The sequence below is a fragment of the Sinocyclocheilus grahami genome, unplaced genomic scaffold (genome assembly GCF_001515645.1).
Source record: "Sinocyclocheilus grahami isolate Dianchi unplaced genomic scaffold, SAMN03320097.WGS_v1.1 scaffold353.1, whole genome shotgun sequence".
Lineage (NCBI taxonomy): Eukaryota > Metazoa > Chordata > Actinopteri > Cypriniformes > Cyprinidae > Sinocyclocheilus > Sinocyclocheilus grahami.
In genome coordinates this window covers 1,154,049-1,208,661 of record NW_015505532.1, presented here as the reverse complement: position 1 = coordinate 1,208,661, position 54,613 = coordinate 1,154,049, and the positions used below count along the sequence as shown (strand labels likewise).

At 37.6% G+C, this 54,613-nt stretch overlaps 3 protein-coding genes across 3 annotated transcripts in view; 2 read left to right on the top strand and 1 right to left on the bottom strand.

Moving 5' to 3' along the window:
* Positions 1-935: 935 nt before the first annotated feature.
* LOC107548693 (ras-related protein Rab-37-like) lies at positions 936-11,619 on the top strand. Its single transcript, XM_016229481.1, has 7 exons — positions 936-1,055; positions 5,406-5,447; positions 6,533-6,599; positions 6,686-6,719; positions 9,867-9,945; positions 10,052-10,128; positions 10,390-11,619. The coding sequence occupies exons 1-7, from the start codon at positions 948-950 to the stop codon at positions 10,496-10,498; spliced, it is 516 nt and encodes a 171-aa protein (XP_016084967.1). The 5' UTR covers positions 936-947; the 3' UTR covers positions 10,499-11,619.
* Positions 11,620-16,528: 4,909 nt separating this feature from the next.
* On the top strand, positions 16,529-47,893 carry LOC107548720 (Na(+)/H(+) exchange regulatory cofactor NHE-RF1-like). Its single transcript, XM_016229519.1, has 6 exons — positions 16,529-17,231; positions 23,052-23,222; positions 32,488-32,641; positions 35,583-35,589; positions 44,969-45,116; positions 46,223-47,893. The coding sequence occupies exons 1-6, from the start codon at positions 16,764-16,766 to the stop codon at positions 46,367-46,369; spliced, it is 1,095 nt and encodes a 364-aa protein (XP_016085005.1). The 5' UTR covers positions 16,529-16,763; the 3' UTR covers positions 46,370-47,893.
* A 4,840-nt stretch (positions 47,894-52,733) lies between these two features.
* The window catches only part of LOC107548692 (GTPase IMAP family member 7-like), an 11,502-nt gene continuing 9,622 nt past the window's right edge, over positions 52,734-54,613 (bottom strand). Inside the window, exons 4-6 of the mRNA XM_016229480.1 lie at positions 53,964-54,020; positions 53,665-53,746; positions 52,734-52,894 (exon numbers count right to left, since the gene is read on the bottom strand). Coding sequence (XP_016084966.1) covers positions 52,734-52,894; positions 53,665-53,746; positions 53,964-54,020 — 300 coding nt within the window. The remainder of the gene's footprint in view (positions 52,895-53,664; positions 53,747-53,963; positions 54,021-54,613) is intronic.

Sequence of the window (54,613 nt, the reverse complement as noted above, 5' to 3'; positions counted from 1 at the left end):
GAGGGGAAGCCCCGGCTTAGCGTGCGCTGAGGCCGGGCTAGAGTGAGCAGAGGCGGCGGGGTTGAGAACGGCGCAGCCGGTGGATCCGACGAAGGAGCGGCAAGCACATGTGACGACCCCGGGCTTTGTACACAGTGAAAGCCGATCCACAGCACTAAGTTGATGTATTCCCTCAGCGACCAGCACGGATCAGCTCTAGGCATGATGAAGTGGATATCGTCCTCTTTTGGAAGACCAAACAAAGTAGTTTCGCTTTCACAACGACGCCCACAGCACCTTCACGACATGGCGGAAAGTGGCAACAATACTACAGTGAGAATAAAAGTTACACCTTCTTTCTTTGTGTGAACATTTGGGCGGCGTTATGCAAATCTTCCCACATAGTGATGTAGACATGTGGGGGCGTGTTAGAACGAGCCGTTTTTAGGTAGGTGTGGCTGACTCTGAACTTTTATAAAGAATATCTCTTTGGATTTGAGACTTTAGTCTTTGCAACTTTACAGATCTTCTTTATGCACCAAGAGCTTGTAACACTCCAAAGAGAAAGGAAAAATTTAAATCGCGTCATATGACCCCTTTAAAAACAACTGCGTTTTGGTGTTAAAGTCAACATGGAAGCAAAAATAACCCTAATTACATTTAAGTGCATGTTCCTGGTATATTGTGCATAATTTGCTGCTGTATAATACTCTCAATCATTCGATTCACTCTTGTTTTCAAACCCTTTCTCTTAACCACCTGTCACACTTTCCACGCTCAAGTCATTTTCGACTGACAGTTTTGTCTTGTTCCACTCAAAAATGTCGATTTATGGAAGTAAAGTGGGTTGTGAATGTCATTCCGTGTTGACTTAAACATAAAGTTGGTGAACAGTTAGAGCTCATTAAACAAAACCAGGATGTGGTTGTAGGCCTAACAGCTGTCTCTGACCCTGATGCCTTTAGGTGATGCTGCTGGGAGACTCGGCAGTGGGGAAGACCTGCGTCCTGGTGCGCTTTAAAGATGGTGCCTTTCTGGGAGGCAACTTCATTGCCACAGTGGGGATTGACTTTAGGGTGAGCCAGCAGTGGATGGAGCTGGTTTACTTCTCTTTATACATTGTTTATGTCTACTGATGGAGGTCATATCAAGATGAATCTATTTTTTGTTGAACCGAAATAAGCGTTTGATGTGTTGTAAGTTTCAGAGCTAAAAGTTTTGTTGCCTACTGCTTTAAATGCTCAAGCTCTTTAATGTCAGGTGAATTTGAATTGGCTCTCCATGTTTTTATTATGAAATTTGATCAATACGGTTTGATTTTGCTAAAATTATTGGAACGTTAGTTATGAATGTCCTCTAAATGTTCTGAAACAAGTAATAATGTCTAAAAACGCACAAGACATGGAGTGCATCCATATTAAATGTTTAAAAAAGTTCCATGAACAATGTATAAATAATGCATTTTAGAACTTTTAAACAACATTCAAATGAACATTCTGTTTACATGTTAACCAGTGTTCTGAGAACATTCGTTTGCTGGGTTCTCATAGAATTAGAATGTTTATACAGTGGTTATAAACATCATTACAGTTATCGTCTTTGGTGTGAACAAGCTAGCCTTTACATCGTTTTCTATTTAACTAACAATAGAAGTATGCTTATGATGTCGAGAAAGAGCAGCTTGTCTTTTTATTTATTTATTTTTTAAGTCCATGATTGTTTCGGCCTCATCTTAACAGTTTAAGTAGCACATTTTAGTGCAGATTGTTTTATGAATCACACAAATGTCACAATATAATGCCGCTTTGCCAAGAGGCTGTTGTTGAAGGATGAGACATCACAAACTATATTAGACCCGAAAGCAAACCCGCAGCTCACAGCAAAGTGCTATTGCTCATGTGAAGAGGGTGTTTATTCCACAGACTTAGAGATAATTTACCCAAAATTGAAAATTCTCTCATCGTTTACTTGCCCTGATGTCGTTCCAAGCATGTATTACTTTATTTCTTCTGTGGAACATTTTTGTTGTTGTTGCTTTTTTTTCTTCTTTCCATTCAGAGCACTAGGCACAAAAATGGGTTCGTCACCAGCATCCTTAAAATATTTTTTCTTTAATTCTGAGAGTCAGAAAGAGGGAGCAAATTATTCATCAAAATGTAATATTATAAGTGGACCTCAGAGGCAAAAAACATGATGCTTAGAAAAATATGTTATGACCCTTTAACACTTACATCCAGCATCTAATCAATAAGCCGTTCTGGCACTCCATCATAGAGAGGTTGTGTATGTGTGTGTGTGTATTCACTCTCCATTGGCATTTAACTGCAAATCTCTGTGGTCTTCTGAAGTGGTACTGGTGCAGTCCAGCAGCCTCTCGGACAAATCTGTGAAGCTACTGTGCCACTCAAGATATCTTGGGAGTGTTTGGATATAACAGGCCAATTTTATGCTTTTTCACGTTTCAGTCTGGCTAAATGATTAACCCGTCGCCACGTGACACTTTGGGTCTTGAGCTGCACCTGCCAAGCACTTGGTTGGGGAGAAAAAGAGAAAATATTTGGTTAAAACTCACCTGGGGTGTATTTAAAGTCGACGTGAGATGAAAACTCACCTGTACTATTTTCCAAATGCATGTTAATGTGGTCTTAATGTGAATGATTCATCCATGCATATTTATTTAAAAAAAAAAAATTGACCTTGCAATCTGACATAGTGGACCTTGAGTAATTTAGTCCACTTAAACTCCGTCCCTCCATAATTGACTGCAAGCTGGAATTCGTTTTTTTTTAGTGCAAAGGCCACATCTCAAAATCCAGTCAACAGAATAGAACCCTACCAAGTCTCACATTACGTTTCCTTTTACAATAATCTGTTACACTTTGTCGCAATACGGAAGAAAAGATCTGTTCAGTTTCATCAATACTTTAGAGACCCAGTGAAGTGATGCATATCCTATTAAAACAGAAAGTTTGAGTGCGACCTATCAAAGAGCTCACCGGCCTGTATTTCATCATTTGCTATAGTTACAATTACTACTGACATTGTCATTGTAGAGAGCATTTGATTGGACAAAAATTGGTATATGTCCCTAAATGCAAGATGAGTCATCATCGGGTTTATTTTCTCAAACTGAGAATTTAAAATTTGTCAGAGTCATGTTTTCATTTTTTGGAGCCATCACGGTTGATACGCCAACACACTAAGAGGCCGTTGTCAGTTGGCGTTAAGGGTGCGCATTTTAGTGGAGGAAAATGAAGTTTGTCATGCTCCACTAATAGATTTTTGCCCTCAAGCCAACACAGTCAATTTGGATTCGCAGTGTGTGTTTTTGCAAGAAAGTGAAGGTTAGCATAAAAGACCTTGAAACGGTCAAGATTTGAGTAGAAAGTGCCATGCTTTCAGACAGAAGGTGTCTTTAGGAAGTTCAAAAAACCTTTTAAACCCTCATTCTTTGATCGCCTGCCAACAACGTCTGAAATTAGTCTGAAATGAGTCTGAAATGAAGCATCTTATCTGCTGTGGCTCAGGGAAACAGTGAAGCGTTTCGGTGGTGTTTTTTTTTTTTTTGAATGGCACAGCGGCAGCACTATAGCCTGTGTCTATTTTGGGCTCTTCCTTGTAGCACTTGCTCAGCATGAGGATGTGTGGGAGCCAGAGCAGAGCAAGTCTGATGCCAGAGAAATGGAAAGCCATTACAACAAATTGATGGCTATGCTTGATTTATGCTGGATAGGCAGAGGCGCTGAAAGATGTATGTTTTTCATAAATGGATATCCTTTCCGGTGTCAGAAGGGCCTCGTAACTGAAACAAGGTCGGGTTTCCATTTCTCAAATAATAGGTTGAGACTTGGAGAGATCAAGCAGATTCCTAGTGCAAGTGATAGATGAATATCCTATAGTCATATATCATCGCCACTGCAGGAGTGGAAATTGTAAGGAATGTAACGATTTTGGCTTTGATCCCAGTCTTTTAACATTTCCATTATTGATTCTTTTAGTACTTTCGAGGAAATACCATCAATATTGGTTCATGACTGACACTAATTTAAAGACATAGTTCACCCCAAAAAAAAAGATTGTCATCTCACCTTCATGTCGTTCCAAACGTGGAAGTGAATAGTAACTATTGGAAAAAATAGGAATGCCAAAAATTATTTTTGTTGTTGTTTCCATTTAGCATTATAGAAATTAACTTAACTATGATGACTTCTGCTTATGAGAAACCCAGAAATGTGAAACGGGTCCATTAGCTATTCCATCCGGAGAAGAAAAAAAACCTTTTTGATTTATTTATTTATTTATTTTCGAAAGCAAATGCAAAAATATCAATACTTGAGTATTGTTAAAATTTGGTGTTATAAAACTGAAACGGTTCTGAAAAAGAACCAATTCCCAATCCTAATCAGCACTACAGTTTTTCTCGGTGGATTTAATTTGATCTTCTTGTGCAGCTTTTGTTGGCTTGCCCTTGGACAAACAATGAGACATCTGAGCTCTGCTGAACACACTTCTGTCAAGAAAAAGATTTGTGTTTTCATTCAAGTCAGATATGCAATGGTGTTTGAAGGAACAATGGAGACGTATACCTGCGTTCTTATTGAACCGGTTAATGTTCTCCTCGAATTGCTTTGAGCTCTGCTCTGATTTAATTTATGCAGAACTTCCTAGAAGGAGTAAGCAGCCAAAGTGTGTCTTTGTGATTACGATTACTCTGTAGTCCACCGCATAAGCAGTTTTGTCGTCATTTACTCTCCTGTTGCTGATAATGTGACATAATGAAAAGGTGAAGGGCGCCGTTTCTGTGTAACTGCTGGCAACTACAAATCAAACTACTTTGTGTTTTCTCTGCATGTTAAGCTGAGAAAGGAGAAAGTGGCGATAAAATGACACGCTTCAGCTTTAAACACCTACGTTTTTTTTATCCGTCAGCATTAACTACAGTCGGCCTAAATGGGTGCCTGTATGTAAATGTCTGCGGATGAGAATTAATCATCTCTGAAATTCTCACTTCCATTTGTGTGACTGATGTCTCTGATTGCATTGCCATTTGGTGCATGAAAACATCTGATAAGTCTGGTCTTCTCAGTGCAGAAGGTGCCATTTTTAAAACATTTAATTCACAAAGGAAGTAACGGCTGACGTCAACAGGAAATTAAGCAGGGAGCTGGTCTGTTATTTCATCTGCACTATATAATTAAGTCTATGTGGAGAGCCAGGCCACACAAAAGCAAAATTGCACAGTTAAGAGATCTCACTTTAGTAGTAGCTAAATTGTTTTCCGATTTGGTTGTGTGTGATTTCCTTGAATAACAAACCGTTTACTGTTCATTATTTTGTCTTCCATTTGTGAAAAAGAAAGTGTAATGTGGTTTCCCAAGTACTTTTTTGTGTTTTAATGGGTTTCTTTTTCTTCCTGTTGCTTGTAGAATAAGGTGGTGACTGTGGATAACATGAAAATCAAACTCCAGGTAAGCAAACAAGACAAGCATCACTATTAATTATATTGATTTGAGTACTGTATTGAACTCCTGTCCTGTACTATTTGTCATATGGTCATGAATAATGCCTCAAATCGTGCAACTTGAGCAGACGGCTGCTGTTATGATCAGATGATAAAACGGATTACACACATCCCATAGCTTTAGAGTGAAGGAGGGAGCCAGTATGCATTACAAATTACACGAGTTACGTAATCAGATTACTTTTTTCAAGTAACTAGTAAAGTAACACATTACTTTTAAATTTACAAGAAAATACATGAGTTACTTTTTCAGATAAGTAACACAAGTTACTTTGTTTACCCATTTATTCACTAATGTCTCTCTTGTCTTCATGTTGAGGGAAATTGGGCGCATTGGCACTTTCTTCAGCCTGACGCTTATTTATTTGTTTTGTTGTAAAAGGGCCTTTACAGTTGCCAAAAATATAACTTTTTCCTCATTTGTTATTAAAAATTAATGAGCAAGCCCAGCTCAGGTGACAAAAAGAAACACGCAAGTAACATAATGGATTACTTTCCATAAAAAGTAACTAATTAACACAATTAGTTACTTTTTTTTATGGAGTGACGCAATATTGTAATCCATTACTTTTAAAAGCAACTTTTCCCAACACTGGAGGGAGCCGAGCTGTATCTACAGACCAGAATGTCATAAAGACTATGGAGTGAACTCTTACTTGGAAATTACTGATAACTCCTTAGCAACCACCTAGGAATGCCCTAGCAACCAGCCAGACTGCATGTGGTGGTGTGTTTTGCACAGGCAAGCGTCGTTCACATTTTCTTCACAAAATTCAATTTGGTTGGCCTCCTGCCTGTTCAAAGGTCAGGTTTATTACATCAGGACGAAATCACAAAACAAATTATTCGTAATGGTTTCAGGTTTCTCTCTTTCTATAACGGATTTGGAAAAGTTACACATTTCAGATGTGGTTCATGTTGATACGTAGGGTCAATTCAGGTTAATTGGGAAATGTTTTCCCCCAGTCAAGTGTCCTAAGTGTACCCCTTCATGACATCTATGCTTCACCTGTTAACGCTCCTCTCCTGCAGATGTGGGACACGGCCGGTCAGGAGAGGTTCCGCAGTGTTACTCACGCGTACTACAGAGACGCTCAGGGTAAATATGCCATCTTCATTTTATTACAAGTCTTTTTAAAACGGTAAGTCATGTAGGGCCTTGCATTACCGTGATTTTTACCATAGGTCTCAGGTGTTCTTGGGCGTGCCACAAAGTGACGTAAGCAGGTGAAATCACAAATGTTCAGCCTTAAGTGACTTAATGCTTTTATAAAATAGCGGCAATAACAACATAATAAAAAACATTTGATAATGTTCAAAAATAATTTTACATTTTTTAGATTTTCTTTTATTTTGATTAAATATTGCTTTAAATGTGTAATTTTGCCATCATTAAACCTTATGTAAAAAATCTAATAAAATAAAAATTGGCATCAGCCACTGTGTTCTCTGCTTATTGGTCTTTGAAAAGTTGGTGTTCCTAGTTGCAAAAGTGGAGTACACTGGTAAAATCACTGTAATGTTCTCCCCTGGGTCGTTCCACTCTAATGTTCTCCCCCTAGTTCGTTCCAGGTGTAGAGTAGATCTCAGTTCATCAAGCCATAGTTTGGCAGCAGGAGGGTTAAATAAAATGTTTTAAACCAGTGCTGAATAAATGTACATATTCCACTTTACAGGTTGGTTCGACTCTCCCATTGTCAATACAAGATCTCGACAAAAAATTAACAACTCTTGATGGAAAAAAATGTTAATGTTGTATGACGTTGTCGAAACAATGCCACAATGAAAGTGCAATGTTATAAAAGCTAAAGGCGGTCAATGAAGTAGTAGACTGAAACAGGCAGTGTAAAGTTGGCTCAAGCACATCCCAAAGTCTTTCAATGGGGTTGGGTTCAGGACTCTGTTGTGGCCAGTCTTTCACAATTTGAGCCTGATTAATTTTGGTATTGTCATCCTGGAATATGTGCATGGGTCTTCCAACATGGCAGTTTGAGAAATAAAAATCTACGCACTGCATCAGTTAGGGTTAAAAAATTGCTGACAAACACACAACATGCCAGAAACATTAATCAATGCAATACTGATTCATTCATTTAAATCTTATGTATTTGCCTATTTAAATCCAAATGGCAACATATAAACACACACACATAATATGCACTAAACTGCTGGCCACAAAAGTGAGTACACCCCTAAGTGAAAATGTCCAAATTGGGCCCAATTAACCATTTTCTCTCCCTGGTGTCATGTGATTCATTAGTGTTACAAGGTCTCAGGTGTGAATGGGGAGCAGGTGTGTTAAATTTGGTGTTATCGCTCTCACTCTCTCTACTGGTCATTGGAAGTTCAACATGGCACCTCATGGCAAAGAACTGAGGATCTGAAAAAAAGAATTGTTGCTCTACATAAAGATGGCCTGGCTATTAGAAGATTGCCAAGACCCTGAAACTGTGCTGCAGCACGGTGGCCAAGACCATACAGCGGTTTAACAGGACAGGTTCCACTTAGAACAGGCCTCGCCATGGTCGACCAAAGAAGTTGCCCAATTTGGACATTTTCAGTTAGGGGTGTACTCCCTTTTGTGGCCAGCGGTTTAGACATTAATGGCTGTGTGTTGAGTTATTTTGAGGGGACAGCAAATTTACAGTTATACAAGCTGTACACTCACTACTTTACATTGCAGCAAAGGGTCATTTCTACAGTGTTGTCACATGAAAAGATATAATAAAATATGTACAAAAATGTGAGGGGTGTACTCACTTCTGTGAGATACTGTATATGTATATATGTATGTGTGTGTTTAAATATGTGTATTTAAATATATATATCTATATCTCAGAGGCCATTTACACTAACTCTGCCCACCAATGTGTGATTGGCTAGACATTACAAAAGACAATTATCAAACAACACCTCCAGTGGTGTAGATGGTAAAGTGCATGTCATAGTCTTTTTGACGCAATCGACCCAAGTTCGAATCCGCCTTTTGTCAAACTTTTTTCCTCCCTTTTCAAATCTCATATCGCATCAGAAAGGCATTTATTTTCAATAAAAATGAAGGAAATAATCGAAGAGAAAAGTATTGAGTAGGTTAGGGAGGGCTTTATTGTCCCAATGAGCCGGCGTCCATTTAATAATTTGAATTAAAATTATAGTTTACACTCAAAACGTTATTGCATACTGTTTTATAATGTACTACAATACTGAGGTGTAGCTAATTGCCACTATTTGTGATAAGTTGTATAAATAGCAGAAAATCCTGCTACTTTGAAATAGTGTAAATAGAATATATATATATATATATACACACAGTGGGTACGGAAAGTATTCAGACCCCTTTAAATTTTTCACTCTGGCTAATGAAGCCAGAAAGCCTCCTTGTTACACATTACATGTAATTAATAATATAATAACAATTAATTATACATAATTACATGTAAGTAACCCTAAGACAAACCCTAATCCTAACCATAACCGTATAGTAAGTACATGTAGTTGATCAATATAACTTAGTTCTTAAATGTATAATTACACTGTAACAAGGACATCCTAAAATAAAGTGTAACGAAAAATAAAATCATATTTGTTACATCAGGGTTTGACTGGTCATATGGTATGATACAGTGAAAATATGGTGCTCAAACTCAAAGAGAAAAAAAAACTCGGCCCCACTTTATATTAAGTGGCCTTAACTACTATGTACTTGCACTTAAATTAATCTTTAGTGCACTTATTGTGTAGATGTTTTTACATTGTACTTATACTTTAAAAATGGTTAATTTAGAGCACTTAGGTATTTGCATATCAAATATGATGCAGTAGGCTTTATTGGAATGAGCTTTTATCAGCATTTGTGTCATTATGCAGTTACCACAGAATATTTCAGCTCTTCCCCTAGTGTTTACAGTAATGCATTTACAGTGAAAGTAAACTAGGCCAGCATTCCACGTTATAAAGATCTCATTGATTTACATTACAAGCTGTCAGAATCGCATTTTTCTTGCTGCACCGAATGAGCACCATATTCTCCTATATCATACTATATGAGTTGTAAAATGTATCAAATATGATATAAAACATGAAACACATTTGCAAACTTTTTTTTGTCTAAATGTTTAATAAATTGTTTCATTTAAAAAAAAAAAATTTTTTTTTATTTTTTTAGACTGCCATATATCAGGCTTAACTCCGAATGTTTAATAAAATCACAACAGCTGATAAAAGACAGTGTCTCATCCACTGGACCTCTATTCTCACTCTTATTGGTTAATTAAATAGAGCAGGACATGTACTGTATTTGAGGGTAGTTTTGCTTTAGTTAAGACAATGTCTTCCAAAAACACAAATGCATTGCTGTTTTATATTAATGTGCAATTGTGTTCGTACAGTCAGACATGGCCGCTGAGAGGGTGATCACACACGAAGAAGGGGAGAAGCTGGCTAAGGTATGAGTGTAAATTAATTGAACATGTCCATGCACCTGCTATTACAAATGATCAGTAAACATCGCAGTTTATTTAACTGCAATACTCTGCTTTTTCTTTATTGAAGGAATATGGAGTCCCTTTCATGGAGACCAGTGCCAAGACCGGTGTCAATGTGGAACTCGCTTTCCAAGCCATAGCAAGGTTTGAGGATTTTTTAAAAATATATTATAAACATTTAGTGAATTTTACACGTCACTATTAAACAGTCATAAGTGTCTATCTTTTAATACACTCTATACAGTACAATGAAGCGTAGTTTGTTTTCACAAGTTTATTCAAACCTAAGAGCATCAAGGTTTTTTAAGGCTTTGTCAAACCATCATTCAAAGTTTGCCTTGAACTTCTCTTTCTGGTTATTACACTGAAACTGGTGAATATGTTTTCTCTTTTATTTCCACACAGAGAACTCAAGCACAGAAACATCCAGCAGCCCCACGATCCCAAGTTCAAGATCCATGATTACATTGAGTCACAGAAGCAGAAGTCCAACTGCTGCGGCGGCCTCATGTGACCATCTCCAGACGACAGCTATTCCTACACAAATACGCGTGTGAATGGAACGTGCTTTTTGATGTGTCTGATTCCCCAGACCCCTGTTCGCTTTATAGTCAGGAATATACAGCCAAATACTGCTGAGGTGCATCAGAGTAATACGTTTCTGCTTCATAAGCTGTATTAATCCAGGTGTGTACAGTACCCAGGTGTGTCTGATTATTCCAGGTTTGTGTAATGTGGTTTCCGGGTTTCTTCTCTAATGGTCACAGCCTCTATCTACACACAGTATAAAATATATTAGTATTGAATTACATTATATGCCACGCAAATGTGCTCGGGCCGTGAGCTTGTGTCTGTAGTGTTTTTTTTTTTAAAGTTCTTTACTGTATATTTGAGTGTCTTGCAGAGTCAGAATATTAGCTTATGTTAAGTATTATGTTTACAATCAGTATATATTGACTTGAAAACAATCATAACACAGCTTGACCGAGTCGGGCCTGATTATGAGGTAATATGGGTTTCTTCTTGCTTCGCGTACAAGCATGTCACACTTTCATACCTGTCACACTCACTGTATGACTTAGAGATTGATGTGAAATGTAAATCTGGATTGTATCGTACAGTATTTTGATTTGTCTCATACAAGTGCCATGAGAAAGTCCATTGTAACCACATGTGAGGGTTTTTTCCACCGGTTCATTTGTTTAATATTTAAAGCCACAGGGGGGCGGTATTATACACCGAGAATTACTAATAAATAATAACGAAGTTAACAATTTAATTGCCTTACCTTTGACATTTCAAATATGTGTCCTGTACTTTTGAATAATAAAGTGAGTTGTGAACATCAGGTTAGCTTATTGGTCTCGGTTTGGGACACGAGAAGATGAACAAACTTTATTTGAATGAGTAAATGCTTGTGTTGTACTATTCCGTGTAAGTTGTTTTGCATAAAATCATCTGCCAAATTAATAAATGTTAATGCTATTTGATCTTGGCTAGACATTCGTCTGGACATCTAGTCTAGCCCCGGTTTCCTATACAGCTGATGTGTAGCCCACATTTGCTCCTTCACAGGGCAAGAAAGCCAAAAATCTGGCACAAGTAGGCCTAAGAACATGAATAAGAAAAAAAGAGTAAACTTATGTGTTGATGTTTGTTATGCAACAAAATATTGATTAAAATTGTGATATTATATTTTTTTCAATTCCATTGGAAAATATTTGATAGGAAAATATTCTGCTTACCTTGATTTTTCTTTGTTTTCCACAAGATCTTCACTGACACTGATGTCTCCCTTTTTGTTTTGGCAGGAGGAAATGAAACCATAACTGCAGCTGTCATTTATTTATATAATTTAACATGGCATAAATTAGTTGTCTATATAATAATTTAAACAAATCTGTTTTTTATGCATGATAGGGTAGAGTGGGGTAAAATGCACCCCTACGCTCTAAAAAATGCTGGGTTGTTTCAACCCAACATTGGGTCAAATATGGACTAACCCAACTGTTGGGTTAAATTTTTATATTAAATTTTTAACCCAAAAGTTGGGTTAGTTATCCATATTTCAGCAGTAAGAAAAAAAGTGTTTTAAAGCCTGTTGTTTTGTAGAACAGGGGTTCTCAAACCTCTCGGTGAAGTACCCCCAGCACTGCACGTTTTGTATGTCTTCCTATATCTGACACACCCACTTCAGGTCTTGCAGTCTCCACTAATGAGCTGATGAGTTGAATCAGGTGTGATAGATGAGGGAGACATACAAAATGTGCAGGGCTGGGGGTACTCCAGGACAGGGTTGAGAACCACTGTTGTAGAACATCACAGTTATATATGATATGAGAACAGTAGGGCCTGTAGATAGGGAGCGTGTGTTATTTAAGAGAAATATAATTTATATTTTCAGAATGACAATTTTTTTTCAAACATAGTCTGTGGGGTAAAACGCCCCCAGGGGGCACGGCTTACTTGTTGTAGCTACTTTATTCTGAACGTCAAATCCTTTGTTTTTCCATCAAATGTATTAGTTGGTTCAGTACAAATATTTGAACTTTATATATATAAAAAAATTACCTCAAGTTAGCATCAGTTAGCAAGCCAGTTAGCATCAGCTAACAAAACTTTTCAAATAGGCTATTATAATTTTGTAATTCATAATTATTGATTATGTTTTTTCATTTCAAGCTAAAACTGCCTGTACTCTGATTTTGCTGTAATTGTATAAAGCAAATTGCGCGTCGATTTTTACAAAGCTCATCGGTCTGAAAAGCGAGGTGTGCTGTGATTGGCCAGCTATCCTGTGTGTTGTGATTGGCCGAATACCTCAAGCGTGTGACGGAAATGTTACGCTCCTTACCATATACTGTGATGCCGTGTCCGGCTGGAGCAACGAGACAAAAACATTATAACCCATTATAAAGAGGCATTTGTCGCATCCAGTGGGGACATAATTACGGACTTATACTGTCTTTTTACGTGTTGCGTTGCGTTGCATCGCGCCGCGTAAACATAAAACCATGTCTGCATTTGTGATCGGAGAAATGACAAACAACAAGTGCTACTCTACACTGCTCAAAACTCACGTTTGATTCATCAGTGGCAAACCCTTTAAATGAAAACGTACTTACAGGCTGTGAGTCAGAACAGCCGGCATTATAGTCTACTCTTCCAGGATCAGGAAACAGTCCTCCATAAAATGCGCTGCACACATCTGAATATTTGGGTTGAACTGTTCTGGAACAGTGTTGTAAATACATCTTAACCACTGATTTCTAGTCATGTCCTCTTTTGGAAGACCAAACAAAGTAGTTTTGCTTTCACAATGAAACACACGGCGGGCTAGAGTGAGGAACGGCGTGGCCAGCGGGCTTGCAGCAACCTATGTGACGACCCCGGGATGGACTCCGCGACTCTGGGCTGAAAGCCAATCCGGCGATCCACAGTGCGAAGTTGATGTATTTCCTCAGTGACCAGCACAGATCAGCTCTAGGCATGACGAAGTGGATATTGTCCTCTTTTGGAAGGCCAAACAAAGTAGTTTCATTTTCACAACAAAACACACAGCATCTCGACATGGTGGCAGCAACAATACGGCGAGAATAAAAGTTATGCCTTCTTTCTTTGCGTGAACATTTGGGCGGCGTTATGCAAATCTTCCCACATCGTGACGTAGACATGTGGGGGCGTGTTAGAACGAGCAGTTTTAGATAGGCGTGGCTGACTCTTAACTTTTATAAAGAATATCTCTTTGGATTTGAGACTTTAGTCTTTGCTACTTTACAGATCTTCTTTATGCACCAAGAGCTTGTAACACTCCAAAGAGAAAGGAAAAATTGAAATCGCATCATATGACCCCTTTTTCAAAATAAAGCCACACAATCCTAATAAAATAACTGTAAAAAAACATTTGAGGCTAGTATTCACCGTATTTTCATTTTAAGACCTTTTCATGAGTCCCTTTGATTTATATAAGTAGCAGACTTGGGGGCACGTTACCCCAACCGTGGAGCAAAACGCCCCCTTGGAACAAATTTAATTGTTAGATTAGAAATCTTTATTGTCCACACATGTGGAAATTCATCTTCGGCCCCACAAAAACATATAGGACTACCACAAATACACTTAACTTCACAGTCCAATACAACAGACACACAAAACATACAATACAAGGACGTCTTGCCCCAAGGATTACAGACACATGAGACATAAAAGCAGTATATAGAAATTAGGCTAATAGTACTAAAACCATAAGTAGATAATTAATAAATAAATAACTAAATAATATTAATAAATAGATAACAGCAATTAGTTACATAATATACATAAACCTGATTATAAATCATTTATTTAATAAAGTAATGGCAGATGGTATAAAGGATTTCTTGAAAATATTTATTATTGCTATGGGTACCCTGTATCGTCTGCCTGAAGGAAGTTTTGCAAATTCATGTTGGAGAGGGTGAGTGGAGTCCTGAACTATTTGTGAGGCTTTCCTCCTGGTCTGGTTTGTATACAGTTCCACCAGCTGCCTCTGGGGGTCCAATATGATCTTACTGGCTATATTAATAATCTTTGTGATCTTGCTTTTGCTTCTAGCCCCCAGATTCCCATACCAGCAGGTGATGTTATAGGAAATAATACTTTCCAGCAAACTGGTGTAAACCATCCTCAGGATTCCCTTACTCACATTAAAACTATTTAGTTTCCTCAAAAGAAACAATCTTTGGCTTGCCTTCTTATAGATATAGTCTGTGTGCTCAATAAAATTTAAGATACAATCTAGGATAATCCCTAGATATTTAAAACTATTTACAATCTCAACATGTCGGCCCCCAATTATGATCGGCTGACATGTAGGTTGCCCTTCCCTAGTACTGACAACAAGTTCCTTGGTTTTAAAAGCATTTAGTGACAGAGCACTCTCCTCACACCATGCCACCGGGCGGTCTATATGCTCAAAGTAAGCTCTCTAAATTCCCCTTTCCTCTGGCCATAAGACCAACCATAGCCATGTCATCGGCATACTTAAATAAAGTAAAATTACTTTCACAAATCTGCATTTCATTTATATACATAGAAAACAATGCAGGTGATAACACACAGCCTTGGGGGACTCCAGTGTTCAGAATAACATCATCCGACATGGTACCCTGTACAGAGACTTTTTGAGGATGGTCAGCCAAGAAGTCCTTGATCCATAACACAAGGTGTCCATTGGTATCCAGTTTTAATAGCCGATCTAATAAAATGTCAATCCTGACAGTATTAAAAGCTGAACTAAAATAAATAAATAAAATTCTAGCAAAAGCGCCAGGATGCTGAATGTGCTTGCTAATCACATGCAGCAGAGTTAACGTAGCATCCTCAGTGCCTCTCTGTGCCTTATAAGCAAACTGCAGTTGGTCAGACAAATGGGTATTTGGCAGACGCCCTAACACAACCCTTTCCATGCATTTACATAGAATGCTGGTAAGGGCAATAGGTCTAGTCATTAGGTGATACAGGGTTGCAGTTTTTAGGCACAGGGATAATTGTGGTTCTCTTCCAAGAAAGTGGGACAGTGTGTGTGTCAAGCAAGATCTGAAATAGTCTAGTAAAAACACCTTTAAGTTGGTAAATACACCCTGCTATGGCCCTCCCCATAAGACCATCCGGGCCAGGTGCTTTATGAGGGTATACCCTAGCAAGACAACCAGCTATCTCCTCCTCTGTAAAAGTGATGGCATTCCAGACATGGCTACACACTTGGTCAACCCTAACTGCATGTGTGGTTTTGTCAAACCTACTATAAAACTGATTTAATTCATTCACAAATGAACCAATATTTGTGGGTAGGCAATATTGCTTCTGGGTCTCTCTACCCATCATATCATTTAGACTGCTCCATGCTTCACGAGCATCCCCAGTGACAAACTGTTTCTCCATTTTATCTCTATATTGCTGCCTGGACTTTCTAATAATCGCTCTAAGTTCACGTCTTTTGTCTTTAAAGAGCACCATATTACCTTGAGCAAAAGCAGCCCTTTTTTCACTTAGACATTTCTTCATTTCACGTGAAACCCAAACCTTGTTATTAGGGTATATTTTAACAGTTTTTGTTGGTACAACATTATTCTGACAGAAAATAATGTAAGATGTTATTGTTTCTGTTAACTCATTTGAGCTTACACAGTTATCAAAGAAAATGTCCCAGTTTGTAATTTTTTTTAAAAAAGTTGTAAAGTTTAGTTTAAGTTAAAAATCTAATTGCATGAAATCTCTGGATATTTTTCATACTTGATTTATAATTTATGTCATTGTCACTAAAACTATGATAACTTTTCTGAACACGTTTACCTAATCAATTTATATATATAAAAAAGCAAACCTCCAAATCTGGTCATTCCAGAGGGAGATTTGTATCATTTGTGAAGTGTGCTGAATGCACCAAATGTTGCGCCCCTGTCACATAACCCCTGAGTGTGCTGATGACATTACTGTAAATAACAGAAGTCGAAAGTGCCAAAAAAAGTCTCAGCGATTACAGTTCACTCTGCTTTCTCTTTATGAGAGAGAGGAGGTTCTAGAGGAGTCACTCCTCCATGGGCTGGATTTGGATGCTGATGTGCTGCCGATCAAACAGTCGAAAACTATAACTTTCTGTTCACACTTTATATCAACAACAAATCCCTTCATTTACTGAGGCCGAGCGGGTTAACATGCTTCATCCGTGAGCATCCGACTCTCATTTACCCTTCATTTCTATTTATTTGTCAGATTAAATCAACAGGTGACTTTGCGTGATGCCCAGCCAGACTCTGCGCCCGCGTCTCTGCGTCCTGGAGAAGGGCGAGAACGGATACGGCTTCCATCTGCACGGAGAGAAGGGCAAGAGCGGCCAGTTCATCCGCCTGGTGGAGCCCGACTCCCCCGCCGAGCTGTCCGGTCTGCGCGCAGGCGACAGGCTGGTGTTCGTGAACGGAGAGCGCGTGGAGAGCGACAGCCATCCGCAGGTCGTGGCGAGGATACGCGCCAGCGCCGGGAGCCTGCAGCTCGTAGTGGTGGACGCTGACACCGACCAGCTGCTGCAGAAACACGAGCTGAAGTGCTTGAAGGAGTTTGTCACGGAGGGCATTCCGGTGCCCGAGTGCGGTGATGATGAGCTCGAGATCAGCGACGAGATGATGCGGGACGACACGCCGCCGCCGGTGCCGGAGAGGAACGGGGAAATCTTGGTGGAGAAACTCAGGACCTCCATGAGCTCGGAGACGGTGAGAGACCGGCAGAGCTTCGACTGACGCTCTGATTCCAATGTACCGTTTTAGAAGTCAAATATAACTAGTAATCATTCAGTACTGTTTGTTTAAGTAGGGTTTAGTGTTTTTTTTATAAGTAGCCTACTATGATATTACCATACCATTTATTTATTTTAATCTCTTTATTAAAATGTATATAAACTATAAGAATAAATAACACATCAAAAAAGTACTACGGTAGCCTACTTCTATAGTTCTTAGTTCCTCGGTATTATTCTGTGTAGTTTAATGCATCATGCAAACACATCATTTATGATTATGATAATCATTTACCATGGTATTATTATGTACGTAAAGGATGTAAACCCTTGTGAAGTGTGCTTAATTATATACTTTTAACACTTATACCCCCGGTTTCACAGACGAGGCTTAAGCCTAGTCCCAGACTAAAATATAAGTCTGAGCTGTTTCAACTGAAAGAAACTTGCACTGACTTAAAATATATCAATGCCTTCGTTTTGTCTCAAGATGCACACCGGTAATGTTTTTTTCTAAGGCACGATTATAGAAATTACTTAAATGTCCTATAATTGAACTATGGCCTAATCCTGGCTTAGTCTAAGCCCTGTCTGTGAAACCAGGCTGTAGTGTTTTTCAAATCTTAAAAGTATATATATATATTTTTAAACTATTATAGATAATAGAATATTAATTAGCTAAATAAAGGGCCACTTAAGTGCACTTAAAAAGACACTTTCATGACTGTTTCTTAATTCAGTTAAGTACACTTTTGAAAGTGCACTTAAATCAAAAGTTTCACTCAAAGTACATTGTTAAATCATGCTTTTATATCATTTTGTTGAAGTACACTCATTTTGATGTGTTGCCTTACATAGTTAAGTACAATACTTGATTGTAATTTTAATTGTAGTTGTATTCGGTATTACTTTTAAAGTAAATGTAGCTTAAATGTACTAAATGTCGGCGTAATAACATATATAAGCATAAGACAATTATTAACATAAATTACATTAAAGTATATTATACTATAATGACATTACATATAAAGATGCTGTGCTTAAATGGGTGAAACTTAAGAAGGACTCTAAAGTTCAGCTAATTGCGTTTAATATAAATTTATAGATAATGATTTGCACATTACTCAAGGAGGAAAAAGGCCAGACTCCACAACAGCTGGTCTCCCCATGGTGACAGTCCTGTTTACCGCCTAAACCCCCTTTTCATTCTCATGTCATCTGCATAACCAAATTACCCACAATGCCCTTCTGGCATTGTGCTCTCAGTGTGTGGATGTGTTCTGCACCTGTAGTGATTACCTGTGTGGCAAATACACTAGTCTAAACAGTCTGTGAGGGCAGGTATGTATGAGGGCCGCCAGGAAAGAATGTCTTCTCTGAGGGTCACATTGACAATTTTGGGGTCGGCCTGAAAGAAAAGTAGGGTTGTGATACATCAGAGCGAATATGTTAAACTATACGGTACTTTAAATAATATAAGCCTCCACTATAGTTACAGTATGTTGACAAACTCTACTTTTTGTACTATATTTTTCTATAGCTGATGATAAAAATATTCCATATATTTTCTTAAAAAACATGATTGTTACTCCTCGACTGTCAACTGCCTCTCAGAACACCTTAGTAAATGCTTATCAAACGTTGCCTCTCTACACTCTCAGAGAAAAAAGTTACAAAAGCTGCCACTGGGGTTGTAGTTTTGAATACGGTACAGCATTGTACCACATTTATCCCTAAAGAGTGAATATTAGTACCTTACAAGTACATATTATTACCTAAAGTGTGCATGTTAGTACACTTTTTGGTACCCAGAAAAAAACTACTTATTACAAAAATCATATACTTTAAAAGAATATACTTAAGTAGGAACTAATTGTAATGATTTGGGCACTTAATTGTATTTTAATTGCAAAAAATGTATTACAATTTATATTTATAGTAAATGCAATTACTTCAACCCAAGTGCTTTTTTTGACCCACTTAAGTGGGACTTAAGTACATCTTCATGGCCTGGTTTCACAGACAGAGCTTAGGTTAAACTGGGATTAGACAATAGTTCAATTAGGACATTTAAGTCGTTTTTATAAACATGCTTTAGAAAAAAACAATACTGGTGTGCATCTTGAGACAAGCACTGACATATTTTAAGATCAATTAGTGCAAGTTTCTTTCAGTTGAAACAGCTCAGACTTACATTTTAGTCTGGGATTAGGCCTAAGCCTTATTTGTGAACCTGGGGGTATGTAAAGTCTGGTTGATTTATTCAAGTGGGCAGAATTGTCAGATCATGTTGTGTTGTGATTTATTTATAGATTTCAGAGTGGAGGTTAAAATGTGTCTAAAAAGCAGCAGAACTATGCATCAGGGCAGGTTACACCCCTCACAGACTGATTCGTCTACACAATGTCCACCCATCCTCAAAGTGCCGCCCAGGGCAGAGCGCCAGGCTGACGGCCCTGTGGTGGAGCGTGTGAGTTGTGCTGTGGTTTAGGGTGGATGAAGGCGGGTGGTGTTCCGCATTGTTTCTGACAGTGGAAAGCAGGTGTGGTCCACAGGAAGTCCAGCTCTTCCTGCGCTTGAGCCCAACAGAGAGGAAATGCTGCTGCAGCGCTGTCTGTAAGAGTGAGAATGCTGGGATGGGAGGACGACTCTGCGGTGGTGTTTTATGTGCTTAATTGTAATTTTTCATCCTGTTTTCACTCTTACCATTGCTTATATTTGCTGTTTGTCATATGAACAAATGGAAAAGTATGATGTTGCATGGACAGTCCCTCACAGCCTCGTTTTTGTTTGTTAAACTAAATATGACGCCTACCCTGACTTAGGTTTATTGTACCAACTAGGAAAGTGAAATTGTTTCCCCTTATGATTAAGTGTGTGATTGCAAACCTGCCTATGTTGAAATCTGTTTTTTTTTTCCATTGTAAGGTTCTCTTGGCTAAATATAATCAATGGCACATTAAACACAAATAGTAGTTTGAATCACTGTCCGAAAAACTATAAAAAGACCCAACTTGCTGAACGGAGCGGAAGGGTGTTATTTTCCTGGATGACAATGCACTGTACGTGTGCCGTGTGAGAACAGTGAGGGGCGGCTCATAATCAGGTGACCTCATCCTGTGCGCTGTCCACTTCCATCACATTCGGGACAAAGGGAAAACATCCTTCTGTCTGAGTCTATTTCTCTGTCCAGCAGCACACCCCAGCAGACAGGACTGGAGCCCTTTCCTTATGAAACCCTGATAAAAATGAAGTGCACTTAGTTGTGTTGAATGTGCACTTAGGTTCATTCCCAGTCGTAACTGACAAGTCTACCTTATTTATTTATTTATTTCAGATGTATATGTTTATTTAAAGGGGTCATATGATGCGATTTCAAGTTTTCCTTTCTCTTTGGAGTGTTACAAGCTGTTCGTGAATAGATAAGATCCTTAAAGTTGCAAAGACTAAAGTCTTAAACCCAAAGAGATATTCTTTATAAAAGTTAAGACTGGTCCACGCCCTCCTAAAACGGCTCGTTTAAACACGTGTGTGGGGACATGTCTACGTCACGATGTGGGAAGATTTGCATAATGCTGGCCAAATGTTCACGCAAAGAAAGACGGCGTAACTTTATTGTTGCTGCTGCCTCCGCCGCAATGTTGTGAAGACACTGTTTCGTTGTGAAAGCAAAACTACTTCGTTTGGTCTTCCAAAAGAGGACACGACTAGAAATCAGTAGTTACGTTGTATTTACAACACTGTTCCAGAACAGTTCAACCCAAATATTCAGATGCGTGCAGCGCATTTTATTACAGTATGTGGACAATTATGTGTTTTTTTAACCTTAAAGCGCATAAACACATTTCATTACACCAAATACACCGAATAATGTTCTTTTTAGCAACATCATATGACCCCTTTAAAAAGTATTTATTTATTCATTTATTTCATCTTCCACTTACTGTTGCATGGCTGATTGTTTGTCTGTTTGCCTGTTGTTGTTCTGTATGTTTAAAAGACAAGAAAATGGCAATAGAAATTTGATTAAAAATAATTAAATAAACTGTACTTGTAGATCTTGTAAAATAATGGATAAAAAGCCACTTAAGTGTTCTTAAAAGGAAAACACTTTCATGACTTTTTGACACTTGCGTACCCTTTTAAGAACTTTAAAGTACCTTTCAAATTCCTATGTTTTAATGATCTTTTGTAATGTAATAAAGACACATACACTTATTTTGATGTGTTGACTAACATTAAAGCTCATGTAAAGTACCTGATTATAATTTTAAATGTAGTTATTCGATATTACACTTTCAGTTGATATATTTTAAATGCACTGAATTGCATCAATATTTTAATTACAAATATATGTGATATACAAATTTATATATAATAGAAATTATATTTTAGTTTACCATAAATGCTTGTTTGTACATTCGTCAGTACGTTTAATCATATGATAACCATAAGACGACAGAAGTAATTATGAAATTATGGTAACACTTTGTAGGGACTAATTCTCACTATTAACTAGTTGCTTATTAGCATGCCTATTACTAACATATTGTCTGTTTATTAGTACTTATTCTGCATGACCATATTCTACATCCCTAATCCTACCCAACACCTAAATTTAACAACTACCTTACTAACTATTAATAAACAGCATATTAGGAGTTTACTGAGGCAAAAGTCAGAATTGGACCTTAAAATAAAATGGGACCCTTTTTTTAAAAAAATCCATTCACCTGTGATGTTATTTTGGTGGTCTGACAGTGGTTTGTAAAGCAGAATTCTATACAAAGTTCAAATGAGTCACTAACTATTAATAAGCAGCAAATTAGGAGTTTATTGAGGCAAAAGTCATAGTTGACGGTTTGTTAATGGCGAGAATTGGACCTTAAAAAAAAGTGCAACTGAAATTACATGAAGCTGTACATAAGTCCTACTTAGGGTTGCTCAAAAAAATTATTTTATTTAATATAAATTTATACAATAATACATTTTTATTTTATTGTGTTCTTGTTACATGTACTTACTATTATAATAACAATAAATGATGCATAATTACATGCAAGTAACCCTAAGCCAAACCCTCATCCTAATCCTAACCATATAGTAAGTACATGTAGTTAATTGATGTTACTCAGTACTTAAATGTATAATTACACTGTAGCAAGGATACCTTAAAATAAAGTGAAACCTTATTTTTATTTGTATATAACATGCAATTAAGTGTCTGAAAACATTACATTAAGTTCACATTTAAGTAAATTCTTTAAAGTATATTATTTCCAAATAAGTACCCTTTTTTAAGTATGCTAAAGTGTTCTTTTTAAACAAAGGAAAGGTTCTCAGCTGAATGACAGTTACATGAAAATTAGGCATTAAGTGCTCTTTTTTATGTCTTATGCAATATAATTGTCGTCATTTGGATTTGGTCAAGGACAATTGCATAACACAGACAATATGTTAACACTGTGTCTTAAGAACTAGTCTGACCAGTTAGCAGTTAGTCATGGGATAAGAGTCTTACTTTTCGTATTCAAATTAGACCGGTCTACCGTTTTATGTAACTGACTTTAAAAAGTAAAAAAAAAAAAACGGATGACCTGTAAGACTATACTAAGCAGTTTATGTAACCTGCCTCAGGTTTTAACAAGGCCTTCTCCGATTCTGCTCCTTAAGATACTATATAAGATGATATCCTTTAAGATGAAGGGCACAGACATTCAGACGCCAAACGTCCTGCATTCCAGTGGCATACGTTTGTGTTTCATTGTGCTGATGTTGTGTTGTGTCTGTCCTGCAGGACTTGAAGACCCAGCTCAGACCCCGGCTATGTGTCATTGAGAAAGGCCCCAATGGCTTCGGCTTTAACTTGCACAGTGAGAAGTCCAGATCCGGCCAGTTCATCAGAGCTATAGATGACGACTCGCCAGCACAGAGATCCGGCCTGAGGCCCAAAGACAGGATAATACAGGTAAGATCGTTGCCATGCACTTTGGAATTTCATTATTAGGATACACATGGTGCTTTCTTTAGACTTTGGCCAAAATCAATTATTTTTGGAGCGGTTACATAACATTTGGTGAGAAAACTCTTTGGTGTTACAATAAAACATGAAAGATTTATACTTTTCCAAGTATAGCATTATTATGACTTGGAAACACTGTTCCTGGAAGGGAAATTTGTACATTGTAGCATTTTTGTCAGCGTATCCTGTTTCGGAACAGAGAAGCAGAGACTCATGGGAGAGACAAGGGCGAGAACCTCATGATATTTGAGAGAGGAGATCCTTTATACAGGAAGACATGAGCAAACAGAAGCAGAGCATCACTCAATAATCATACTACTGCTACATTTCAGATTTTGTGTATTGTGTTCAGTACATCATATCAGTTATAAGTCTGGAGACACACTCGGCTAGATTTATGTTTTCAGGACTCCAGACTGTGACTAAATAGAAAAAATGTGACTGGTTTTCTGCACTGATACAACTTTAGGTTTGCCCAACTCTTTCTGATTAAGCGCTGCCATGAAAAACACTTAGTCACAGTGTAATGAACAGGGCAGTGATGACCAAGTGCAACATGACGTGACCCATTTGAACTTTGTATAGAATTCAGCTTTACAAACCACTGTCAGACCACCAAAATAACACCACAGGTGAATGGGATAAAAAAAAATGGGTCACACTTTATTTTAAGGTCCAAATCTCGCCATTAACATATCATTAACTATGACTTTTGCCTCTGTAAACTCCTAATTTGCTGCATATTAATAGTTAGTAATGTAGTTGTTAAGTTTAGGTATTGGGTAGGATTAGGGATGTAGAATAAGGTCATGTAGAATATGTGCTTTATATGTACTAATAAACAGACAATATTTTAATAATAAGCATGCTAATAAGCAACAAGTTAATAGTGATAATTGGTCCCTATACTAAAGTGTTACCAAAAAATGTAACTAATATATGTATATATAATATATTCCTTCCCCAGTTGATTAATCACAGTACATTAAAACAACTGAGATGTTACAGTATGTTTAAATATGGAAACGATGCATTATCTAATTAAATGCACTATTTCATGCATCATTTTCCAGAACAGAAATCTAAACATTGGATAAAGGAAGGTTTAAAATTCTTGTTTCATTTTGGATGTCTATTTTTATTACTCTATAAATCATAAAATACTGTCAAAAAAACAAAACTCTTTAGGAATATAATATTATATAAATTACACAAATAATATTTGAACAAGCCCCTCTGTAAAAACCTTCAGAATATAGAATTGTTTTGTTACCAAAAAATGTAACTAATATATGTATATATAATATATTCCTTCCCCAGTTGATTAATCACAGTACATTAAGACAACTGTTTTGTATTACAACATTTCTGAGATGTTACAGTATGTTTAAATATGGAAATGATGCATTATCTAATTAAATGCACTATTTCATGCATCATTTTCCAGAACAGAAATCTAAACATTGGATAAAGGAAGGTTTAAAATTCTTGTTTCATTTTGGATGTCTATTTTTATTACTCTATAAATCATAAAATACTGTCAAAAAAACAAAACTCTTTAGGAATATAATATTATATAAATTACACAAATAATATTTGAACAAGCCCCTCTGTAAAAACCTTCAGAATATAGAATTGTTTTAGTTTGTTTGTTTGTTTTTGTGGTGTATTTAAGTGGCGATTTCCGTCTCTGTGCAGGAGAAGGAAAAAAAAACACATTTTGAGAAAATGGCTTTTAAAGATATGCGTCAGTATTGAAATCTACAGACGCAAATAGATAATGTGTATTAAAAATGTCTATTTTTAGATGTTATCGTTCCACTAGTCTGAAAGAAGACTAAGTTATTAAAGCAAAATAGCCCAAAATCTAAAAAACTGACTAGTGCATGGACATGAAAAAGCTGTGGTTTTGTATGCAGTGTCTTACCTTAAGTTACGGTAATAAAAATGTCCCTAAATATGATATGGTCAAGCAGTATACATGATATTTTTGTTATGCAACTGCCTGACCAACACAACTATGTTGTAAAACTGTTTTGTGTCAACACACAATTAATGCTGAGTCACTTATATTTTAGACACAGCATTGTCAATATTTCTCTATTTTTGCAAACGATAATAGTTCCAAACAAATTCACAGCAGAACTGCTGTTTGTCTCCGGGCAGCACACAATGGTGTTTTGTTCCTGAATCAATTCAAATGCGTAAAACTTTTGTAGACAGAGTAAATAATACCGAAAAGAAACCACGAGTAAGTGTATATTTCTGTAAGGTTTTCTCTGTCCTGTTCTTGTGCGAGTTGTAATTCTTGAGTTTGGCCACTTCATCCGGAGCGAGAGCCACAGAAGGGCCACCAGTGAACAAGTGAAGGGAGGGAAGGAAGCAGAGGGAGGAGAGTGATGGAGGGGGTCTTTGTTGTCCCAGAGGGGCCTCCAGGCCTCCTACTGTGAGCTGGGCTCTTTGTGTTGGACAGGCTGCTATTGTTCCTGCTGAGCGCACATTGTCCGTTTCCTCTCCGGGCCTGAGCTCCACTAACAGACACACCCTCATTCCACATATAGACTGTTCCCAGAGCACATAAAGCTATCTGAAAATGCCAGCGCTGTCCTTTCTTCTGCTTAAAGTGTAGTTTAGTCATGAAAAGGTAGCATGTTTATCACACACTCTAATATCATTCACAAGCCATATTATTTTCGCTGTTGCGTGAAACACAAAATGAGATGCTGTCAAACTTTAAAAAGGAGCAAAATGATCCATAATCGTACTAAAAAATGAGTCTGGTCTGTCCTTCTTGAAGTTTGACAGCATGAATCACTGCATTCCTTGTGTTTGAAAGAGGAAATAAAACATGAGGTCAGAAAAACTGAAGAGTGAATGATGGCATTTCCATTTCTGGGGGAACTTTTCCTTTAAATGCCACCTGAAGTGAAAAGTACATTGACTTCTCGCTCTTATTCATTTATTTATGTTTAATAAATCAGTGTTTATGAATATTTCATGTTGTTAAATTTTAAATAATAAATATTTTAAGTCATAATTTTTGTCAGATTTGCCCTTAACATTCCTCTCTGTTCAGTTCACAGAAAAGTCTGTTGTGTTTTTTTTTTGTGAATGTGTAATACTTCAATGTTCAAAGACACAGGATATCCTTTTCTCGGACAGCAGGAAAGGAGACTGATAATATTGAAAAATGAATCCTTGCTTTGATAAACAATTTCTTTGTTGGAACAATGAAGATGTAAATAATGCATCTAAAAACAGATGTCACGGTAATGGCAAAAAATTACAGTTTGATTAAAATAATGAAATCTCAATTGCAGACTATTTTCAGAGTTGCATACTACTCATACTACAATACTACTCCTGCTATTTATGCAGTATGTTGTATTAGGGGTGGGCGATATGACCAAAATCTTATAACAAAATGTGAGTAATTGTATTTCAAGGTAATGATATATATCACAATATAGTTAGTTTTGCTAAAAATAAGGTCTTTTTGATATAAAATTTTTTGATATCATTGAAATTTCAAAATTCTTGTCACCAGTGTCAATATCACAAAAAAACGTCTCAGGTTACTTATGTAACTATGGTTCCCTGAGTAGGGAACGAGACACTGCGTCCTCTAGGGGTCGCTATGGGGAACGCCTCGTCGTGACCCGTGTCTGAAGCATACATTCAAAAAACACCAACAACATGTTGGCCGGGGACAGCCCATGATGTCACTACCGGTGCTACTATTGTATAAATAGGCGCTGGGAGAACACGTCATTCACTTATTCATTTATTTATGTTTAATAAATCAGTGTTTATGAATATTTCATGTTGTTAAATTTTAAATAATAAATATTTTAAGTCACAATTTTTGTCAGATTTGCCCTTAACATTCCTCTCTGTTCAGTTCACAGAAAAGTCTGTTGTGTTTTTTTTTGTGAATGTGTAATACTTCAATGTTCAAAGACACAGGATATCCTTTTCTCGGACAGCAGGAAAGGAGACTGATAATATTGAAAAATGAATCCTTGCTTTGATAAACAATTTCTTTGTTGGAACAATGAAGATGTAAATAATGCATCTAAAAACAGATGTCACGGTAATGGCAAAAAATTACAGTTTGATTAAAATAATGAAATCTCAATTGCAGACTATTTTCAGAGTTGCATACTACTCATACTACAATACTACTCCTGCTATTTATGCAGTATGTTGTATTAGGGGTGGGCGATATGACCAAAATCTTATAACAAAATGTGAGTAATTGTATTTCAAGGTAATGATATATATCACAATATAGTTATTTTTGCTAAAAATAAGGTCTTTATGATATAAAAATTTTTGATATCATTGAAATTTCAAAATTCTTGTCACCAGTGTCAATATCACAAAAAAACGTCTCAGGTTACTTATGTAACTATGGTTCCCTGAGTAGGGAACGAGACACTGCGTCCTCTAGGGGTCGCTATGGGGAACGCCTCGTCGTGACCCGTGTCTGAAGCATACATTCAAAAAACACCAACAACATGTTGGCCGGGGACAGCCCATGATGTCACTACCGGTGCTACTATTGTATAAATAGGCGCCGGGAGAACACGTCATTCACTTCTTCGTCTGAAGCTTGCGTCCGAAGCATGGCAAGAAACCTAGAGGACGCAGTCTCTCGTTCCCTACTCAGGGAACCATGGTTACATAAGTAACCTGAGACGTTCCCTTTCAAGGGAACTTCGAACTGCGTCCTCTAGGGGTCGCTATAGGGAACAGTATACTCACGCCACCATGCTGAGGGGAGTGCATGCCAGAAACCTATGGCGAGCACTAAGTACCAACTCTACCATAGCCATGGGAGTTGCCCCTAGGACATTAGATGGTTGTCCGTGACATTATCCTCTACGGCCAAAGGCCTAAGCTACATACTATACTATAGTCGCACCGGCAGTGATGTCATGGGCTGTCGCCGGCCAACATGTTGTTGGTGTTTTTTGAAAGTATGCTTCAGACACGGGTCACAACGAGGCGTTCCCCATAGTGGGGACTCAGTTTGAAGTTCCCTTGAAAGGGAACTAATACTAGTCTAAATAAAAAAACAAAAAAACAAAACTCAAGCTCACTGAAGGCAAGTAAACAGTCTAGATTAAATAAGTATAAGAAACTAATTACAAGCAATAGGACAAAAAACTACAGTAGAACAAATACATAAGAAATGCTACATCCATTGTATAAAGTAATCAAATGTATAAAAACACTGCATATTCTTCTCTGTGTAGATTAAATATATCTGTCTTATTAATGTTACAAAAAGTGATTTAGTCAAAAGCAGTGAGAGATTTTCTCTCTTTGCTGTTTGATTAACATGAATGACAGACAGCAGAAATATTAGACTGCTGTCACTTTAAGAGCTGCCCGGATCCAATATACTGTTACACGTGTTAACTTTCTCAGCTTTTTTTGCTTTCACTTACTATGTTTACGAGGATACTTGCGAAGACGGCCATTTTGACACATAAAAGGGTGTGCATTTAACTGTTCAAGGTCAATAAAGTCGGCAAAATGGCTCTGTTCAATACTCCTGCGCTCTATGAGCACCTGAGCACCATGTGCGCTCCTCTCTGACAGCACTCAAAAACAGTCTCTCAGACAGCATGCATATAGAAAAATGAGTTCTCTAGTTCTCTTGATTTTTAAACTGCAATGCTTAAAAACGCGTGCAAACAATACGTTTCGTGACAGCAACAGCAACGTCACGTGAGCGTGTAATTGCGATAGAGACGATAGGTGAAAATCGTTACCGGTTAATCATGTCTACCGGTATATTGCCCACCCCCATGTTCTATGCTGTATACTGAGTATAGTATTTGATGGCTTGAATGCATGGAATATGTGGATACCCTACAGTGTGTAGTATACAAAATAGCATATTGTACACAATATCCCACAATGTAATTTCCATTTCCTGTGTTATGAAGTAGACACAAACGTGCAGCTTAACTGTATTAATTTTTGAGATGCCACACCTTAAAGCCAACATGAAACTTAATTCCCAACTGAATTTTCTTAAATGTGATATAATCTTGAGAGAATCAGGACATTCAACAAAAACAAATGTAGGTACTTATTAGAGTGGAGCTGGATGATTGTTGGGGCGCGGATGGAAAATATAATGGCTTGGTGACATTGTTTCAGTGGATTATTTAAAATATTAAGCAATCATTCTGATATTTTTTTGCTTTGGAATAATGTGTGCTGATGAATTGTGCAACTGGATTAATTTTGATTTGATGCTGACATTATATATGCACATAATAACTTAGACAATACAATACAATATCCACCCTATTCTTAACATAAGAACAGGTGTGGCCATTTGTAACTTGAATGTGTAATCCGCTTCCAGTTGTTTTAGCTGTACAAAAGCAGTCCGTTATGCTGCAAATTATACTGCAAATTGCTTTTTGGTATAATATTATGAGTTATATTTATAATATTAAGATGTATATCATAAACACACTTGTAGCACAAATAATTGTACTGTTTTATGCACTTTATTTACAAACCCGATTCCAAAAAAAGTTGGGACACTGTACAAATTGTGAATAAAAACAGAATGCAACTGAAGCTTGCGTCCGAAGCATGGCAAGAAACCTAGAGGACGCAGTCTCTCGTTTCCTACTCAGGGAACCATGGTTACATAAGTAACCTGAGACGTTCCCTTTCAAGGGAACTTCGAACTGCGTCCTCTAGGGGTCGCTATAGGGAACAGTATACTCACGCCACCATGCTGAGGGGAGTGCATGCCAGAAACCTATGGCGAGCACTAAGTACCAACTCTACCATAGCCATGGGAGTTGCCCCTAGGACATTAGATGGTTGTCCGTGACATTATCCTCTACGGCCAAAGGCCTAAGCTACATACTATACTATAGTCGCACCGGCAGTGATGTCATGGGCTGTCGCCGGCCAACATGTTGTTGGTGTTTTTTGAAAGTATGCTTCAGACACGGGTCACAACGAGGCGTTCCCCATAGTGGGGACTCAGTTTGAAGTTCCCTTGAAAGGGAACTAATACTAGTCTAAATAAAAAAACAAAAAAACAAAACTCAAGCTCACTGAAGGCAAGTAAACAGTCTAGATTAAATAAGTATAAGAAACTAATTACAAGCAATAGGACAAAAAACTACAGTAGAACAAATACATAAGAAATGCTACATCCATTGTATAAAGTAATCAAATGTATAAAAACACTGCATATTCTTCTCTGTGTAGATTAAATATATCTGTCTTATTAATGTTACAAAAAGTGATTTAGTCAAAAGCAGTGAGAGATTTTCTCTCTTTGCTGTTTGATTAACATGAATGACAGACAGCAGAAATATTAGACTGCTGTCACTTTAAGAGCTGCCCGGATCCAATATACTGTTACACGTGTTAACTTTCTCAGCTTTTTTTGCTTTCACTTACTATGTTTACGAGGATACTTGCGAAGACGGCCATTTTGACACATAAAAGGGTGTGCATTTAACTGTTCAAGGTCAATAAAGTCGGCAAAATGGCTCTGTTCAATACTCCTGCGCTCTATGAGCACCATCTTCACATGTGCGCTCCTCTCTGACAGCACTCAAAAACAGTCTCTCAGACAGCATGCATATAGAAAAATGAGTTCTCTTTCGCTGCTGATTTTTAAACTGCAATGCTTAAAAACGCGTGCAAACAATACGTTTCGTGACAGCAACAGCAACGTCACGTGAGCGTGTAATTGCGATAGAGACGATAGGTGAAAATCGTTACCGGTTAATCATGTCTACCGGTATATTGCCCACCCCCATGTTCTATGCTGTATACTGAGTATAGTATTTGATGGCTTGAATGCATGGAATATGTGGATACCCTACAGTGTGTAGTATACAAAATAGCATATTGTACACAATATCCCACAATGTAATTTCCATTTCCTGTGTTATGAAGTAGACACAAACGTGCAGCTTAACTGTATTAATTTTTGAGATGCCACACCTTAAAGCCAACATGAAACTTAATTCCCATCTGATTTTTCTTAAATGTGATATAATCTTGAGAGAATCAGGACATTCAACAAAAACAAATGTAGGTACTTATTAGAGTGGAGCTGGATGATTGTTGGGGCGCGGATGGAAAATATAATGGCTTGGTGACATTGTTTCAGTGGATTATTTAAAATATTAAGCAATCATTCTGATATTTTTTTGCTTTGGAATAATGTGTGCTGATGAATTGTGCAACTGGATTAATTTTGATTTGATGCTGACATTATATATGCACATAATAACTTAGACAATACAATACAATATCCACCCTATTCTTAACATAAGAACAGGTGTGGCCATTTGTAACTTGAATGTGTAATCCGCTTCCAGTTGTTTTAGCTGTACAAAAGCAGCATTTTTGAGATGCCACACCTTAAAGCCAACATGAAACTTAATTCCCAACTGAATTTTCTTAAATGTGATATAATCTTGAGAGAATCAGGACATTCAACAAAAACAAATGTAGCTACTTATTAGAGTGGAGCTGGATGATTGTTGGGGCGCGGATGGAAAATATAATGGCTTGGTGACATTGTTTCAGTGGATTATTTAAAATATTAAGCAATCATTCTGATATTTTTTTGCTTTGGAATAATGTGTGCTGATGAATTGTGCAACTGGATTAATTTTGATTTGATGCTGACATTATATATGCACATAATAACTTAGACAATACAATACAATATCCACCCTATTCTTAACATAAGAACAGGTGTGGCCATTTGTAACTTGAATGTGTAATCCGCTTCCAGTTGTTTTAGCTGTACAAAAGCAGTCCGTTATGCTGCAAATTATACTGCAAATTGCTTTTTGGTATAATATTATGAGTTATATTTATAATATTAAGATGTATATCATAAACACACTTGTAGCACAAATAATTGTACTGTTTTATGCACTTTATTTACAAACCCGATTCCAAAAAAAGTTGGGACACTGTACAAATTGTGAATAAAAACAGAATGCAATGATGTGGAAGTCATATTTTATTACCATATTCGACACTATAGCGAATAAACTGTGATAATGTAAGAAATGTTGAAGGTGTCTGAATAAATGTTGGTTTGACTGTATGCATTGAAGTGTGAGTCATTCAGTCCTGCATGTGTTTCAGAGTGTCTCTGTGTGTCTTGAGATGTGCCATTGTTTGTTCTCAGGTCAACGGGGTTTCGGTGGAGGGGAAGCAGCATGCTGAGGTGGTGGCCGCTATTAAAGCCGGGGGTGACAACACTTCACTCTTGGTCGTAGATCAAGACACAGATGCTTTCTTCAAGAAGTGTCGAGTGATGCCCACTGCAGAACACCTCACAGGTACAAACAAAACTCTTACCTGACACAAAATATAAAGTCAAACTCTTTTGTGGAAGAAGATTTCAGCAGGTTTTCCACTCTCCCGCTGGCTCTAGGTGGCGCCTGACACAGAGTCATTGTCTGGCAGGGGTCACTCAGGCATGCGTGACTGCTTTCACTCTGGTCTCTCTCACTGCGCTGGTTTTGGGTTTCCAGCAATTTAGTTTGTCCGTCTCGTTGTGTCACTCAGTGCCAAGGATCTCCAGTGAAAGCGCAGTGCCAACAGCAGCCATGGAAACCAAGGGTGTGTGTGTTTGACACAACTAGATTAGTCATGAGTGAGTGGAGATGCAATGCTTACTCATTTTATTTACCGAGCATGCGTTTGGCGTCAGCACTAGTGGAAACTTTCCTTAGCTGCTATCGCACATTTTATCAGTTCCATCGTATACGGACTGAAAATGGGAGGACTGATCAGACGAATGCTTTCAGACGTCTCAGGTGTTGCTGTTCTCACTCAGAGTCATTTTATACTCATGACGAGTCTGTTTTCTGCCAGAAACACTCTCTTTATCTGAGTTTCGATGTGAATAGTTCTTTTCAGTTCACAGGCTGTGGGATTAGCTGACATAAAACTGGGAACATTGTCCCGGACAGTGGAAAGTGGAGTATAGACAACGCTATCTCACGACTAATTCGTATGTGTTTTACAAGGTGGCTAATATGTATGAATTCGTACGACCTCACTCGTGCAATTTTGTACGTTTTCTGTGAGGGGTAGGTTTAGGGGCGTGGTTAGGGGTGGTCATTCGTTCGAATTTGCCACCTCGCACAATATGTACGAATTACTGTGAGATCAGGTTGGAGTAGATCGTATATTTTTACATTTTGGATTTATTGTTATTAGTTATGTGTTGAATTTAAAGGTGCCATAGAATGGAAAACTGTATTTACCTTGGCATAGTTGAATACTAACAGTTCTGTACATGGAAATTACATACCGTGAGCCTCAAACACCATTGTTTCCTCCTTCTTATGTAAATCACGTGCATGCAAAAGACCACTGAAAAATAGGCGAATCAGAACATAACACCGACTGTGACGTTACAGTCGGGATCACTCATATTTACACCCCCTACATTTGCATATACCCGCCCATGTTCTATGCCAGCCGCCAGCCGAACCTGCACAACCAAATCATCAGAAGTTCTGCAGGTATTGTGAAGAAAAAAAAGCGAGGATAATAGCGAAAATGGCAGATCATGGAAATAAATGTTATGTTCCAGGCTGTGCAGGGATGGGTTGGTGTCTGTATTCAGAAAGGCACAGAAAGCAGCATTCTAATAAAATAACGCGAGCCACTAAAAGGACATGGTTAGATGCTTGCTAGCGGTAGCCTGTTAAATTACAGTACATAAGATTTCACTTACCACATAAACAGAGTAAGGAGAGATGACTGAGGATGATGGCGAATGATTTACAGATCCTGAGCACCACTGACAAGCATCTGATCTTGTAACACAGAGCATGTGCGATCGCAAATCTCAAAAGTTAAAGTAAAACGCGATCGAAAGCAGTTTCAATGCCCCGCATATTAATAGTGGCTCCCTGATGTCCGCATTTTATATACAGTATAATTACCCAATGATATAACTGCGAGAGACAGTATTGAAATATATATTTCCTTCCTGCTGTGTGAGCTACTGAAATTAGCTGCACTGTGAAATAGCCAATCAGAGCAGAGCTCAACATTATTATTCATGACCCTTCCAAATTAGGTAAAAACAGACCATCTCATTCTAGGGACAAATCCTAGGGTTGTAAATGGACATGTAAAACCATTTCTGGAGATTTTTTGCCCTTATCTAAGCCACATACCTTCTATATAGATATCACAGAACAATTTAAAATATTGTATCAATGCATTCTATGGCACCTTTAAGATTTTAAAATGACGCTGCAGAGCATAACGTCCTACGACGACAGTTGCAGAATCCGAATAAATTTTGCATGCTCCAAACCTAGTGTGACTGCAGCTTTATGCTTCATCACTTTATTGAAAAATTGAAGTATTAATTTTTATGTTTAAAAATAAATTAGCATATCTAGAAATGTATATAAGAAATGTACATAAGCCAACATTTCAAAGGGGGCCTATTATGCTTTTTTTTTTACATTTTGAACTTCCTTTCGTATATAATGTTGCTGTTTGTGCATTAAAAAGATCTATAAAGTTACTAAGCACAAAATCCACTCCAAAGGGAGTTATTCTCTAGGCCTATATCAGTAAGCAACTTTCGGGAATGTGCATGTCACTATGTTAAATAATTTAATTCCTGCCCAAGACATACACAAAATAATAAGAGGGGGTGAGGCCTGGTTGAGTTGGGTTAGTAGTGTGTTGTCACCATGAGACACCATTTCACAGATCTAATGTACTGATACACATGCAGCTATTTACAACCGACTGTGTTTATGTGAACTTCTTTTTTTTGGACATAACCTTGTGTGCATTTGACAGTTGGCACGAGAGAGCCAACTTTCTGTGCTCTCAGAAAACCGTATATCAGAAGTTTAAAATGACAAGGCTTTTAAGACACATAATATTTTTTTTTATGATGATGAAGAACTGCAGTGTCACGCACAATAGAAATGATATTCAAAAACAAACAGAGGCACAAGATGTGATCCTCTTCTGGAAAGAGGGCAGGGAGCAGCAGCTCATTTGCATTTAAAGAGACATACATGAAAACTGTGCGATTTTATTTCCACCCATAAAGGGGCATTTTCAGCATGATGTAATAAATTATCTGTGGTGTATTTTGAGGTAAAACTTCCCAGACACATTCTGGGACACCTGAGACTTGATAGGACTAAGGGGCATTTTCAGCATGATGTAATCTGTGGTGTATTTTGAGGTAAAACTTCCCAGACACATTCTGGGACACCTGAGACTTGATAGGACCCCTGTAAAAGTATTCAGTCTTATTGTTTGTACTGTGTAATGTTATGCAACCTTACTACAGCTTTACTGGCACATTGAATAAACAGCAATCATTCAATATGCTTCCATGGACAAATCCTAGAATATCATGAACTTTCCAAACTAATACACTAACTTATCATCAATGAAAGTAGTAAAAAAATGCCCTTATTCTCTTCCTCATGGTGTGGTTCACTGGTAATTAAAGTCAGTGCTTTATTCTTAATAACTACCCTATATTTATTTATAACAAATATATAACACACCATTGCATGCACCATATGCATTTAGACACTTAAGTTTGACATTTCTTACTCCGTCCATGCAATGTACAGGTAGAGCTTCATATTACAAGTAGCAAACCACTTCATTAGGTCTTTAAACATGAGATGATTATAATACAAAGCCTGAAATAACCCGTTATTTTTGTAAAATGGAAATATGATTAAAAAACACAAATGTTAAACTGAGACTATTTACTACAATTTCATTTATTAACATCTGACAATGGCTAATGTGTGTCTGTGTTCATTGAGAAATACATTATTCATAAATGTTTTTTAAATATCATACATGCAACTTATATTAAAGTAAAATGCATTGTTTACATGAATAAGTGTAATGTCATTTATTTTATGATAATGTCTCTAGTGTTATCACTACACAAGAACAAAGAAATACTAATATGAGCTCAGTACTGTTTTAAAAGGATGGTATCTGATGGCAATAAAATGGTACATATAGCATGATAGGCCTACTGGAATTTATGTACCATAATATTTACATTTATGATACTTTGTGGTGATGTGTTGTATGTGACGTATAATGTGAAGTGTGAAGAGTGTAGGTGAGTGTATCTTTGGAAACATAGTAATAAAAATGGTTGGGTTGTGGTTACGATCTAAGGCGCCCCCTGCTTCCCACCCACCTTGCAGGCTGTGGCCTACTTAGAGCTTCAGGAGGTGCCCTGGGGGCCCTGACCAAAATCTAACCCCCCAAATCTAATCTAAACTAAGGCCCCGATCACACCTTTTTTTGTGACTTTAAAAAAAAAGAGCAGTGCGCTGCGTTTTTATGTTGCTAGGCAACCGCCAAATCAACTGTCCTGTCAGTCTAATCAAAGGATTATAGTGTGAGCGCTCTAAAATCTTTGGTTTTTGCTGTAAAGTAAACTGTCATGTTACCAGAAACCTTAAAAAATACAGCTCCGGGTAACCTGCGACAGACACCAAAAGTTTCTCCTCCATCAATGCAGTTTCCGGCCTTCCTAAGAAATGGTAAACTTTCGTCACCTAGTCTCAGCCTCAGACGTCACGCACACGGACCGTTGGCTGAACGTCTGATGCATACGGCACACAAAAGTGGAAACACTTCAGGAGTTTCAAACACCTGAGACTTGATAGGACCCCTGTAAAAGTATTCAGTCTTATTGTTTGTACTGTGTAATGTTATGCAACCTTACTACAGCTTTACTGGCACATTGAATAAACAGCAATCATTCAATATGCTTCCATGGACAAATCCTAGAATATCATGAACTTTCCAAACTAATACACTAACTTATCATCAATGAAAGTAGTAAAAAAATGCCCTTATTCTCTTCCTCATGGTGTGGTTCACTGGTAATTAAAGTCAGTGCTTTATTCTTAATAACTACCCTATATTTATTTATAACAAATATATAACACACCATTGCATGCACCATATGCATTTAGACACTTAAGTTTGACATTTCTTACTCCGTCCATGCAATGTACAGGTAGAGCTTCATATTACAAGTAGCAAACCACTTCATTAGGTCTTTAAACATGAGATGATTATAATACAAAGCCTGAAATAACCCGTTATTTTTGTAAAATGGAAATATGATTAAAAAACACAAATGTTAAACTGAGACTATTTACTACAATTTCATTTATTAACATCTGACAATGGCTAATGTGTGTCTGTGTTCATTGAGAAATACATTATTCATAAATGTTTTTTAAATATCATACATGCAACTTATATTAAAGTAAAATGCATTGTTTACATGAATAAGTGTAATGTCATTTATTTTATGATAATGTCTCTAGTGTTATCACTACACAAGAACAAAGAAATACTAATATGAGCTCAGTACTGTTTTAAAAGGATGGTATCTGATGGCAATAAAATGGTACATATAGCATGATAGGCCTACTGGAATTTATGTACCATAATATTTACATTTATGATACTTTGTGGTGATGTGTTGTATGTGACGTATAATGTGAAGTGTGAAGAGTGTAGGTGAGTGTATCTTTGGAAACATAGTAATAAAAATGGTTGGGTTGTGGTTACGATCTAAGGCGCCCCCTGCTTCCCACCCACCTTGCAGGCTGTGGCCTACTTCCAGCTTCAGGAGGTGCCCTGGGGGCCCTGACCAAAATCTAACCCCCCAAATCTAATCTAAACTAAGGCCCCGATCACACCTTTTTTTTGTGACTTTAAAAAAAAAGAGCAGTGCGCTGCGTTTTTATGTTGCTAGGCAACCGCCAAATCAACTGTCCTGTCAGTCTAATCAAAGGATTATAGTGCGAGCGCTCTACAATCTTTGGTTTTTGCTGTAAAGTAAACTGTCATGTTACCAGAAACCTTAAAAAATACAGCTCCGGGTAACCTGCGACAGACACCAAAAGTTTCTCCTCCATCAATGCAGTTTCCGGCCTTCCTAAGAAATGGTAAACTTTCGTCACCTAGTCTCAGCCTCAGACGTCACGCACACGGACCGTTGGCTGAACGTCTGATGCATACGGCACACAAAAGTGGAAACACTTCAGGAGTTTCAAAGTCGTCATCGGATTGGTTGAATTATACAGGATTTCCGGGAGATGTGTCGCGTTCTTTAACGTTCCGCCTGGAAACAAAGATTCCGTTGCGCCAAACCTCCTCACGAAAGAAGAAAGCCGTCGGGTTTACAACTGTGGCGACGAGCGCTTATCAGGATCAACTAAATGCTGGATTTTCAAAAGTATGTGAAATATTTAAAGTTCGCGGCACAGAATCTTTAAAATACATCCGAGAGTTTTACACACCGGTCTGTTATTGTGGCGACATTTCCACGCCCCGAAACGTGACGCTGAAACGAAACAAACTGTAATTGGTTGTTTGACATGTTGTCAAACGGCCTCATGGACGGGCCTTGGCCAATGAAAGCTGCCATGGATTCCAGACCTTCAGCCGTCAGTCTGAAGGTCTGGCTATGCGAGACTATTCGTCACCACAACAGAAGGCCCGCCTCTCCGTTAATTCGATTGGACAATAAAAAAAAACGCGAATGACGTCGGGTGCTTTTCTGCTCAGAGTTGCTTTTTTTCAACTTCAGGCGCTCAGAGCACTCCTGCAAAAACGCTCACTGCCAACCGAAAACAATTTTAAAAAGGCGCCTCTCACTGCAAAAAACGCATTCTGTGTGATAGAGGCCTTAAGGATTCAGTCCCCTATAATCCCAGAAAACCAGGAACCTAAATGTCACCAGCGCTGCACTCATGAAGAAATGCCCTGCATTTATAGCCAGTCTCAGTGACGTCTGAATGTGACGTCACACTGCAGCCCTGAAGCTGGGATTCATAAATAAACAAATAAATAAATAAAAAGAAAGTGTATGTAACTCAAAAGTATGTGTCAGGACGCTCGTACACAGTGGTGGTGACCAAAAATGAACCCCTGTGAATTTGGTGTGCTTAGCGAGATTTAGATTCAGATTCATGAAATTGACGAAATGAATCATTCAAACCTATATGCGAACTGGTTTGACAGATTCAAAGGAACCAAGCTGAATCGAAAGATTCATTTGCGGACAGATCCGCAAATATTTCCTTGTTGTTCTTTTGTGCGTTGCAGTTGCAAATGTAACGAAATGTCTCTATGTTTTCTACTGAGAAAAGTAGAAATAAAAAACTGTAGTTAAGTAAAGTAACGAGTTATTCAGAGGTGAATTTAGGAAAAGGCTGTTGGGAATTGGGATCAGTGTCATATCACTGTGCTACAGTGTTTAAATACTCAACGGTGCCGGATTCCTTACAGTCATTCATGAGCTCTACTGCCAGATGGTCCTCCTGTGAATTTGGTGTGCTTAGCGAGATTTAGATTCAGATTCATGAAATTCACGAAATGAATCATTCAAACCTATATGCGAACTGGTTTGACAGATTCAAAGGAACCAAGCTGAATCGAAAGATTCATTTGCGGACAGATCCGCAAAGATTTCCTTGCTGTTCTTTTGTGCGTTGCAGTTGCAAATGTAACGAAATGTCTCTATGTTTTCTACTGAGAAAAGTAGAAATAAAAAACTGTAGTTAAGTAAAGTAACGAGTTATTCAGAGGTGAATTTAGGAAAAGGCTGTTGGGAATTGGGATCAGTGTCATATCACTGTGCTACAGTGTTTAAATACTCAACGGTGCCGGATTCCTTACAGTCATTCATGAGCTCTACTGCCAGATGGTCCTCACTGCAGAACACAAGATCTAGGGGGATCCAACTCCTCCCACCTTACATATACCTAAACCTACCCGTCTCCAACCCCTGATCCCTAATACCCCCTGATATACCTAACCCACCCAATTCATTTTGAATGTGTAAAATGAAACAGTAAATTATGTACTATTATTGGTAGCGGAAGGCACAATTCATAAATACTGAGCAAACAAACACTCACGCGGCAAGGGATGTGCAGAACTTCAATAACAGGCATTCTAGTTCTTCATAAATCTCTAAAGATCTCTGAGGAGTTTCTCCTTATGGGCTTGCGGATCACACTAAACTGAAAAGCTCTTTCAGCCAATTAAACTGTTTCAGTCAGATTATTCCAAATCACTTCAGTTAAATTGACCATGTTAAATATAGAATAATAAGATACTACTCCTATAGTACATTTGGCAAAATTTGCTAATGATCTTCCGTTTCCAGTGAGACAAATGAAACAGAATTAATGTCAACCATTTATTTTAACATCTATTTGAACGGAAAGCCTAAATATGCTTCTACAAAATTGAATTATGGATGTCAACTGGATGCCAGGTCATATGACAACAATTTAGCATAGAACATTGCCTATTATTACAAAGCCACCTATAATTGCCACTGAAATGAGTCAAAGGACATGAAAACCTCACAGTTTCTGTTTTGTCTTCTTATAATTGTGGTTATTCTGACACTGTGAAAACAGCATAATTAACTGGAAGAATGGTTTTATTGTGATTAATATCATTGAATGCAATTATTTATTGAACAATGGTGTCTTTTAGCATACTACTGGTGCAGCTGTCTCACAAATGCCACTAGATTAGCATTTCCACATGTGAAATACTCATTTTAGCGAGGTAGCAAGAGTAAAGTTCAAGGTAAGTTGAGGTTCTAGCCGTTGGAATAAAATTAAATGAAACCTTTTTGCAGTTTTAAGGTGGCTATTGATAGATAAATGCAGACGATTCAGCAAATATTACAATGGCAGCATCATTGTCACTGTTATGCATGGCCTCTTGAGGATTGTTGCTTTAATAACATTGAGCATCATATTCAAAACCTGGTTCGTTTGTAGTTATTAAATATCATTAGTTTCCATTTAATCAAAAAAGTTCTGGAATTAGATATTTTGAATCAAACTGGCTTCGAATGAAAATCACACTTTCAAGCCATTTCAGAGCAAGTAGAGTACAAGGATACTGAGATCGAATTTTTCCCCAGTTTTCAGCCATGTGCACTTTCCAGCTTGGGTTTCATTTGTTATCCCATGTGCTCTTTTCTAAATAAATACAGCAGCTTGAGTTGTTTGTGTTGACCGGTGTCTGAACCTAGGTTCTCACAGCAGAAAAAAACACTACAACAAGTTTCTCAGAGGTCATTGGAAACCTTTGCATGTTTTGATGCCTCTTATTGAAATGTTTGCATATTGTTGTGTTTAGTGAAGTCAGCTCTCTAGACACATATGAAGGGAAGTCTGTGGCTGTATTATATGCAATTATTTCTGATTATGCCAATGATAAGTGGTCATAAAAGAAGCCCATTAGAGGTTGAAGATCAGTCTCTATTCAGAATTTGACTGGATTAATCACTATCAGGTTTTAATGTTTTCAGTCCGGCTTATTCAAAAAGGCCTCTGTCATTAATTGAGAGTCATTTGTATTACTTTGGTCTGAAATGTGTCAGTTAGTGGCATACACTACATATTTCTTGACTTCATGCAGTGCATGTGAAGAGCAAGAAAGTGTTTTATTGACCATAATCATTAGGGATGAGTATGGACGCCTGCTTCTGCCACTGAATATAAAAAAATCATAATTGTGACTTTTTATCTCACAAGTCTGACTTTTTTCTCATAATTTTGAGTTTACGTCTTGCAATTCTGATTTTTTTTCTCATAATTGCGAGATATAAAGTCACATTTGTGACAAAAAAGTCAGATTTACGAGATGTCAACACGCAATTAAGAAAAAAAGTCAGAATTGTGAGATTAAAAAGTCAGAATTACCTTGTTTCATTTTTTATTCAGTGGCGGAAACACGCTTCCGTAGATGAGAATTGTAAAGAGTGCTGAAGTTCTGGATATATCAGTATGGCTGGGATTCAGCTACTAGATAAATGTTAGTGATAATGTCACTTTCAATATATAATTTATTCGCTGTTTGAATAACCGTGGAAAGGAAACGTTATATAATTATCAATTTCTAACGTTTTTATTAAATTGTAATCACGTTAAATACAAATTCAGTCCCATTAAACATTTGTTTTGAGCCTACATGACCTTGCCTAATAAGATGGGTTTATGATGTTAATACATTTGGTTGCTTTTAGCCTTACCCTGGAGTTGGTTCACCCTCCGCCTATAGTAAAGGATGATGAGTAAATTATGAAATTTTTGGGAGAACTGTCCCTTTAATGCATTTCAAGTAACAAGTGTGAAATATAAAGAAAATCAAGCTCAAATATGATAAAGTATGAAACTGCTAAACAGTATAGAGGAAGTGATGAGGTGTTTTGCTGTCATTACCAACAAAGCCACCTATAATTGCCACTGAAATGAGTCAAAGGACATGAAAACCTCACAGTTTCTGTTTTGTCTTCTTATAATTGTGGTTATTCTGACACTGTGAAAACAGCATAATTAACTGGAAGAATGGTTTTATTGTGATTAATATCATTGAATGCAATTATTTATTGAACAATGGTGTCTTTTAGCATACTACTGGTGCAGCTGTCTCACAAATGCCACTAGATTAGCATTTCCACATGTGAAATACTCATTTTAGCGAGGTAGCAAGAGTAAAGTTCAAGGTAAGTTGAGATCAGTATGGCTGGGATTCAGCTATAGACATGAAACCACAACTCTATACACAGAACTAAAAATACTCAATTAAAAATTCTTATACATATTTGAGTTCAAATTTAAACGTTTTTAAATCAAAGTACCAATACAAGAAAACCCTTGTGACTGTTTCCTAACTGTATGTTCATGCTGGTTGCCTGAACAACCAGTTAGTAAATACACATATTACACAGGGATAGTTCACCAAAGAATAATATTAGTAACATTTTAGTATAGGGACCAATTCTCACTATTAACTAGTTGCTTATTAGCATGCCTGTTATTAACATATTGGCTGTTTATTAGTATTTATAAAGTACATATTTTGCATGACCATATTCTACATCCCTAATCCTACCCAATACCTAAACTTAACAACTACCTTACTATTAATAAGCAGAAATTTGGGAGTTTATTGAGGCAAAGGTCATAGTTAATGGTTTGTTAATAGTGAGAATTGGACCTTAAAATAAAGTGTGATCATCATCTCATTCCTGAACTACATTGTTTCTTTTGCTGAACACAAAAGAAGATATGTTGGTAACCAAACAGTTTTGGTGACCATTAACTTAAATAGTTTTATTTCAAGTTGCAAATGACAAAAGTAATAACTTGTGATCCAGTGAGTCACGAGCCTCTCTTGCTGAGTGAGAAAATTGAGACTGATTTAGAGTCTTTTGTATGATGCATAAAGTTGCTGCGTATGTAGAGTGATTACATTTTGAATTGTATAAATACATTTATAGTCAATAAATTATTGTCAGCATTTGTACGGTTTATTTTATTTTTTACGGTCACACTTCAGTTTGGGGACCAATTCTCACTATTAACTAACTATTAAGTGTGACTTTTGCCTCAATAAACACCTACACTCTTAAAAATAAAGGTGCTTCAAAAGGTTCTTCAAGCGATGCCATAGAAGATCCATTTTTGGTTCCACAAGAACCATTCAGTCAAGGGTTCTTTAAAGAACCATCTCTTTCTTACCTTTTTATAATCTGAAGAACCTTCTTTCGCCCCAAAGAACCTTTTGTGAAACAGAAAGGTTCTTTAGATTTTATAGGTTCTTTATGGAACCATTTAGACAAAAAGATTCTTCTATGGCATTGTGAAGCACCTTTATTTTTAAGAGTGTAATTTGCTGCTTATTAATAGTTAGTAAGGTATTTGTTAAGTTTAGGTGTGGGGGATTAATAGGATTAATAGAATATGGCCATGCAGAATAAGAAATTAATTTGTGCTTTATAAGTACTAATAAACAGCCAATATTCTAGTAATATGTATGCTAATAAGCAACTAGTTTATAGTGAGACTTGGTCCCCAAACTAAAGTGTTACCATTTTTACATAAAAATCAAATCCTACCCTGCTTAAAGTTGTTTCTTTTCCACCAGGACACATTATGTGTAATATTTCTCACTTTATGCCACCACAATGAAACATAAGGAACACAATCATGATATATCCGTACATTTTTGTGGCAGGTGCAGTTTCACTGTGAGACAGAGACTGGCTTGTATGTGTTGCCACCAGAGACACAATGACCTGCGCCGTGTGACACTAATATGCAAGACACTCTGGCATACAGACAAAAATATGTATTTTATTATATATAAATATAAGAGGCAAAATACAATTCCATGGCCAGTAAGACTTATTTACGGCTACTACCTGAATTCACCATAATTTTTGGTTGACATGGACGGATCAGGTATCTGGCGTCTTCTTCGGTCACCCACTCATTGCTTGAGTTCGTAAGTTTAGAGACTTTGGGGACAGTTTCTCTAAAGAGGATTGTGGGGGAAAGTAAGAGCCTCTGGCTAATGGTTGGTGTGTCAGACGTAGCTGGCAGGAGGGAATAAGGGGGCACTGTCACCTGTCAGAGGAGCAGTATTGATGCCCGGCTAATGCTGCCCACTCGTACAGTTAATGAAGCTCTGTCTCCAGCAGCCTGAGGCCCACACACTGCAGCTGACACTCAGCACTTTACCAGCTAAAGTCTGACCCCTAGTGCACACAGCGAAGCACCGAGCCTCAGGAGATCTGACATGTTACTGAAATGTCTGTCTGCTGTTCAGGTTAACGGAAATGTGTCCAAAGAGGTGGAGCTGAAGGATTCGAAGTTATCAATCAGTCCGTCTCCATCCAACGCATCCTCCAACACCTCCCTCACGACTCCACCTTCTGAGGTGAGACTGACCTATGATGTTTAGAATATGCTAATTTTCTACATAAACAGAATACCCAGGTGACCTATTACTACAGGTGCCAAAATATGCAGTATACTACAGAGCACACTGCATACTGGGTACTCAATCCCATAATGCAATGCGCTCAACTTGAACTTTTTCAGGTAAAGTTCATGTTTTTTTTCAAGGGTTCATTTCCCGGATGGGAAATGATGTAGAAGTAATTTCAGCCGTGAATTTTAATGACTTGTTGTTGACATATTTGGCCCAAATGCCAAGGGTTAAGACATTTTTACACCAAAATAAATGTAACAAATACAAAAACATTATTTTAAAGATGTGCCACTCACAAAATCAAACGTGCATAATGTTTTATACAGCACTTACAATAAAGAAGCATACTTCAAGTAAATTTAAGTTCAAAGATTTTCCAAATTTACTTTATGTAGTAAATATACTAATATCAATGGACTGGTAGTATGCTTGTAAGTGTACTATTTCAATATTTCTGGGGACTAAATTGACCTACTTTTTAGTTTATAAAAGTATACTTTGCCATGTATTTCAAAGTAAACTTTGAATGCACAAGTTTTTCGTTTGTAGTGGAACTATATTTTGTACTGTACTACTAGGTATTATTGTTAATTTACTAGCTATGTGCTTCGAGCCCACTTTTTAGTTTATGAGAGTATTGAAGCATGCTCTCAGTGAGCTACTAGTTTAATAGTTTTTATACTGCAAGTACACTTGTACACATTTGAATAAACATTTTTTGCAGGAGTAAACATAATGAGATTGTGTGACACCAATCTAGCATACTACTGTTTGGCATTAATCATTGCATACTTTCACAAACTTTTAAAAAATAGCAAGCACATAATGTGTAGTAAGCAGCTGGTATTCGATTTCAAACATAGCATAACATTTTCTGAAAGTACCCGAATGAACGTCAACCTTCAACCTTTATGAATAAGTTAAATAATTTCTGGCTTCATAAGTGTTTTGATCGAGTACTCCACTGTCATTTGAGGACATGCTTGTAATAGACTCTGAAAGGGTCCATTTTAGGTTATTCATGAGTTTCTATTTGTTTGTTCTCCTCTCAGGCTTTGGAGCCGTCCATCATAAATGCCATCCCAGAGCTCAATCTGTCCCTGCAGCAGGTGAAAGAGCGCGCTCACCAGAAACGCTCCAATAAGAGAGCTCCACCCATGGACTGGAGCAAGAAAAATGAACTCTTCAGTAACCTATAGACCTCCGATCGTCCATCCACCCATTCATCCATCCATCAGCTCTGTTTAAGACTTAATCAAACAGAGCAGATCTTATAATGAGGTTAAAGTCATCAATGAAGTAGGCTCCATATGATGTATGTACAGTGTGTGTACACACAGATTTATATGTATTCTGAATTATGTATATGAATTACTAACAGCTTATTAGATTACATCTGCTACGGGGCAAATGGAATGTAACATTGTACAACTGTCATGTATTACAGTCATTGGCTGTTCAGAATGGAGTAGCTACTAACTTACTGTAATATTACTGCTCACTGTATACCGTGCATTACACACCGTATACTGCGTACTGTTTTAGAATTTAGTAAAACAGAAGTGGAAGTGTTAGGGGCCATTCACATGTCGCGCCTAAAACGCTAGGCGCGCCGCTTTCCGCCGTTTTCCACGCGTTTTTAGGCGCAACATGTGCACGGCCCCTTATGCTGTTATGCATACAGTGGTATGCTATACTGTTGTCACAGAACAATTACTTTGCATGTTTAATTTAATGAGCAGCATCCAGTTATCATGTGAAAAATTACGTTTATTTTATATTAATTCAATTTTGTGTAAATATGTTTTTTTTAGGGTTTGGCAGTTTGATGAAACAATAGGTAAAAGCTCATGCCTGTAGTTTCAATTCATTCGAAATGGAAAGCCAAGTCACACTGCATTGTGGGATACAGTGCTTCAGCATCTTAACAAACTGCGCACGCTATATATGACAGAAATAGTAATATTATGTTCGTATGCTATTCTGAACAGAGCCATTGTATCTAATCCAGCATGTTCAACATTGAGCAGATTTGGTTCAAGGTGTTTTGGTTCTAGTTTGATTTCTGACTGATTTGTTAAGCAGCTCTCAGTCTTATTTCTCTGCCAATTCTGTTGAGAATCATTTTATTGTTTTATAATGAAGGACCAAATGAAGAGTGGATAGAAGCGAATCCTGAACTCCTGACTATCAGCCAATGAGTGTGTTTGATGATTATGAATGACTGAACATGTGTAGAAATCTCACTTTCTGTTATAAACATAGAGTGGTGCCCAAAAGTCTGAGATTTCCACACTGAAATCTAATCTGCAATGAAGCATTTTATATTAAATACAACATTTTATTAAATATTTTGAGGCCACTGTAAATTCCTGTTAGTGTATCACTGTTAGGTTTTCTGAGACACCTGCTATATTTTTTTTTCTATGTACAGTTTTGACATGCCTTACATAATCTAAACTTCTGATCACTTCAGTGTCATGTCCTATATGTGTGCACAAGTGAATGTTATTTCTATATGTAACAATACATTTTGTTCAGAAAACATATTTCTTTTGACAAATTCCTCTGCTTTTGCAGTTGTTGCAAAATCACTGAATTTCTGCAATGCTTTATGCATATAACGTTAAATGGGTCACAAATGATTCCAAGAAGTCAAAGGCCTCTTTATTGCCACTGGATTCGATGGATGACATAACACTCTGCTTTATCCTCTGCACCGTTTACCACCATAATTAGCTATAATCTAAACTTCTGATCACTTCAGTGTCATGTCCTATATGTGTGCACAAGTGAATGTTATTTCTATATGTAACAATACATTTTGTTCAGAAACATATTTCTTTTGACAAATTCCTCTGCTTTTGCAGTTGTTGCAAAATCACTGAATTTCTGCAATGCTTTATGCATATAACGTTAAATGGGTCACAAATGATTCCAAGAAGTCAAAGGCCTCTTTATTGCCACTGGATTCGATGGATGACATAACACTCTGCTTTATCCTCTGCACCGTTTACCACCATAATTAGCTTCTCTTCTCCAAAGTTGGTCCAAAGTGTCTTCTGGATGAGGTCTTTCAGCTCCTTTAGATTCATCTCACTCACTTGCAGTTTTTTTCTATATCAGCCTTTTGCTGCTCGTTCAACACAGGAACATCTGCATCCAGCTTCCCTTCTTTAATGAACTGGGCCTCCATATCATCATTAACTTCCATTTTTCCATCATCATTAGCTTAATGATGATGACCCTAACCCTAACTGTCTCTGAGCTCCTCTTCAGACAGTATTGTGCACATCCTAACAACATTGTTGGCAAGCTGGGAGAATTGGCGTTTTGCTGTTGTTCTGTTGGCTTTAAGCTGCTCCAGTCCTCTACTCCAACAGGATACAGGTAACGTGATGGTTTACACTTCTTTATTCAGTGTCTTTCCAGGTTTCTGGCTTTCCAGGCCTGGCTGGTTGCTGTTCTGGTTTCTCTTCTCCAGTCTTCACAGCCCGGTTTTTCACAGCCAAGTGAATCCTCACTGTTTTGCAAGGTTCTCAGTGTGCAGAACTCTCCCACTTGAAAAGACAGCCGACTACAAGAAGAATTCAACTGTATTTCACTCATTGACCACACTTTTGCTCTCCTTTTCCCTTTTTTATTGTGAAAGTTCGATGCCGTGTTCATTCAGTCAATCAATCAGGTGAAAAACTCATTAAACACAAATACAAACCACTTTAAGAGCAAGCACAAGTAGATACAATCAAATACAAAATGGGATTTAGCACACACAAGATTTAAATGCTTACTTTTAAATTACCATAAAGCAGACCTTGTAAATAGGCAGCAGACATTCAAATATTTTCAGTAAATACACTTTTTTAAGTTTGGAGGATTTGATGATTTTAAACATTTATATATATATATACACACACACAGTTATAAAAAGGCAAATGTTTAAAATCATCAAATCCTCCAAACTTAAAAAAGTGTATATATATATATATATATATATATATATATATATATATATATATATAACAAGACCTTCATCCAAAACTAATACAAAAAAACACTCAAATTAAGCCCTACAGCAAATGCCATATTTTTAATAAATGAACTATGTAACTAAACCTTACAAATAAATACAATCACTACAAAAAATTCAGCCCATGTTCAAATGTTCAAATAATGAAAAATAAAATAAAACAATGTCCAAATACACACTTAGAAATGATATAATGTGCAATAAACAAAAAATTATTTTTAATACAAGAGAAAAGTATGAACGCTCTAGGTTTTGATCATTTCATTTCCTATTTGGAATGAAATAATGAGAAAAGAAAGATTGCTTGTTTATTCATTTTAGTTTAACAAATGAAAAAGTAGATTTTTGTTTGATTTCTCATGTTTCGTTTGTGGTTTACAAATCGGTGTATAGTTTCGATATTTCATTTGCACACATAGCACTGTACTATATGCTGACAGATTATTTCAGTCTATAGCATAGCATTGTATGAATATTGTGTGTCTCATTGGTAAATGCAATGCAAATAGTTTATCCCGTTTCTTTGGATAAAAGTGAGGTGGAAGTAAAAAAGTAATAATAGGTTGAACAGTACCACGATAATATGTCTGTAACATTTCCCAACATTCTTTTATTTATATCAAGGCACTAGGTGTGTGTGACACGAATAAATAGGCCTAATTGTGAACATTACTTAGAAATAAAATTTAAATGCATGAATGTAAGTGTGTAGCCTACTCTGTTCACATGAAAAGAATGAGATAAGCTAGAATCAGTAAACGTAACCTTACTGACAAAAACTAGCCGAGTTTGGGACAATTAAAGTCCCTGTGGTTTGAGAGTACGGCCTTAAAGTTTTATTAGTTTTATTACATGCTAAATTGGTTGATGTTTCTCTTTATGTTGACTTGAGAAAGCCAATATCCTGCAAAGTTCAGCTACCCTAATTAAACACACCTGAACCAGCTAAGCAAGAGTTTCAGGATCACTAGAAATGTCCAGGCAAGAGTGTTGGAACTGATTCTCCAGGTTCAGGACTGGGTGTTAAATACACAGAAAAAGTCTTAGATCTTTTGAGTTCAGCAAAAGTGTTGCGTTTATAATTTTGTTCAATGTACACAAAAGGCCTAATTCTCTCAAATATTGTTCACAAATCTGTCTAAATCTGTGTTAGTGAGCACTTCTCCTTTGCCAAGATAATCCATCCACCTCACAGGTGTGGCATATCAAGATGCTGATTAGACAGCATGATTATTGCACAGGTGTGCCTTAGGCTGGCCACAATAAAAGGCCACTCTAAAATGTGCAGTTTTATCACACAGCACAATGCTACAGATGTTGCAAGTTTTGAGGGCGCATGCAATTGGCATGCTGACTGCAGGAATGTCCACCAGAGCTGTTGCCCGTGAATTGAATGTTCATTTCTCTACCATAAGCCATCTCCAAAGGCGTTTCAGAGAATTTGGCAGTACATCCAACCGGCCTCACAACCGCAGACCAGGTGTAACCACACCAGCCCAGGACCTCCACATCCAGCATCTTCACCTCCAAGATCGTCTGAGACCAGCCACCCGGACAGCTGCTGCATAACCAAAGAATTTCTGCACAAACTGTCAGAAACCGTCTCAGGGAAGCTCATCTGCATGCTCGTCGTCCTCATCGGGGTCTCGACCTGACTGCAGTTCGTCATCATAACTGACTTGAGTGGGCAAATGCTCACATTCGATTGCGTCTGGTACTTTGGAGAGGTGTTCTCTTCACGGACGAATCCCGTTTTTCACTGTACAGGGCAGATGGCAGACAGCGAGTATGGCGTTGTGTGGGTGAGAGGTTTGCTGATGTCAACGTTGTGGATCGAGTGGCCCATGGTGGCGGTGGGGTTATGGTATGAGCAGGGGATTTGCACAGTTGGATGTCTGCAAGCAGATGTCTAGGTTAGAGGTCGACCGATATGGGTTTTTCACTGGGCGATGCCGATATTTAGAATTCAGGGTAGCCGATGGGCGATATATGATGCCAATTTTTTGGCCGATATGCTTGGCCGATTTTCTTTTTCTTTTTTCCCCTTGATCTCATAAAAGAGAGTCTGAGTAAATGTTTACTGCAGGGTACAAGATAGTAATAGTAGTAGCCTAATTCATAGTAATAATACAAAACTTATGCACCTTCTCAAATCCGTTTTGAAGCACACAAATATACACCGTCTGATGGTTTTTAACACGACCTATCAACATGCATCACTAACCCCCCCCCCCCCCCCCCCCCCCTATGTCATTGTCCATCACGATGTTTCACTGTAGACATCGTCCGATGCCAATTTGGTAGACATTGCCCAACCCTTGTTGGAGCTGAACTCTGCAGGACACCGACCCTCCAGGACCGAGTTTGGAAACCCCTGCTTCAAACCATAGAACTATTGAATTAATTAATGTAGCATTTGGACCAATCAGACACACAACTTTTTGTTATATTTAACAAATAATATCTAACTCCCCCTCACTTAACCAAATGGCCAATTACGAGGGTCTATGGACCCTTCCCCCGAAGTGCACCTAACACCTCAGAAAGGCAGAACAGGCCTCTGGTCACCATGACAACTAATCATGATATCACTGGTTTTATTACGCCTCCAGGAATGTGAGTAGGATAACCCATTCTGTGTCCCCAGGACAAACGCACCGTAGAAATTGACTTTTCTACTAATTAATTCATAGGAAAACCTTTCTTTGAATGAACACACATTTTCTTCAGGCCATTGTGTATATTATTGCTGTGTTGTATTTAATCTGTTGTATTATAGACTATTTTTATTCATGCTTACGATAAACCACTCATTCATATAAGTAACTCTACCATGTCTAGTATCTATGAATTCGCCTTCTTATGATCGAAACAAGCATGTATATTATATGCTGATACCTATGCAACATATTGATGTTCTAAGAATCGGTACTAATTTGTGCCTCAACACTCCAGCGAATTACATATGCCCCCCCCCCCAACCAGAGGTGCATCCAATAGATAGTCTAGTATTTTGGAGAAATACAGTCATGCAATGCAGTGCAAGAACAGCTAGATTTTTCACCTAAGTGGGCTTAATAGTTAAATTGGTTGTTGTTAACAGGATTGCCTCATACCCTGAGCGTCTTTGCATGGTCATATGTTGAGAATTCAAATTGTGCAAAATGGCACCCACCTGATACAAGGTGTACAGGATTAAAGGATGTGATAAAACCATTATTTTAGCCATCTGTACAATTACCGCTGCCACTGCCACAGCTCTTAAACATTATGGCATGCCCTGAACAATTGTATCTAGTTGCTAAGACAAAAAGGCAACTGACCTATAATTTGCACAATGCTCTTGCACCAGGACCCCCATAGCAACCCTGGCCGTCTCTCTCACGTGCAAATGGAACGGCTTATTATACTGCGGTAGGCCCAGTACAGGGGCCGTTGTGATGGCTTGTTTCAGTCTGTTGAAATGCATCATAGCCTCATCAGTCCAGTTCAGAACAGTAGAGAGAGAGGGGCTTTGTGATCAATGAGCAGTCTCAGCTGCTTGTTGTGTACAGTTTCAGATTTCTAACAAGCTGAATTCTGTCAGCAGAGATGTATTTCTGTCCCTGAGAGATCACGTGACCCAAGTAGTGGACCTTCTTCTGGAGCCACTGTAATTTCTCCTTGGAGGCCTTAAATCCCGATCTTGCAAGGCCTTTAAAACAAAATGCGAAAAATTTTTACAGGAATGGAGAAGAATGCAGCACACAGGCCGATTACCGTGGAAAATTTGTGATGCATGGAACTGAATGCATAATAGTTGGTACATCAGGCACCACAGGTGCTAGAGGTACAATTAACGAAATGATCTCGTGCAAATCTTGAGTAAGCCTCCAACTAGTGCCGTCGGCTTTCCTCACAAGATTAATTGCTATGTTATAAGGCGATGGAGTTGATATGAGGACGAAAACATTTAAAAAAATTGTCAATGACTGGCTGAATACCAGCTTCCTTTTCTGGTGAAAGTGGATACTGCTTGACATAAACTGCTGAATTGGTCTTCAATTTTGCTTTATATGGTTCCACATCCACTAAACCAGTATCATCTTTAAATGTTTACCACAAAGATGGATCAACTTTGGATAGATCAGGGTTTGAACACTAATTTGACTTTGTTGCACTGGATGTAACTCCCAGCTCTACACTTTCTTTAAGATTAGGAAGTGGCTCTACAGACAATTGTATGTCTGAGAAGAGGGAGAGGCAAACACTACGTTCATTAAAAATAATTTCCATCTCTAGTTTGTGCATAATGTCGCGTCAAGGGAGATTCAGGGATTTCGTCCTGGAACCATAACTTCTAAAGGTGGAGTGACAGGGCATTCAATATCAGTCCCAGAAATTTGACATAGAATGGACAATTTGATTAGTAATTGGGCCACAATAAAAGTCCCGTTTTGCCACAGTAGTAACAGGCATCATTACTTGGTTTCCTGATCTGTGGCCTCTGCCGAGCTGCAGCAGCCACTTGTGTTATTTGTGTCCGAGACACATTAAGCATAACTCCCTGTTTTACAGTAGGTGCAAATACCAATAGAAGCATCTAGCTCTCTGACTCTTTTAGTTTTTTTCTGTTCTTTGAAACACTGCATGTGCATACTATGTGTTTGATTGTAGAACATCCTAATAAAACATATAAAGTGCTGTACAGAGTGCATATATTGTTGTAAATATTGTATTGTACAATGGCAACATGACTGTGACATATTTAATAATCTACTTACGGAATAAGAAATTTGAATGGAATGACACTCCGGTGTAATCATTTTGTAGTAATGACTCTGTGGGGAGAAAAAAAGTTTAACATTCACACTCATTACATAACTACTAAAAAAGTCATTTGAAATAATAAATTACGTACCGTTTTCACTCATTTTTGATCTTGTTTCTTGCGCCACTTGTGTTATTTGTGTCTGAGGCACATTAAGCACAACTTCCTGTTTACAGTGGGCACAAATATACCGGAAGCATCTAGCTCTCTGACTCTTTTACAGAACTGATCTGTTGTTTTCTCGAGAAGTAGTAAATCTGTGTAGCGAATCAGCTCATGGGGAAATATGAATAATTAATCATAACTAGTTATGATTAATTATAAATATTTAGATCCGCTGTAGATATTTACTTGACCTCTCAGGGTCAACTGTCTGTCAATTCTAAGAACGTTAATTTCCTGGATAAGGGAAATAACTTTCTTACTGTACAACTCAGAGCTTGTAGCATAAATCTGCATAATTAGGGACTCCAGTTATGAGCAAACAATGAACAATGTCAAGTGTGATACAAGTAAGACTTTATTAACTACATAAACACTTAAACTAGTCTAACATACTACATAAACACTTAAACTGGTCTAACATACACATACACACACACA

Coding starts and splice junctions, on each gene's coding strand:
- LOC107548693 (XM_016229481.1), top strand. CDS start 948: ATGCTGCTGGGAGACTCGGCAGTGGGGAAGACCTGCGTCCTGGTGCGC. Junction 6,600..6,685: donor GTACTACAGAGACGCTCAGG/GTAAATATGCCA, acceptor TTTTTACCATAG/GTCTCAGGTGTTCTTGGGCG. Junction 9,946..10,051: donor AAGGGGAGAAGCTGGCTAAG/GTATGAGTGTAA, acceptor TCTTTATTGAAG/GAATATGGAGTCCCTTTCAT.
- LOC107548720 (XM_016229519.1), top strand. CDS start 16,764: ATGCCCAGCCAGACTCTGCGCCCGCGTCTCTGCGTCCTGGAGAAGGGC. Junction 17,232..23,051: donor CCTCCATGAGCTCGGAGACG/GTGAGAGACCGG, acceptor TCTGTCCTGCAG/GACTTGAAGACCCAGCTCAG. Junction 23,223..32,487: donor CCAAAGACAGGATAATACAG/GTAAGATCGTTG, acceptor GTTTGTTCTCAG/GTCAACGGGGTTTCGGTGGA.